This window comes from Trifolium pratense, linkage group LG6 (genome assembly GCF_020283565.1).
Source record: "Trifolium pratense cultivar HEN17-A07 linkage group LG6, ARS_RC_1.1, whole genome shotgun sequence".
In the NCBI taxonomy this organism is placed as follows: domain Eukaryota; kingdom Viridiplantae; phylum Streptophyta; class Magnoliopsida; order Fabales; family Fabaceae; genus Trifolium; species Trifolium pratense.
In genome coordinates, this window is record NC_060064.1 from 21216908 (window position 1) to 21279667 (window position 62760).

The 62760-nt window shown below is 33.7% G+C and overlaps 6 protein-coding genes and 1 pseudogene across 14 annotated transcripts in view; 4 read left to right on the plus strand and 3 right to left on the minus strand.

The window, feature by feature from the left end:
• Window positions 1-240: 240 nt before the first annotated feature.
• LOC123892877 (heavy metal-associated isoprenylated plant protein 39-like) lies at window positions 241-3616 on the minus strand. Its single transcript, XM_045942757.1, has 3 exons — window positions 3345-3616; window positions 2792-2867; window positions 241-1006 (listed from the first exon to the last, which is right to left on the minus strand). The coding sequence occupies exons 1-3, from the start codon at window positions 3348-3350 to the stop codon at window positions 573-575; spliced, it is 516 nt and encodes a 171-aa protein (XP_045798713.1). The 5' UTR covers window positions 3351-3616; the 3' UTR covers window positions 241-572.
• Window positions 3617-14574: 10958 nt separating this feature from the next.
• Window positions 14575-20102, plus strand: LOC123890807 (C-terminal binding protein AN-like). The gene is made up of 7 exons (XM_045940507.1): window positions 14575-15316; window positions 16552-16705; window positions 16803-16933; window positions 18049-18816; window positions 18943-18990; window positions 19190-19303; window positions 19822-20102. The coding sequence occupies exons 1-7, from the start codon at window positions 14759-14761 to the stop codon at window positions 19900-19902; spliced, it is 1854 nt and encodes a 617-aa protein (XP_045796463.1). The 5' UTR covers window positions 14575-14758; the 3' UTR covers window positions 19903-20102.
• An 882-nt stretch (window positions 20103-20984) lies between these two features.
• LOC123891903 lies at window positions 20985-22044 on the minus strand (annotated as a pseudogene).
• A 6746-nt stretch (window positions 22045-28790) lies between these two features.
• LOC123892611 lies at window positions 28791-38450 on the minus strand. Of its 8 annotated transcripts, none has more exons than XM_045942449.1 (11): window positions 37888-38450; window positions 37459-37606; window positions 37246-37344; window positions 36881-37083; window positions 36486-36679; window positions 36170-36275; window positions 33093-33385; window positions 31846-32259; window positions 31579-31657; window positions 29913-31469; window positions 28791-29113 (listed from the first exon to the last, which is right to left on the minus strand). In XM_045942449.1, exons 2-11 carry the CDS (start codon window positions 37518-37520, stop codon window positions 28962-28964), a joined length of 3159 nt encoding a protein of 1052 aa, XP_045798405.1. In that variant the 5' UTR covers window positions 37521-37606; window positions 37888-38450; the 3' UTR covers window positions 28791-28961. The 8 variants fall into 8 exon arrangements, with proteins under 8 accessions (XP_045798405.1, XP_045798404.1, XP_045798401.1 ...); XM_045942448.1 differs by having other exon boundaries at window positions 38121-38438; XM_045942445.1 differs by having other exon boundaries at window positions 31579-31660; window positions 38121-38438.
• A 5853-nt stretch (window positions 38451-44303) lies between these two features.
• Window positions 44304-46629, plus strand: LOC123891551 (50S ribosomal protein L5, chloroplastic-like). The gene is made up of 3 exons (XM_045941430.1): window positions 44304-44669; window positions 44979-45179; window positions 46099-46629. Exons 1-3 carry the CDS (start codon window positions 44400-44402, stop codon window positions 46444-46446), a joined length of 819 nt encoding a protein of 272 aa, XP_045797386.1. The 5' UTR covers window positions 44304-44399; the 3' UTR covers window positions 46447-46629.
• Window positions 46630-49396: 2767 nt separating this feature from the next.
• On the plus strand, window positions 49397-57586 carry LOC123890543 (CAAX prenyl protease 1 homolog). Its single transcript, XM_045940180.1, has 14 exons — window positions 49397-49537; window positions 51014-51161; window positions 51318-51402; window positions 51486-51581; window positions 52253-52318; window positions 52481-52579; window positions 52790-52903; window positions 54031-54141; window positions 54287-54349; window positions 55229-55321; window positions 55774-55887; window positions 56916-56987; window positions 57078-57143; window positions 57247-57586. The coding sequence occupies exons 1-14, from the start codon at window positions 49507-49509 to the stop codon at window positions 57358-57360; spliced, it is 1272 nt and encodes a 423-aa protein (XP_045796136.1). The 5' UTR covers window positions 49397-49506; the 3' UTR covers window positions 57361-57586.
• Window positions 57587-61997: 4411 nt separating this feature from the next.
• LOC123888786 (probable serine/threonine-protein kinase At1g01540) overlaps window positions 61998-62760 on the plus strand; it is a 4522-nt gene continuing 3759 nt past the window's right edge. Inside the window, exon 1 of one of the 2 annotated variants that reach the window (XM_045937950.1) lies at window positions 61998-62760. This exon is cut by the window's right edge and continues 254 nt beyond it. In XM_045937950.1, coding sequence (XP_045793906.1) covers window positions 62425-62760 — 336 coding nt within the window. In that variant the 5' untranslated portion in view covers window positions 61998-62424. The other variant, XM_045937949.1, reaches the window with a different exon arrangement.

Genomic DNA, 62760 nt, shown 5'->3' on the forward strand with positions numbered 1-62760 from the left:
GTACATAAACTAATTTTGACCATTATATATTTTTATTTTAATAAGAACAATTTTGACCATAATAGTTGTTTTTTAGTTTTAACTTCCCGAAGATAAAGTCTAATAGAAAATTATTCACACTAATTAAGATTTAAACTTGTAAAATTATTTTCTTTTGTATGAGAAAACAAGCACAAAAATTAATTACTAATTAGGTTCATAAAACTATACAAGAGAAAAATAGTATAAACTACACCATCATTTGAAAGCAAAAACAAATATCCCAAAATTTTATTCCTTTTTCTCTACACATTACTAATAGCTCAAAACAACTTAAGGAGTGGCATCACCAAATTATATACAAACTAGGAGAGTTTCTCTCTTCTTGGTGATGATCTCCTATATATATATAATTCATCAAAGATAAATTGATTCCATTACAAGTTGGGAGAGTTTTACACATAACTTTCTCTCATGTTTCTGTTTACGTAGGAATTTGGTAAACAACCGCTAGTTTAAGTATTTAAATTCGAGAGATCAACTAGTAAATCTCAGGACCAAATTTATGCCCAACAGTTTCCCAAACTTTCCATTTAACAAATCACACAAGCATTTGGATTTTCTTCCATACTTTGAACATAATAATATGTAGTCATGTGAGGATTATATGCCCTATAAGCTTTAACCATTTCTAAAACAGGGTCAGGTGTTGGCTCTTTCTTTTTCTCTTCTTCTTTTTTCTCTTCTTCTTTCTTCTCTTCCTTTTTCTCTTCTTCTTTCTTTGGTTCTTCCTTCTTCTCTTCTTCTTTCTTTGCTTCTTCTTTCTTTTCCCCTTCTTTCTTCTCTTCTTCCTTCTTTGGTTCTTCTTTCTTTGCCTCTTCTTTCTTCTCTGGCTCCTTTGCTGGTCCTACTGAGATTAAATCGGCTTGCCAATATTTTCGAAGTTTGCTCACGATTTTTACTGGATCTACCGTTCCTACCACGGTTAATTTCTTCTCCTTCATGTCCATGGTGATTGCATCAATTCCTATATATGGTTGCACAAGTTAATTATGAATTATAAAAATGAGTGGGTAGCTCAACTGGTTTGAGTTAAGAGTGACAAAAGTTTTTTTACTGGGTAAAAGTCCAAAATTCGCCTAACGAGAAGAAAAAAACTTAAAAAAACTTAAAAAACCCTAAATCGTAAAAATTGTCTACAACTTCAAATGTAGAATTGAAATTTTATTTTTACCCAAGTATTAGAAATTAGTAGTTATCTTAGGTTGTAGAATCGAACAACGAACATTCTACTTAAAACTTCTTCAATATCTCATAATAAAGGTCAGCAACTACTATCAAAGATCACAACATAATTACTACAACACAATTGCAAATTGAAGAAGCATAATCCTATGGGTCCATTTGGTTGGAAAAAATAAGCATAATTACTACAACTACTATATATATCAATGAATGAACTTGAATTAAGATTTAGTTTAAATTATTTTCTCAATTTCTGTATTTTTTTTCATTTTCACTTTCTTTCCTTCCGACCAAACGGATCATTAATCACAATAAACATTTGTTATTGCGTAGACAATATCTGTCTTGTCCAGCAATTTTAAACAACTTAATTAATAAAAAGTTTGACCAAAAAAAAAGGTGTCATGTTAAGTGAACTTAATTCAAAGTTGACAAGTAAAAAGTTTAAAGCAAAACATTTGGAATCTTATTATGTCTCTTGATTATTTTAAAACACGTCACATATGTATTTTGTAATTAAAATTTTCAACTTAATTTACTTGATTATAAGTCATATTTAGTGAGGTCCATGCAAGTATTATTTGATAGTTTTTTTTTTTTTTGTGGTGTTATCTTGTGGTGAGTATTAGTATTTAATAGTGTAACAAAATATTATAAGCACTATACGACAGATAGAATAGAAATTTTCATCAAAAAAGGAAAATGAAATTGACAGCATAGTATTTTTCTTCTCCAGATTATGTGAATAAAGTATATACTAGTATATGTCTAAATGATGACTTGTAGTGTCAATTCTTGCTATAAATGCATATATGAAATATGTGAAAGTGAATGCAACAAACATGTTCCTTTCGAATCACGAAAACTCATTTCATAATATTTTTTAATATAACAACTGGACAATTGTTTTTTTATGACGTTGTCAATTGAAGTAAAAAAAGTTAGTAGTATTAGATAACATTACTAAGACAACTAATACTAATTTTTAGTTGATCCAGTAGTGATTTATGCTGAATTTGATATAAAACACTATAGAGTTCGATTCCCACAACTGTGACTGAGAGAGGCTAGAATCAAGACATTAGTGGCGAGAAAAGAACGCAAAAGAAGCATAATTCTTCATTCATAAACCAAGATATAATTTGATCATAATTTTAAGTGTTTTTTTTATCAACAGAGGTCTGGTAACCAGAAGCTCTTGAATAATATTCAAATTTTTTACCACTAGACCAAATCTAATTATGCTTGAATTTGAACTTGTTGTTAATTAGAGTTTATTATTAATCACTTAGTTGAATAATTTAATTAATCAATTATAATTTATAAGTATGAATCATAACAATAAACATTAAAAAAAAGTTAAAATATAAATATTGCAGCTCAAATGTCACGTGTCAAAGATATTGGAAGTTTTGTCACCTACCACTAGTGGGTTACACATCAATTCATCCCCCCAACATCCAGATCTCAAAAAATTTCTAACATTCCCTTGATTTGAGTATTCTCAAAAACCATAAATTTAGTTATTATCAAAACTATATTATATTGTTGAACAATGATTTGGTACCTGAAAGTGTTGAAACTGTCTTCAAGGCCTTCTGCTTTGCCTTATCATCTTCTAAATCTAATTTCAGTACAAATTTCTGCAACCATATAAAATCACATAGTGACGTTTTTGGTCTTAATCAAATAATTCTATTGCAATAACAATATTAATAATTACATAGCAATCTGTAAGCAAAAAAAAATAATAATAATTACATAGCAATCAAGTCACAAAATCCAGATTACCATCCAAATAAAAGTGTCACACTTAATTAAGACACCAAAAATTCTATAACAATTTTATTCAGCCAACCAAGAAAATAAAATAAAACTTTATATATATTGAAAAGTATCTAAATAAAATTCATGCCACAAATATACCCCACATGTTCAATCAAGTACACAACCATGAAAATCATGGGCAAGGGAAAGAGAGAAGGAAAAAGATTAAAGTTTAAGGAGAATAATTAAGAAGTGAATCAAAGATTCTAGACAAAGTTTAGAAAATAATTATTCTTTTTTTGGAAAAAGTAAAAAAATAAAACAAAGAAAAATTAAAAGTTGGAATCATATACCTTCATTTTAGTGTCTCTATAGGCTATATAGTGTATGCAGATTCAGAGATTTGAAAATGAGAGAAGTTAGATGAAAAAAATAAACAAAGAGAGAGGAGATAAGAGAGTTGTGTTGTGTGTGTGGAATACGAAATCAAATAATGCTTGCTCTCTTTATGTTGAAAATATAAGGACACACACTTTAATACCGGAAAATCCGAATCACAACAAGGTTTTGCAGAGTAGGAAAGAGAATGAAAAAGCTAGTCAGAAGAAATTAAACATGTAGTAATATTCTACGTACTAATCTAACATGAGAGTAATATATAATAAATAAATTTTTAAGTTTTTAACTTGTACCGTTATTTCAACTTTTTCCTTCAAAAAAAAAACTTGTACCGTTATTTTTTCAGTTAATTTCCTTTTTCTCTAATATATGTGTTTTAATTAACATATCAACTATGGTGAAAGTCAATTTAACAGCCACGGTGTAATAAGATAACTTGAAGAGTAATTGTGCAACTAGTTTTTCTAATAGGGGATAACATGAAGGATACGTAATAGTGAAACAAGTTAGAAACTTAAAGTATTTATTTATTATTAAAAAATTTAAGGGAACTAATTGTTATCTAAAAACATAAAAAATTTATATGTTGCAAATACAAAATTTAAAGAATCACTGAATATATTTAGCTTATATGATATAGAGACCAAGAGAGTAGTGAATGAGATTGTCTACAAATGAAATGAAACGAAATAGTGATATAGAGACGGAGAGAGTAGTAAATGAGGTTGTCTACAAATAGATCTATAAAAGTCTCTTTTATTAGACTTTTTGTCCTTAAATATTTCTAACTATTCAATTTAATCCTAAAATATATTTGTTATTGGATAATTTAATACATAAAATTACTATTAAATGTTAAGATGCATTTGAAATTTCGGTACTTTTTTTTACTAACAAAACAAATATATTTATTCATTTTAATAATCGATAGAGTACATCAGATGCAAATACAAATTCAACATCATTAAAAACAAAAAGGATGAATATACGAATAAATTCACAGCATCCAAGTTAATAGCATACAACGAAAAAATGCCTACAAGTAATATGATAAATTAACGTCACCGGAATGTACATGTTTTTGAATCTACTACAACGATGATGCTCAAATCATTGATTGAATCTGCAATTGATTGAAGTTGATCTTTCGGTATGACCTAAATGAACACCGCAACAAGACGAGAAATCAAACGCCGTACCAATGACGACACCGACACAACGTCGTACTCAGACGACGATATCACAACAAAAGAAAGAAAAACTAAAAAGACTTAATCTATGTGAAAATCACTTATTAGATTAAAAACGAGAAGAAAAAGATGCAGTGGGAGTGATTTTAGATTAAAAAAAAAAACTAAAATCACCCCTCACCAGTGAAAGAAAAAGAAAGCCCAAAAGTAAAAAATTAGGGTCAACAAGACGGAGTGTGTAAAAAGTTCGGTACATTTAATAATCGAGAAGGGATCCGTTGACTTCAGGAGTAAGTCTCCATTGACTTACTCCGCTTAATAACTCGATATTGACATTATATTTTTTCAATCCAACCGTTAAATTCAAAGATCTCATTGAGTAGATCAACTCCACAAATTTTTATAAAAATTCAAAATCGTTTGATACTTTTTCAGATAACTTCAATTGAACGTACGACAAACTTTTAAAAAAACCGTTGAATTTCAATAGTCTTAATATATAACTACATTTTTTGAATTTTTATAAAAATTTGTGGAGTTGATCTACTCAATAAGATCTTTGAATTCAACGGTTAGATTGAAGAAATATAATGTTGATATCGAGTTATTAAGGGAGTAAGTCAATTGAGACTTACTTCTGGAGTCAACAGATCCCTCCTATTAATAATCAATGGATAGCAAATTATATTTTTTGAGACCAAAATAATAATTTGCCGTTAATATTTTAATGTTTAACTAACTCCTTTGTTAACAAAACAATCACTTCAATGAAAGTTACATTTTATATATATATATATATATATATATATATATATAAAGAATTGGAATTCGAATCTCGATCATCCCACTTATTTAACTTAATGATAAAATTTCTAAACACCATAGTACTTAAAAAAAATCACTCCAGTTTTGTTATTATCTAATGCATAAAGCCATGCGAAGCTTATAATATAATAATGTTGGTAAAGTTGGTAAAGGATGACCACCACGACCACAAAATTGAACTAAGGGGTTGTCGTTTTTTCTCCAATTTAATTAATTAATTAATTGCCTCACGCATGTAATAATGTTTGGATTAGGAGGAATCTACTTCTCTACTGTTATCTTCATGGACCCATGTGAATTTCAACCAATAAAAGAGAGTGTGTTGAAGTGTGTTTGTTAAAGAGTGTGTTGCTAGCACTCCTCCTTCTATCTAATCTAATCTAATATAATCTAATAGTAATAAAATTGATTAGTATCAAATTTACTAATTTTAATAATATTTCAAATTTTATATTCTTCATTATAATTTTACATTAAAAAAAGTTTTATAAAAACATAGAAAGAACTAATTTAAAACACATGCATTCGCACGGGTAAGTGACTTTTATTTAATATTTAAGTTTTTAATTATATTAAGGTAGAAAATTTAATTAGAATTAAATATTTAAAAAATTATTATATAATATTGTTAAAATATAAGTGAAATTATTGTGTTTTTTCTTGTAGATTTATTTATTCAATTTTAAATATCTGAACCAGTTAGCAAGTAAGGAGATGGTAGCAGGATTGCCTAGAATTCAGATGCCAGACAAGATTTGTGATGGTTCTTAGTAGGCAAGCAAGCCAGGAATGTATTCACAAAATCTTTGCCAATAAGATCTGCAAATGTTTTGGAAGTTGTACACTTAGATGTGTGTGGACCATTTGATGTGAAATCACTTGGTGGAAACAGGTACTTCATAACATTTGTGGATGAATTCAGCAAAAAAATGTGGGTTTACTTGATACAATCAAAAGATGAGGCATTTGATGTGTTCAAAAGATTCAAGGCTTTGGTAGAGAATCAAAGCAGCAAGAGAATTAAGATTCTCAGAGCTGATGGAGGTGATGAGTATACTTCAAGGAGATTTGAGTCGTTTTGTGTTGAGAATGACAATGAACATGAAGTCACAGCTCCATACATGCCTCAGCACAATGGTTTGGCTGAGAGAAGGAATAGAACAATTCTGGATATGGCTAGATGTATGGTGAAACACAGAGATTTACTAGAGTCATTTTGGGGTGAAGCTGTAAGTACTACAGTGTATGTGTTAAACAGATGCCCTATAAAGAAACTCAAAGACAAAGTACCAGAAGAAGTATGGAGTGGCAAGAAGCTTAGTGTGAGTCGCTTTAAGGTCTTGGGTGCATTGTGCTACAAGCATGTACCAGAAGCAATGAGGACTAGGTTGGATGATAGAAGTGAATCAATGATACTAGTAGACTATCATATAACTGGAGCTTACAAACTGTACAATCCAACAACAAAGAAAATGATATACAGTAGAGATGTCATTGTTGATGAAGCAAAGAGCTGGGATTGGATATCTGGCAGCAGTACAAGCAAGTCAGTGATAAGCTTAACTGAAGATGAAGACAATGATAGTGATCAGAATGCTGAGACAGATGCAAAAACACCAGAAGCAGCAGATGCTGAAGCATCAGATGCTGAATTATCAGAAGTTGAAACCAGAGCCAGATCATCAAGGGCAAGAAAAACTCCAGCTAGATTACAAGATTGTGATGTGGTAAATGATAATGAGGTAAATGAAGATGGTGATCTAGTACACTTTGCACTGCTAGCAGGAGCAGAACCTGTTAATCATATTGAAGCTCTGAATAACATGAAATGGAAGCAAGCTATGGAGGACGAACTATGTGCCATTGAGAAGAATCAGACATGGGAGATAGTCAAGTTACCATCAGGCAAGAAAGCAATAGCAGTAAAATGGGTGTTCAAATTGAAGCTCAACCAGATGGTTCCATAGCAAAGCACAAAACAAGATTGGTTGCAAGAGGTTTTCTACAAAGAGAATGGCTTAATTACTCAGAGGTTTACTCACCTATTTCTAGAATTGAGACTGTAAGGCTTGTAGTAGCTATAGCAAATGCAAGAGATTGGCCTATGTACCATCTAGATGTCAAATATGCTTTTCTAAATAGACCATTAGAAGAAGTAGTTTTTGTGACTCAACCACCTGGTTTTGTGATAAAAGGTAAAGAAAACATGGTATACAGGTTGAAGAAATCCCTATATGGTTTGAAGCAAGCTCCAAGAGCTTGGAACAAAAGAATTGTGAAACAAGGTTTCAGCAAATGCAAGTCAGAATATGGAGTTTATGTACAAAAGTAAACTTCAAGCATCATTCTTATATGTTTGTATGTTGATGATCTCTTAGTAACTGGGAGTGACATAGCTAAGATTGAGAAATTCAAAATTGTCATGACGACTGAATTTGAAATGACAGATTTGGGAGAAATTTCTTACTTCTTAGGAATTGAATTTTTGAAAACTTCAAAAGGATTAATGCTACATCAAAGAAAGTATGCTGGTGAGATTTTGAAGAGATTCAATATGTCTGATTGTACCTATGCTATAACTCCAATGGAAACAAATCTTAAGCTGGAAAAGAATGAAAGTGAAGATGCAGTGGATCCTATAATGTTCAAACAGATTGTTGGTTCATTGAGATATCTGTGCAATAGCAGGCTAGACATATGATTTACAGTTGTCTTGGTTAATAGATTTATGGAGGATCCTAGACAATCTCATATGAAAGCTGCTATGAGAATATTGAGGTACATAGCTGGCACACTAGATTTTGGAATTCTCTTTCCAAAGTCAGTAGTGAATGCAAAATCAGAGATAATTTGCTATTCAGATGCTGATTGGTGTGGTGATAAAGTGGATAGAAGGAGTACCACTGGCTATTTCTTCAAGTATCTGAATGCTTCAGTTGCTTGGTGTTCAAGGAAGCAACTAGTAGTTGCACTTTCCTCATGTGAAGCAGAATATATTGTTGGTTCTTATGCAGCATGTCAAGTTCTATGGATTAACTCAGTGCTTAAGGAATTGAAGATCAATGTGAAGAAGCCAATTACACTGCAAATTGACAATCAATCTACAATAAACTTAGCTAAAAATTCAGTGCTGCATGGAAGAAGCAAACATATAGAAGCCAGATTTCACTTCTTGAGGGAGCAGGTGAATCAAGGTAGCTTGGAAGTAATTCATTGTGCTACTGGTTCACAAGTTGCAGATATTATGACTAAGAGTTTGAAGATTGACAGATTTTTGAACTTAAGGAATTCACTTGGTGTGTTCCAACTTAGATCATGATTTTGAAAATTAAGGGAGCATGTTGTTTTGTAATTGTTCAAACCTAGTTTAAAAAGTTAGTTTCATTTCAAGTTAGTTGGTTGTAACTAACTGGTTAGTTAGTAGTTGGTTAGTTGGTTAGTTGGTTACTTGCTTATCAAGTTAACCACCTATCTTTTGTTTTCTATAAGTAGGAGTTAGAACAAAGTGTGTAAATAACTTTTGGCTTAACTATATATTTGGTCCCTTACGTTTATTTTAGGTTTCAATTTGGTCCCTTACGTTTAAAAAGTATCAATTTGGTCCCTTACGTTTATTTTAGGTTTCAAGTTGGTCCTTTTCGTCAATTTTGTCACATGTGGCAGTCAATTTGCATACGTGGACTGACACGTGGCACTTGGATACGCTGACACGTGTACTATTCAAACGGTGTTAGTGACAAAACTAACGGAAAGGACTAACTTGAAACTTAAAATAAACGTAAGGGACCAAATTGATACTTTTTAAACGTAAGGGACCAAATTGAAACCTAAAATAAACGTAAGGGACCAAATGTGTAGTTAAACCATAACTTTTTCTCATATTCTCTAATCAATAAAATCTCTTTTCTTTTCTCCCTAAATCTTCTCCCCCTTTTTCAATAACACAAAGTGTGTGTGCTTCTTCTCCAACAATATTTTGTTCTTTTAGTTTCACCATTAATTGAGAAAGGTTGAGAATGTTTACTTGTGTTTGTTGTAGAAGAAATTTTTTATTTTCTACTTTGAGCAAAGCTCAAAAATATGCAAAAGCTCTTACGTATATTGATTATATATGTCTATCTTTTGTAGTCCATCTTCTAAGAAATTTATTCTTTGCTCAAAAAGTAATTATAGTTTTATCCTCAATTTGTCACCAATTGTATAACGTCAAAACAAAAATTTATCTACTAATCGTTAGTTGGTCAAGTGGTGATTGATGCTGAACTTAGTAGGAAGAATCACGGTTCGATCCCTCCCAATTACGATAGAGAGGGGACCAAAACCACTTGATGTCAAAACTGACCCCGAACGGTGGTGAAAATAAAATAAAATAAAAATAAAAAATTTATCTATTTAGTTTGAATATTTTATCAAAAGTTCATCCCAAACTCACCTATCCTTTTTATATATTGTTATATAAGTTAATGGAAGTTGTGAAACTAAGTCAAGGGTAAAATAGGTATATTGAAAAATTCATCCCAAACTCACATATCCTTTTTATATATTGTTATAGAAGTTAATGGAAGTTGTGAAACTAAGTCAAGGGTAAAATAAGTATGAAAAATGCTATATGTAGCGAAAATTGGTTTCACGAAGTGCTCGCGAATGACGTGTCAAACAGTAACTGCATCTTCTTCTATTTCTCTCTCCTGCGTGTTCTTCTTCCACAATTCCTTCACACCTTCCATGGTAGTAGAACATGGATCTCATCAAAGTAGAACATAAATCTCTTATTATCCTACCTTTTCAAGAAAGACAACAGAAGTTTCAAGTTTCAACAATCAACTACCTCGTTTTATCTGTCATTAAACCCTGAATCTCTAATACAGGTATGGTACAGGGTTGAAAACAATTACCAATAGAAGTGAAAGCCACTGTGTGCATACATGATTTTGCAGTACAATTCAAACTCATAAATTTCTATTTTTCCAGTTGCTAATTTTTTCCTCTTTCAATTTTCGATATTCCTGATAGCAAATATCGACGATGGTGATGGACGTAGCGGTGAACTGATAGTGTATTTAATTTGCGTGAAATATTTTTATTGTAACTTTTTTATTAAAAATTACCCATAAATTGTGGGTTTGTGAGTAAATAAAGTTAAGATAGTAACAAAGTTGTCAGGTCCATGTGCGCCACACGCTTCGTGAGACTTTCGTGATCAAAACCTTCGCACTATATAGCATAGCTCAATAAGTATATTGAAAAGTCAATCCCAAACTCACCTATCCTTTTTATATATTGTTATAGATAAATTAGAATTAAATATATTTTTAGTTCTTACAAAATCATCCGCTTTTAAGTTTAGTCCCTCAAAAAGATTCATTCTATGACGACTCCGTCGCCAGTGGTCCTCTACAATGATCTCATCGCCGAGATACTTTCCTTTGTTCCCGTTAAATCTCTTGTACGATTCAAATGTGTGAATGATTCTTGGAAAACCCTAATCTCTGATCCCACTTTCATCAAATTGCACCTCAAGAAATCAGCAACACGAAATCCTCTCCTCATTACATTAATCACTTACAATACCCCGCTAAATCCCTTCGAACATGATCACCATTATTACAGTGTTTTTCCATACCCTATACGTAGTTTACTCGACAACCCCTCTTTCACAGTTGTTTACAATCCTTACTATCATGTTAACTATCATGTTATCCTTACTATCATGTTTACTATCATGTCTTCATATAGTTGGTTCCTGCAATGGTTTGATTCTTTTGGTTGATAAGATTTTCACTCTTGAGTCTATAGTAGAGACTACTTGCTCCGTGTTATGTTGAAAGCTTAGTTCCCACTTTTTGAAAGTAAGTTTCTCTCCCATGATTTCCTTGTTTGAATTTATGTTCATTTGTATATGTTGTTTTCATCATAATCGATTGTGTGAATATTCTTTTTAATGATTGCTTAGTAAACTCTCCTTATATATATTATAATTATAATAATTACATATGAACAAAAGGTAGACGGATAACAAGCTGCGCCGCCAAACCTTTTTGGATAGCAAAACCCAATTTTTGAAAAACTACATTTATCGACCTAGGCGACACAACATTACTATATGAGCATGTTGGGATAGCTGGTTAGTATATAACTATATGATCATTGTGGACAAATTTTTTATTGTCTTGTTTGACGTGAACGCGATAGTTTAATGTTTAAAGATAGGAAAACACAATTTTTTCTGCTGCTATTGATCGACTTCCCATTAAAAAGAGAGTAATGGAGTGATTGAGACGGAAAAATGGATTCTAGGAACGAACCGATAAAACTGAAGTCTCAAAAGTATGGATTCTAACGACTTAGAATAGAATCTGGTACAAAAAACAGATTATGTAAGCATAGTATTGAATGGGAGTTTTTGAGAGAATATATTTGTTCAAATTTTGATTTATAATCAAATGAAGCACGAGGTCTAGTTAAATATAACCCCCCAAAGCTAAAAAGGTGAAATGACATACGATAAAAAATAGTATTTAAAATAAACTAATAAATTACTTATTTCCTGTGACAATATACACTTCCCTTCAAACATCGTTGTCCTTAAGGATAAACAATTACAAGTGCCATTTTTAAGTGGTAGAGTCTTCCATTTGAGAGGATTGTTGGAACATGAACACTCTATCTATTGACACTAACTGTAATTGCAAGCAAGATATAGTTGAAATTGCAATTTAGGTTCCTTCTAGCCTTGTAATTCATTGTTTTCTGGCGCTCCCTTGGGCCAAAGTCAGATACAGTGACCTTGCAATATCTAAACTTAGCAGTAGCATATTCAAGAGCAGAATTTTCAGTGTATATTGGAAAGGACTTTAGTGGTAGCAACTTTCCTCAAAGTATCATTTTCCTAGGCAAAATAGCCACGTTTTCAACTTGAGTACACATGCTAATTCTGAAGCCTTGGAGCACATCTGATGAGATTATAGATATAGTTAATTCATTATTGATTTATAATACGACTGCATAAAAGATGATAGGTCTAATATTATATTTTTCTTTTGAAAAATTAACTACTATGCATTTTACTGAATTCATTATTAGTGAATTCTCATCAATATGCATTTTACTGACTACTGAGTTTTGAATTTGCCATTTTGTTGTTGTTGAAGTACAATCGAAGTGCTTACAAGATATTTGTTCCCTCGGCCTAAACTTGGCTCTAGGCATGATAATTATTTTTCTGAGGTTTCTATCTATATTATAATTTCAATATTATTAATAGTGTTTGATTGAGATACTTATTTGGACAAAATAAGTTTTGAAGAGCTTTATTTTGTCCTGGTATGGTTGCTTCTATTTCTGATTGACAACAATATAGACACGGTCTTGTATGCTATAAACATATCACATATGTCAAGCAAGACTTGTAAACTTTCACATTCCTCAAGATTAAAGAATAATAGAAACCAAACTGTTTTGCTTTTGCAGAATATATGAAACAAAGGAAATTGCAGCCTATAAACACATCACATATGTCACAATCAAATTTGAGAGATTTTCTTGTGTCACCCTATCAATTTTGTCGCGTGCCACCTTTCCTGTTTTACCTTTCTGATATTTAAGTAGCGGACATTGTAAGAATGAATTTTTTTTTAGAAATTTTGTCAATGTCGTCCGCTACATAAGTAGCGGATTAGTCGGTGGTCAAGTCTCTTGCATCAGTCAAAGGTCTGACAAGTGACAAATTTGTGCGACCAAAATGGCTATAAATAGACCCTTCATATTTTTTAGGTCTCACACCTCTCTTTCTATTCTTCTATTTTTTATTTTTTTTAATAATGTTAGTTTGTTTAGTTTTGGGTGCAGTATGTTAATCGACGAGGGACTTTTTGTGTCCTAATTGGGTACGATATGATTAGCCAAAGAATTCAATGGTAATTCATTGAAATATGGTGGTTGGTCCAATGTTGTCGGTACGACCGAAGCCAAAACATGTCGATCCTGTTAAACTTTTTGGTCCATGCTTGAAGATGGATCTAGGTATGTGGGAGTTTCGCGTCCCTGTTGAAACAGTCAATCTCTGCAAATCAATTTTGTGAGGCGCACAATTTCTGCAAATCTTCGAGGAGCTGCCTTCAAGCAACCTAGTTAACGACTTTTTGGTTTATTTGGTAAGGGTGTAATAATAGAGTTTTTAACCACAAAATGATTTATAATAGATTGATTTATCATATCAAATTCAACATGTGGTGGTGGCTAAAAGCTAGAAAAAAAGATTTTGTTATGACTTAAATTTTTAGTTGTCCAACCCAAAAGCTTTTATAGGGATTGCGACGGGTTGATTTTCATTCTTGATTCTTGTTTGTGTCTATTTTAATTAATATTAATATATTTCTTTGACTTCTTAAAAAAAATATAATTATAATTTATTCAAAAATATACACATGACAATAACTTTAATAAAACAAGTTTATTAATTTTACATAAACATGCACAATAATTCACTTATATTTTATGAATATTTTATAATAAATTTCTAAATAATTTATTCTAAATAATTTTTTTATAATTCTAAATTAACTTTCTAACCTTAGTATAATAACCTTAGTATAATATCGAACTTAAATATCAAGAAAAAGTCAATGAATTTGTGAATTAACAAATAATTTTTTTCGAGACGATTAATAATTGATAAATATTAAAAACAAATAATAAATAATTGTCACTAATACACATTTATCATTTATATTTTAACATTATTTTATAACAATTTTTTAAATACTTATTCTAAATAAATTTCTATCCTAATATAATAATAAATTTAAGGGTCATGCTAACAGATGCCCCGAGACACTGGTTAAGGAAACCAAAAAAAGGAAATTTTAAAATTAAAAATAACACTGTTTATACTTTCGAAGCGTTAACTGCACAAACTTCAATATGATATTACTATATTTGGTTCATTAAACAGTGCCCCGAAGACACTCTTTAGCATTTTCCAAAATTTAAATATTAAACAGAAATCAATGGAGCGGTACAAAGTACAAACGTATTATTACAGTCAAATAACTTTATTATTATAAATTATATATAAAAAAAGTCAAATAACTTTGCATGTAGCCAAAATAAAAAGTCAAATAATGGTTAGTGTAAAGATATAAATATATCAACTAAATTAAATTTAAATATGCAAACTCCCTTTTTTAAAAAAGAAAAGTAAGAGAAAAGCAAATTAGTAATTTTGAAAACAAAATCCTCCATTTGTAAGCGCTTCCCAAAAACCGGCGAGCTCGTCATAAAGCGAAGCCATAACTGTAACTGAAGAACTCACTGGAAAACCACAACAGACCGAGATCTAATCCTGTGCGGCAATGCCTCACCGTAACAACGCTACGCCTCTTCCCTTAATCGTCACCCTAAACTGCATCGAAGATTGTTCCCTCGAACTCGATTCTCTTTCCGGCGTCGCCGCCGTTGAACACATTCCTCTCAGCCGTCTCTCCGATGGCAAGATCGAATCCGCAGCTGCCGTTCTCCTTCATTCACTCGCCTATCTCCCACGCGCAGCTCAGCGCCGTCTCCGCTCTTACCACCTCATTCTTTGCCTTGGCTCTGCCGACCGTACCGTCGACTCATCTCTCGCCGCTGACCTCGGTCTCCGTCTCGTCCATGTAGATACCTCCCGTGCTGAGGAGATAGCCGATACTGTGATGGCGTTATTCCTTGGTCTCCTCCGCCGTACTCATCTGCTCTCTCGCCATGCGCTATCTGCCTCTGGTTGGCTTGGCTCCGTCCAGCCGCTTTGCCGCGGAATGCGGAGATGTCGTGGCCTTGTCCTCGGGATCGTTGGTAGATCTGCTTCTGCTAGAGCTTTGGCTACTCGCAGTTTGGCTTTCAAAATGAGCGTTCTCTATTTCGATGTTCACTCGGTAATTTCTTCATCAATCAGTTATTTGTTTTTTCTTCTATTGTTAATTGAACTAGTTGAGCAATTTTTATGTTAATTGGTGTTTACCTGTTTTGATTTCGTGATTAACTTGTGTGATTAGATGGTATAATCTTCTTTCCGTTGATGATATTCATTTTTGGCTTAGTATTAGTATTGTGATTGCATTTGGTTCATGATTCAGGGAGGGGGATTATCTTTTTTGTTGAAGAAAATTGAATTGTAATTTGTTTTTTCGAAGTTCATGATTTACTTGCTAATTTTGAGAAATGCTGATTTGTTGATGTGAAAAAGAATGAGATATTGTGTGTTTCTAACATGAGCTAATTGCTTCTAGTAATTGTGAAATGTTATCTTTGTTTTCACATTTCCACGTGCCTTACTATTTCTGTTGTTCTAATATTAATGTATATGCTATGTATCAATGTTGTTAAATAGCAGCTATACCGGTGCTATACTGCTACAGCGTTGTGAAATTTGGACAAACCGCTATTGTTCCGTATATGCCATTTAGTACAAAATGTTGTGAAATAGCGGCTCTAGTGGCACTATACTGCTATAGTACTATTGCATAGTGGAATTTGAACTGCTATTTTCGCAATCCATAATTGACAACACTGCTATGTACCTATACTTGTATATACGATGCTATCAATTGACCATCAATAGGTTGATTTAGTGAGGGGGTTAATGTAGATAAGGCTGTGTTGATGTTCTCTTCCATTTCTAATTGTGTCTCTTATAATCTGTTCTTTGACTTGCATTTGTTTCCTTGGAATGCTGTAAATAATTACTCCATTTGGTCTTATGTTAATTGTCTTGTTTGGAATATTTTTTTCTCAAATTATTTATCTTTTCAGAGTACGATTAAATTATTGGTTTCAATTATTGGTTTCTTTTTTTTCTTCTAGTAATACCCTTATTTTTTGTACCTCGACCAACTCTATTAATTATTATATTTTTCTACCTAGCTACTTCACTTACTACTACGGGTATTTAGTCTAGGAAGCTCATTTAATCATGAGAATTCATACATTCAATGATTTTCTTAAGAAGTCTCCATAACCTTAAACGGCAATTAATATGAGGTTGTAAGAATTTATCATGACTTGAACTGGGGACTTCTAGCTAAATCCCGTGCAGACCAAATGCTAACCTGAACAGATCACTGGATTCTATGATTTTAGCTAAATTTGTCTTACAATCTTGCACAAACAGGGACAAGCAAAAATGAACTTCCCTCCTGCAGCACGAAAAATGGATACTCTTAATGATTTACTTGCTGCAAGTGACCTTATATCACTCCATTGTGCTCTAACAAATGAGACAATGCAGATTATTAGTGCGGAATGTCTTCAACATGTAAAGCCTGGTATGGACTTATTTATATTTTGGAGATTTTCATTTGTTCTGTTGGATATTGTGGTTTGAATTCAATTCATGAATTTATTGTTTTAAATTTTTAATAGGTGCTTTTCTTGTAAATACTGGTAGTAGTCAGCTTTTGGATGATTGTGCTTTAAAGCAGCTTTTGATTGATGGAACGATAGCTGGATGTGCTTTGGATGGCGCAGAAGGGCCGCAATGGATGGAAGCATGGGTAATGTAAATTTAGGTTTTGAATATGCAGGCATTCACAAAACATTACATGAACAAACTTTGCACTATTTTTCCGAAAATGTTGTTCTTGTTCCTTTCCTTATAGAATAGAATGTTTCAAAGTACGTTCGACATTCATCAAAAGAACAAAACTATTCTCTAGGATCACTAACTAGCATCTAGATCATTTAATTTTTCACTGCGGTGATAACCAATTTTATGCCAGCACATGCATGCAGTTGTTGGGCATGCATCCTTCTATGGCAGGTTACAGTGTTGGTTTAATTTAAGCACACTGAACAATAAGAAATGGCACCCTGTCCCACCTTGAAAAAATTTAAAGAAAAAAATGATTATTTAAATAAGGAAAATGTTAAATAGTGCCCCCGGGGCACTAGTTAAGGATACCAAATATGGTATCATAACCTTGGAATTTGTGTAGTCAATATATTTATAATATGAATAATGTTATTTTCAATGCAAAAGTTACTTTTTTTTGGTTCCTTAACTAGTGTCGGGGCACTAGTTAGCATGACCCTTTAAATAATGATCGTGGTCTAGGACGGATGTTGCTGGTACACCAAAAACAAGACCTGGTACAAATTGATTTTGGAATGGAAAATGATAATCAGGATGGAAGTTTGTTTCTTTAAAAAGTTATACGAACTTTCATGTCACTGTTACATTTAAATTTGTATTTTTTTTTTTGTTTATAACCCTCTGGTTCCTAGGGGAAAGGGGCCCTAGTAGTCCAGAGTTCGGCCGCGAGGTAAGTAAAGCCTGGCCAAGAAATTGTTTCACCCAGGAATCGAACCCGGGTTCTCCCGAAATCCGTCCTTTTTGGTGAAGCTCATTTACCTATTCAGTATTCATGTATATGGTAATCCAGTAATCCTAACCATTCATTAAAGCAAGGATGGAGAACCAACATGTGGTTGGTCCAAGTGATAAGAGATTTGGACACTTTAAGCAAGTGGCCATGGGTTCGAACCCAATTCTCTCAAAAGTTTAAAAGCTCTAAAAGAATATTGCATCATCGAAGGACTTTTAAGCTTAAATAGACAAGCCCTTAATAAAAATAATGACATTAACATACTTCACTGTATTTCTGTTCAGGTTAAGGAGATGCCTAATGTGTTGATACTTCCACGAAGTGCCGATTACAGTGAAGAGGTTTGGATGGAGATAAGGGAGAAAGCTATATCTATATTGCAAACATTCTTCATTGATGGAGTTATTCCAAAGAATGCCTTGTCTGATGCAGAAGAGAGTGAGGTGGATGATGAAAATGAACAATCTGATCAACAATACAAAGAAAATGCTCTACAAATTATTGTTAGAGAGCAATTAGATGATGCTTACTCAAATCCTGAAAGCTCCCAAAAGAAAGTAGGTGAAGTCAAAGAGTCTTCATCCCAGCATCAGGTTTCAAGTTTGACTCTGAGTACATCTGCTCGTTCTGAAGGAAGGCGCAGCAGATCAAGTAAAAAGGCCAAAAAGAGGCATATCCGTCAAAAGTCTCAACAAAAATCAGATCCTTCCGCACCGGAGAAAGAAGGCACGTCTCATAGAGATGATACCGCTATGAGTGGCACTGATCAAGCTTTGAGCTCCAGCTCTGAAGACTCAAGAAGTAGAAAAACTCCGGTAGAATCTTTACAAGAACCTATTTCCAATCAAGCTCTAAAATCAAGCGCAAGGCTCAGTGAAAAATGTACTGAACTTTTGAAAGATGGATGTATTATAGCTCTGCATGCAACAGACCGTGCTGCGCTTTATGTCTCAAGGCAAAGAGTTAAAGGCGGAGGTTGGATCCTAGATTCCATGCCAGATGTGTCAAAAAGAGATCCTGCTGCACAGTTCCTTATCATCTTCAGAAATAAGGTTTGTTTGAAAGCTCTTTACACTCACTAATCCAAGGAGCTTGTGTCCAGCATATGTTTCGTTAAGTATTGTAATCATGTAAAAGGTGTCTTGATTTTCAACTCACTTTTAATGCATTTGCTTCAGGACACAATTGGCTTGCGATCTATTGCTGCTGGTGGAAAATTATTACAGGTAATTGCATTATAATGTTCGGAGTTTCTGAATTTTATCATAGACTGCCCTTAGGATTAACTATGTTGTGTTCCGATTCTCTAGTATATGCTACCATGTTTGAGTAGTATATTTTAGATGTAAGCCAAGATTTGGATACAACGCTCCCTCTAATTACATTGCTAATACAGTTGATGCCTTCAATAAACATCTTTTGCAGATCAATAGAAGAATGGAGTTTGTATTTGCTAGTCACAGTTTTGATGTTTGGGAGAATTGGACATTGGAAGGTTCCATAGATGAATGGAGACTGGTGAATTGTAGAAATCCGTCGGTAAGTTCTATTCCTCATCCTTATAAATTTATAGTTCTGTTATGACCCATATAACATATTTGATACGTACACCTTTTCTATTCCTTATCCTTATAAATTTATAGTTCTGTTATGATCCATATTTGATACGTACACCTTTGACTATTTTGCTAATATTATAGCTGGTTGCATATATGATATCGTGTCTTTCCGAAGTGAGATTTGCGTGTGTTGGATTAAATAGTGATGCTTTTACTGATTGATCTTGTTTCTTCACCTCTCCTTTCGGTTATCTCTTGTTTATGTATATATATGATATATCATGATGCTTTAGTTTATTGAAAATCTAGATTTTCCTATGAACATTGAAAGAATGCCCTGAACCTGAACATTGCACTATGCCTATTGGGATTGGTTTTTTCATTATTGTTTCTATGTTTTTAGATTGCTATGATTTATAAGTTTAGAATTTAGTTTATAAATCTTCTGCAAATTGATTAGTTTATCTCTGCATTTCCTCCTAATGATACAAATACTAGGCTGTTTTGGATCATGTATACATTGAGATATTGGCAGCTTCAGACGAAGATGGAATCACACGTTGGCTTGAAAACTTCTAACATGATAGAGTTTGTTGTCTGAAGTCTTTGTAGTAATTTTGGGTTTGTATTATACTACTAAAAAAGGACGAGCTTAGTGTCACCTTGATCTTTCAAATGTTTGTTTGTGAAAGATTGGAATGTAATATTGTAGTGTAGAGCATAACATTATTTCTTATGCTTCTTTCTCTTTTATTAAAAAAAAAATTATTTGTTGTGAACTGTCTTTTATTAAAAAAAATCATTTGTCGTGAACTTTGATGAGATTTTGTTTGAGTGATGATGAAATTGGTCATTATATTTATTTTTCCATGTTATCGTTTGACCTCAAATCTTTTAATCCATTCGTTTCAAAATGAATGTCATTTAAGATTTTTATACACAGATTAAGAAATGCAATAATATAATATTATAATATCGTGTCTTTCCGAAGTGAGATTTGCGCGTGTTGGATTAAATAGTGATGCTTTTACTGATTTATCTTGTTTCTTCACCTCTCCTTTCGGTTATCGCTTGTTTATGTATATGATATATCATGATGCTTTAGTTTATTGAAAATCTAGATTTTCCTATGAACAAAAGTCATGCCCTGAACCTGAACATTGCACTATGCCTACCTTAAATTGGGATTGGTTTTTTCATTATTGTTTCTATGTTTTTAGATTGCTATGATTTATAAGTTGAGAATTTAGTTTACAAATCTTCTGTAAATTGATTAGTTTATCTCTGCATTTCCTCCTAATGATACAAATACTAGGCTGTTTTGGATCATGTATACATTGAGATATTGGCAGCTTCAGACGAAGATGGAATCACACGTTGGCTTGAAAAATTCTAACATGACAGAGTTTGTTGTCCGAAGTCTTTGTAGTAATTTTGGGTTTGTATTATACTACTAAAAAAGGACGAGCTTAGTGCCACCTTAATCTTTCAAATGACTTGGACCAAACTAAAGGGAATTACATTCGTCAAAATGAAGAGGGACTTACATTCACCAAATCCAAACTAAGCTTTCCACATAACCCCTAGCCAAGTGCCAACATATCACGTCGTGAGTATTTTTTGTAGAGGAGGAGTTCTAGTTTTGTTAACACTTGTTCGCTTTACTGTATTATCTCTCCAAACCAATTATAGAGAATTGCATTGGATTCATGAGTGCTATTTAATATCAATGTATCACCATCCTCAGAAAGAAACAATGGCAACAATCCAAGATCAAACTTCAGCGTATCACTACTAAAGTCATAATCTAATTGAAGATTCTGGAAACTAATTTTCAAAAATTGAGTCCAAGACTCTTCAACCCCAAATTCCATCATCTGCCATATAACAAAACCGGTTTCCTTACAACAATAAGAAAAAGAAAAACAAAGGTATTCCCGGTGGCACCCCATCAAACCCACGAGGGAACTTGTACTGATTGTATGTCTCAGTTCCCAAATCAAGCGAAACAATAACAAACTGCTCAACAGTAATATCCTTAAAATCATACGCACTGTCATAGTTGTGAATAGCTAACCAATTAAGAGTGCCACTCAAATACACACCTTCATCAATATATATAAGAGTAGCAATCAATATGAACCAAATGAAGAGGAAGAACCGGGAAACTTTCAATATTTCTCCAAACATTATCACCCAATTGCTTCTGAATTCATAACAATTGTAATGGCATGCCAGTACTCGGCATAGAGACGGGTGAAAGAATAACCGGACAAATAGATCAAACCGTTGCGGGAACCAACAACACCCGAGCATTCTTTCAAAATGTAGTGGCATGGGGGTTTCATTTTATATAATTTGTGAAATTTCAAAATGTTTTCACGCCACAACAGCCGCATTGTGTATTGCAGAAACCATAATCGCAACCACCACAACCGTTACTGTATCCGCGATTTAAAACCATGCTAGACCTCTCTGCAACCTGAATCTTCTCTGACCACTGCCGTATGTTCTTCTCAAATATAGGAAAGTGAATCAAAAAATGGAAAAGAAATAAATGAGCAGAAATGGAAAATGTTGTTGAGTAATTCAACTACTAATTAGTGTTTGTTATGTGGGTGTTTAGCAATTAGCTAGAGTATTTAATTTTAATACTCTTTTCTCTCTTAATTTCAATCCTTCATTTAGTTCTCTTATTGTACAAGCTATGGGGTTCATCATTGTTGTTCCAACAAACTGGTTTCGCAAGCCTTTGGTTCAAAGGTGTAGAGTACACAGATTCAGGGTTTTCATTCTCATCAATTATTGATGGCAAGAATATAATTGGGAAAAATGAAGATACTCTAGAGGTGGTCACAAATGGAGTTTAAGAACTCCCTGCAAATGTAACAGAAGTACAGAAAATCCTTCACAAAGATGCAAGAAGAAAGGATTGCATGGCCACATATACTCAATTCAGCCAACAGTGAATGCTGCAAATTGGTCACTTATTTTTAATACAAAGAGAGAATGACTGATTTTATATTCATATTCATATGAAGGCAGCACACATGTGGTTGAAAGCCAAAACAAAGATTGTGTATTGTACTGCAATGGCAAATGTGTCAAAGGCACATTTTTTATACACATCAACACCAGTAATTAAAATAGCTAAAAACACACTAACAGTACACCCAAAATCAAAATCTTAATCCTAAAAATCAATCTAATTATCTTTCAGACATGGCCAATGGGAAAATAACACTAGTGAGTAAGAGATGTTAGGAGTAATTAGTGCCTTTGGGCCTAGTATGTGGGCTTGGCCCAATTGTTAGGTTACTTGTGCCTTAAGCTATGTTGGTTGGCCTAGTAACTAACTCATGTCTTGTAAACACTATATAATGGGGTCTTCCCATAGAATGAATGCAAGAAAATACCATTACTCCTTACAAGTGGTATCAGTAGGCCTTACTCCAAGGACCTATTGATTGGTGAAACGCAGTTTCAAAAAGTTAGTTACGACGGTTACAGAACTTTTTCTTTCCTCCTTCATTCGATTCGATTCATTGGTTGTGATTCTTGCTTATTCCTTCTTCAAATCAAGCATTTCTTGCTTCATCCATGGCGGATTCAAGCAACTATCTGCAACCTAGTGTACCAAGATTTGATGGTTATTACGACCATTGGGCTATGTTGATGGAGAATCTTCTCCGATCCAAGGAGTTTTGGAGTGTTGTTGAGAATGGAGTCACGGTTGCGCCACCAATGGCTACAGTGGAGCAACAACGTCTTGCAGATGCAAGTAAGCTTCTTGATCTTAAAGCCAAGAACTACTTGTTTCAATCCATTGATCGCACAATCATGGAAACGATTCTTGAAAAGGGTACTGCAAAGGATATTTGGGAATCGATGCGTGTAAAGTTTCAAGGTTCAAACAAAGTGAAACGTGCTCAATTACAAGCTCTGAAGCGCGAATTTGAGGTTCTTGCAATGAAAGAAAGTGAATCAATCAATGATTACTTTGCAAGAACTCTCTCCATTGTCAACAAGATGACAGCTCAAGGTCAAAGAATGGAAGCATCAGATGTAGTTGAAAAGATCTTGCGCTCTCTTACACCAAGATTCAACTATGTAGTTTGTTCTATCGAGCAATCCAATGATGTACTGGCACTTTCAATTGATGAATTGCAAAGCAGTTTGATTGTGCAAGAACAGAGAATGAAATTTCAAAGTGACAAAGATGATGAGCAAGTGTTGAAAGTCAGTGGTGGTGGACGTGGAGAGCGTGGACGTGGCCGTGGGCGTGGTGGTGCTCGTGGTAGGGGCAGAGGAAGGCAGAACAATAGCAAGGAACATGTTGAATGCTATAAGTGCCACAAGTTGGGTCACTACCAGAGTGAATGCCCTAGTTGGGAGCAAGATCCTAATGTCAACTATGCAGAGTTCAATGAACACGAGGAAATGCTTCTAATGACCAAGCAAGATGCTACAATTCATGCAAAAACTGAGGTATGGTACCTTGACTCAGGTTGTAGCAACCATATGATAGGGAATAAAGAATGGCTGTTTGATTTTGATGATTCCTTTAGAGAGTCAGTAAAATTAGGAGATGATTCCAAAATGCATGTAATGGGGAAAGGGAAATTGAAACTGTATATTGGAGGAATCACTCAAGTTATCAGTGAAGTATACTACTTGCCTGGACTTAAGAATAATTTGCTAAGCATAGGCCAATTACAACAGAAGAATTTAACCATTGTCTTCAAAAATGATATTTGCAAAGTGTTTCATGAAGAAAGGGGTCTTATAATGTCAACACCAATGTCTGCTAATAGAATGTTTGTGATTAAGGCAACTGTGCTTGTCCCTATGTGCCTGCAAACTACAAATGAAATAGATTCTCAACTGTGGCATAAGAGATATGGCCATTTGAGCTATAAAGGCTTGAACACTCTGGTTAAGAAAGAAATGGTGAGAGGCCTACCTGCATTGAAAGAAGCAAGTGATGTTTGCTCAGATTGCTTGTTTGGCGAGCAACACAGAGAAGTGATACCTAAGAAAGTGAATTGGAGGGCAACACACAAGTTAGAATTGATTCATTCAGATATATGTGGACCAATAAATCCTGCATCTAACAGTGGCAACAAATACTTCATCACCTTCACTGATGACTTCACAAGAAAGACATGGGTATACATATTGCAGGACAAGGCAAGTGCTTTTGAAAGTTTCAAAAGGTTTAAAGCAGTAGCAGAAAAGGAATCAGGTTGTCAAATTCTTAGTTTAAGGACTGACAGAGGTGGAGAGTTCATGTCTGAAGCATTCAACAAGTACTGTACTGAGCAAGGCATCAAAAGACAACTCACCACTGCCTACACACCACAACAAAATGGTGTCTCTGAAAGGAAGAATAGGACCATCATGAACATGGTCAGGTGCATGCTGAATGACAAGAAAGTTCCAAAGAAATTTTGGCCAGAAAGTGTCAAATGGGCTGTGTATGTATTGAATAGGAGCCCAACATTGTCAGTCAAAGATGTGACACCAGAAGAAGCATGGAGTAGCATGAAACCTTCTGTGAAGCACTTCAAAATATTTGGATGCTTGGCATTTGTTCATGTACCAGATGCACAAAGGAAGAAATTAGATAACAAAAGCACCAAATGTATACATTTAGGAGTCAGTGAGGAATCTAAAGCATATAAGTTGTACAATCCAATTGATAGAAAGATAATAATCAGCAGAGATGTTGTCTTTGATGAATCAAAGGGATGGAATTGGGGAGAGGCCTCTGAAACTCAGCAGAAAACTCTTTATGACAATGATGATGAACCTGCAGAGATAGCAGAAGAAGCAGACACTGATGTGAATAATGATGTGAATAATGAACAAGATCCTCAGAATCTAACTGTGCCAGATAGTGAAAGTGATGAACAGTATGAATCAGAAGATGAATTACCACCAAGAGTGATTAAGAGGCCTGGATATCTTAGTGACTATGTAACTGGTCAAGAATTGGAAGAAGAAGAACAACTGCACAATCTAGCTGTGTTTTGCAATAACACTGACCCTACTACATTTGATGAAGCAGTAAAGCATGAGGTTTGGAGAAAGGCAATGGATCAGGAAATTGAATGCATAGAGAGCAATGACACATGGGAGTTAACTGAGTTACCATCAGGAAGTAAGAAAATTGGAGTCAAATGGATCTATAAGACAAAATTAAATGAGAAAGGAAAAGTTGAAAAGTATAAAGCAAGACTTGTTGCAAAAGGGTACTCTCAGCAATATGGAATAGATTTTAAAGAGGTGTTTGCTCCTGTGGCTAGATGGGACACAATAAGAACTGTGTTATCCATTGCAGCATCAGAAAGTTGGACTGTATACCAACTTGATGTCAAAAGTGCCTTTCTACATGGAGAACTCAGTGAAGATGTGTATGTTGATCAACCTCTAGGCTATCAAAAGGGCAAGAAAAGTCAAGTTTACAAGCTAAAGAAGGCCTTATATGGATTGAGGCAAGCCCCAAGAGCCTGGTATAGCAAAATTGAAGCATATTTTAGTAATGAAAAGTTTGAAAAATGCTCACATGAGCACACTTTGTTTGTCAAGCAAGTAGAAGAAAAGATACTCATAGTGAGTCTGTATGTTGATGATTTAATATACACTGGAAATGATGATGAGTTAATCAGGGATTTCAAAAGCTCCATGAAAAGAAACTTTGCCATGACAGATTTGGGAAAAATGAGCTACTTTCTTGGTGTTGAAGTAACTCAAAATGACAGAGGAATTTTCATAAATCAACAGAAATATGCAGCAGAAATTCTGAATAGATTCAACATGGATTCATGCAATTTTGTATGCAGCCCCATTGTACCTAGTACTAAATTGTTCAAAGATGAAAATGGAAAGTGTGTAGACTCCACACAGTTTAAGCAGATGGTGGGATGCTTGATGTACCTTATAGCAACTAGGCCTGACTTGTGCTATTCAGTTTGCCTTATTGCAAGATACATGGAAAGGCCAACAGAAATTCACTTAGCAGCAGCTAAAAGAATTCTCAGATACCTCAAAGGAACTATTAGTTATGGTGTTCAAAGGAAGCTTGAATATGAAACTTGAAGGATGGACTGATTCTGACTATGCAGGTGATAGTGATGATCGCAAGAGCACATCTGGCTATGTTTTTAAGCTTGGTTCTGGAGCAATATCTTGGTCTTCAAAGAAGCAACCCATTGTAACATTGTCCACCACTGAGGCAGAGTATGTAGCTGCAGCATCAGGAGCTTGTCAAGGTGTATGGCTGAGGAGGATATTGCAGCAACTTGGGCAAAAGCAAGATAAACCAAGCACAATGTACTGTGATAACAGCTCTTCAATCAAACTGTCAAAGAATCCAATCTTGCATGGCAGATGCAAGCATATAGATGTGAGGTACCATTTCTTAAGGGATTTGACAAAGCAAGGTGTGGTGGAGCTAGTACATTGCAGCACAGATGAACAAATTGCAGACATCATGACAAAACCTCTCAAGCTGGAATCTTTTGTGAAGTTAAGGTCGAAACTTGGAGTGTGTGATGCTTTCAACTCCAACAGCTAGTTTGGTTATGTAGTTTCTGATTTCATGTTTTGAATTCTTGTATTGTTTGAGTCTTTGTACTGTGTTTGTAATCTGATTGTGTCAATGCTCAGATTAGGGGAGCATATGTTAGGAGTAATTAGTGCCTTTGGGCCTAGTATGTGGGCTTGGCCCAATTGTTAGGTTACTTGTGCCTTAAGCTATGTTGGTTGGCCTAGTAACTAACTCATGTCTTGTAAACACTATATAATGGGGTCTTCCCATAGAATGAATGCAAGAAAATACCATTACTCCTTACAAGAGAGTTCTTGAATCTGTTTAGCTTCCTCCTTTTGATATGAGTGACTACAGCATCCTCATTTGGAACTTGCTATTTGGACAATAAAACGGTGAATACACATACTGCATCTTGCATACTGTTGCCTTTTCTTTTCCTGTCAAATTACCAAGATACAATTTTACCACCAAATAGTTGTAGTAATAAATCAAAGTTGGAGTTATTATTATAGAGTAATCTTAACCAAGACCAAGCATCGAATATATATTATGAAACTCCTAACTAACCACCATGAATAGCTAAATACAAAGTACCATTTTGCAACAAAGGTAATAATACCATAAGAATAATAATAGCTAGCCACTCGTGAACTTAGCAAAACTCAAATTTTTATCTTTCATAATGAATACTAGGTCTCCACGATTTTGCCTTTTCTTTATTTATTGAATCATGCAAACAAACATGGAAAATCATTTGTCTTATTTCTTACTTGCAGAGTCCTTCCAAACACACACACACAGAAACTTACATTTTCAGATATATATAATGCATGTAAGAGTTCAAAACTGATAATCCATGAAACTAATTACTCATACAGCAACCAAAGGAAACATAGGAATGGCACATAAACTTAATTTGAAAAATGAAAAACACCTTCAAGGGGAGTGGCATTCCATTTCTCTTCCCCTAGAACTGTGTTCATGTTTCATACCAGATGCTTGAATGCAGTATCTAATCTTTGTAACTCCAAATTTAGTGAGGTTGGATTATGTGGAAAGATAACTCGATTACGGTCATTTCGGTATACGTTTGGTGAATTATTGATCAAAATTGAGTTGTGTGCGACGCTTTGAAGTTGTGACTCGAAAGCAGAATTTTATGTGGGGCAAAATCCAAAAAATTATAAAATGGGGGGGTAAAATTCCGATTTAATCAAAACAGGGGGGTAAAACTGCATTTAAGCCTATATATAGTTTGACAAATCGGTTAATTCAGTTTTGAACCCAAAAAAAAAGTTTAGATTTATATCATCCAGATTCAAACATCTACCAATAAAAGAAAACAAAATTTAATAAAACAAAACAACAGAAACACAACAAAAATAAATAAGAACAAAAAAGAGGAGAGAAAAAGAAATAGAGTTTGTGTTGCTACTAGTGGTTTCTTGTTTTCACTTTACAATGAATCAGACCGTCACTTTACAATGAATCAGACCGTAACAAATTTTGAGATTGTGTCTCGAGATATGTTCAGTCACTTCATCAATTATTATAATATTATAAAACAAAAACTTACTATTTATGTAACTCGGGCAAGTTCAATTACTGCCCGATTGATTTTAGAAAACCGAACCCACCCATTTCAACCCGCCTAAAATTGAAAATGTGTGAATGGCAAACCAATAACCCGCCTGCTCGACTATTTTTTGTCCACCCCTACTTTAGAGTATCTATTCCATAATATAAAAAAGATGCACTATAATTAAATGATTCTACTTATGTTTTTTTTTTTCCTTTCAACTTCAGTTCTGTGTAATATGAATATCCCCTAAAAAAACCCTCCTTAATTCGGCATCCGTCTTTGTTCCAAAACTAAAATCTTGAAAGCATTATGATACAAAAAGGCGGCAAATTGAAATCCCAATAAGATGCAAATTGAAGAGAATTCATTAATTACAACAAAGTGAGAAAAAAAAATTCAAAGAAAAACAACCAAGTAAACCCATCATCTTTCATGCAGGAGTGTTATAGATCAGCATTTGGTGAATTACAATCTAGTATACAGATCAACAATGATAATACACTATCTATAGCCAAAACCCAAGTCTAGCTCATGACCATGAATCCCCTGGTTGTGCCCTGAAGTATGGATTGGCTTTGAGTTTGACCTAAGCTCCATCTCAAAAAGCCTCTGAAGTGCTTCTGGATGATTCCTTCCACCAGCAACCCCAGGAGCTAATAAAATAACCAAAAAACATAAGTCAGGAATTGAACATGTATAGAGAGAGAGAGAGAGAGAGAGAGAGATTAAGATGATCAATATTCAGTTATATATAAACAACAATGCATTATTGTACATTTCCATACAAGTGCACTAGATTACATATATGACATACCAATGACTGAATGAGGTTAATTTGTTCCACAAGCTAAACACAATTGTGTAAACCAGAACAAGCAATACCCTAATTAACACATTATCTGATGGATCACTGTGTAACTGTGTATGTGCACTTGTGTGTGTAACTATTGTATGTGCAAAAGGAAAATGAGACTAATTGAACTAGCTTTGATAGTCCCTTGGCCATCAAGGTCGATGAAACACATGCAAGCAGAAAAATATCAAACAATATAGTGAATATGAAAATATGGGGCAGTAAGAATTGCAAATGACCCATTTACGAACTCATAATCCATGCCACCTTCAACTAGAAGAGTAAAAGATTATAACTCAAACAAAATGCCCAATCTAATAAACTAAGATCTATCAAACCCAAGCATAAAATAAAACTGCTAAATTCCTTGTTATGAAAAAAAAAAAAAACTACAACCACTGAAAATTTATGAACTTCAAAAGGATCAAGTATTCAAAATTGAATTGCAACAAACTTTACATATAAATTAATCCATGGCTAAAGGATTTGAAATCATGCCCAATAACATTGAAAAACAATTCATGATTATTATCTGTTTGAAGCTATGATAATCATACAAAAGCAAGTATAGTAGCAATGTACGTCAAATCATGTTTTACCTTGCAATTGCATTCCAGGGCCACCTAAACTAGGATGTTGTTGGCCATTAAATGGGAAGCCTTGCATTGGGTTTGGTTCCTGCATCATACCAGCCATTGGATTACTGGGATGAGGGGGCATAGCGGCACCCCTTGGGAAACCTCGTAATAGATGTGGTGGAGGAAGGTTGCCTTGCATATGCATCTGTGGTAACAGAGGGTGATGAGCAGGAGGATCAAACCCAGTTACAACACTGCTAGGTTGATGGAAAGGAGGACGAAGCATATTTCCGGGAAATTGACGGTTGGTTGGAGAGTCATGATGAACCATGCCCTCAGAAGTCGCATGCTTCATATAAGAACTAATACGAGGAGAATGTGAATCCAGTTGATTGAACATTGGACCAATGTGATTCAACTGATGGGGTTGGAGCTGTGAAGGTCGGTGGGCGTTAAGATTTTGATATGGAATACCAGGTTCCCTTATATCATAAGGACCACGGGGGTATGCTTGACCTTCTTGATTTCTCATCATAAGTCGTTCGTCTCTAAATGCAGAATTCAGAGCTGCCAGTTTTCTAGTGATCTCAACAGGTGTGTCTTGAGACAAATCTGCCTTAGCTGAATTTCCAGATAAAAAGGTTTGCAGAGGATCACCAACAGAAATCAAGCTATCTTCTTCAGGGAGGCGAATATCATGAGACCTATTGAAACCACCAGCCTTGGAAATTCCACTTTGAAGCGATGAATTAACATCTCCATGAGAATCACCATAACCTAACCACTGCTCTTCAAATCTATTTGATTTGGGTTGATGAGTTTTTTCTTGTGGAAAAACACCACTTCCATGTCTGTTCAATGTAAGATCACCAGTAGGAGGATGAACATTGTCAGAGGTAGGGAAAGGAAACATCTGAGACTCTGAAAAATCAGCCCCTGATGATCCAATTGAACCTCTTTGAACAGAAAGGGGCGCTCCAACTGATTGCAGTTCCTTCATAAAAGCTGATCCAAAAAGTGTTTCCAGCGTCAACGTTTTTGATGAATTTGAAGCATCTGCATTTACTTCCTCTGCATTATCAAAAGAACTGGCAGTAGTTACTCCTTCAGAGTTGTGCACCATGTCAGTAGAATGTAGAGCAGGTGATAGTTCCATATCTTTATGTAAGGATCCTTTCTGTAACAAAGAAAGAAGGTGTTCAGATGCATGACCATCAATTGGAGTTGACTGCCCGGTCTTTGCACCAAAATCTTTGTCCTGCAAGCGCTGCTGAGATGACGAACCATTTTCACTAACTTGTGATAGAATTGACTGTTCAAGATCTTCACATGTAAGAACTGCTGGTAAAATCTCAGGTTTATCGCTCTTGTACGATAGCTCAGAGTTAACAATAGCGGTATGTGTTACATTTGTTGCCACATGCTCACCAGCAGGTTCAGGATTTTGGAAAGTAAAATTTGGTGCAACATGATGGGTTGTCTCTACATTGGAAACCTGCATCCCACCCTTTTCACCGCCAACAATAAGTGAGAGTAATTCATTTGGCCTAGGTGTCAAGTCAACAATCGACTTCTTTTCTGCATCAAGGTAAATGGGAATTGAAGAAAACAAGTTAACATAAAGTTGTGAAGTAAACTTGTTATGCATAAAAACATTGAAGCACTTAGACATTTGACACACGCATACCTTCTTCAGCAAACCAATGAGCAAACTTTGAAGATTGGAAGGCATGTGGACTCCATGTCTCATCTGCTTTATGATCAGGCTGCTACAAGAGCATAAATAGTCAAACTCATAGTAAAATAAAGTATAGCAGAAAAGAAAACACTAGTTCAAATCACAATACATCTATCTAGCCTAATAGATAAAGTATCCATTTTCGGAAAATATCTGCCAAACTGCAGGTAACACTTTCTTAGCATCACAAGGAATTCCAATAATTTCTTCAATTACCTCAACAGTACTAGTTGGTATGCCACCGGTAAGTGTTGAAGCATTACCAAAAAGCTTGTATAGGATAGACTCGGAACTCTCAGGATTGATAGCTGCTCCTCCTATGGCCTCCTTTCCTTTTACTTCAGCATTCAGTTGAACAAATTTACTGTCATCTGATGCTTCCAAGGCTTCTGAAAGAGCAGATCTCTTTCTTAGTTGATCACTCATTCCAATTCTAATATTGGGGATATCGAGAGATGATAAATTTAAAATATTTTCTTTCTCATTGTTGATTGAAACATTTATATCTGCACTTTGAAAATTCTGTTGATTGTTATCGACTTGCTTAGTTGATAATTTTCCTTCTTTACTTTCCAGATTTATACTGAATACATGGCTACCTCTGGTATCTCCGGGCTCATGTTGCCCAGCCTGCATAAGCACCACAGAAATCAAACAAGTATAAAAGAGACATGAATAATGTCAATATGGGGGGGAATATGTGAATAATGTCAATGTCAGTATAAAAGAAACATGTATATGTTGAGATTTGACATTGGAACTTGAATACTAAACATTTTAATAAAGGGTAGCTTCTAATGTTGTATCATAATCTAGTTGTCCTCAGTACAATGTTGGTAACAATCAGTCATATGTTACAGTTCACTACCATAAATCATCTCCTTGGTCCATTTTATTCTTATAGGGAAGTTGCTATATAAAAACCTAAAAAATTCCTTAAGACTTTTTCCATGATATTAGACAACAACCCAACATTTGAAACAAAACATCACAGTCAAAACAGGCTGTCCTGTAAGACATTATAATCCGATTGTTATCAAACTCCGCATTGAGAAAACTAGTGTGTTGTTGAATCTAGCCATCCTTTGCTTTCAAACTATTGAACTTGATAAGAGTCAGATTGCTCTTCAGACAGAGAATATTGTTCTATAACCACACTCTAAAAACACACTTGGGAACAACAAAGACTTTCAGAGATTTCAAAATTTTCATGCTCCCAGAGAAAGTCATTGCGAACTGAACTACAAAATTTCATTAATGATTACCATTCCAAAAACATCACATACTAAAGACCCAATTCTCCAATACAACACCAACCTTCTACCATATAACTCTGAACAATAACATCAAAAATTCCCTCTCCATATACATAGCATTTACAAAAGACTATCAACAATTAACATTCTAAAAGCGAAAGCATTTAAAGGCCACGAACAAGGGAATAAAATATTTCAACTAGTTACCTCTGCTACATGAGTGTTAGATGATATTTTGGTACCAGTATTCCTTTCCAACATTGTGCTTGCAAAACCAGGGGGTACAAGTGGTCTTGCTGAAGCATGTGAAAGGGAAGAAGATTTCTCATCATTGCTTAAAACTTCTAAAGTCAAAGAAGGCTCCACTGACTCATTGCTTCGAGTAACTGGCCTTTTTGATTCATCGTCAATAAGTGAAGAAAGGTCAAAATCCACTTTACCCTTCTCTGGGTTCATCTTAAGCTTTTCTGTTTGCTCTTTTCTCATCAATTCGAAAGAGGCTGGCAAGAAAGTTGTCAATCATTGAACTTAAATTTATTAGACATGATTTTACAAATGGCCCTAATTACAAAGTTTTTTTTTTTTGACAAAGCCCTAATTAAAAAGTTAAACAGAACACTAAGGTAATAAATAATGAGCAAATAAATAATGAGAACAAATACAACCTACCAGTACCACAATATCTGTTGATAGGACATGAGGCAAATCAGCCCAGGCCCGTAAAACCTTGTGGCATCTTTTTATATTCTAATGGATTTTATGTTATGTATACTGCGGCAGACAATATGTTCCGCAAAGTATGTGCCAGACAATGGGCCTTCCCAAAGTGCCACTATGGGGAATTTGAGCAGATTCCGTCTTTAAATGGGAAGAATATCCTAAACTCTGTCTGAAGTTTCTATATATTTGATACAAAACTCATACCAACAAACATATTATCAAAGAATTTTATCTCAGGATTACTTCTTTTTGTGGGCATTCTTTTGGTTTTCTACTTCACTGTGGTACCAGAAAATTTCAGTGTTTATTTTAGTGAGAACATATCAGTGGTACTTCACTGTGGTACCAGAAAATTTCAGTGTTTATTTTAGTGAGAACATATCAGTGGCTTTCCTGTTACACAAAGGGCTACAGATTATTTCCTCAATTCAAGATTACTAGTTTTGTTGGATGAATTGTTGCATTAAGCATGCAGCTATTATTTAAAATCTCTGTAGACTCAATCTATTATGACCTGATCTGACACGTCATGAACTGACCTAACAAGACCAGTTATTCAAAGTTGATGGACAAATTCCCAAATCATAAGATCGGTTCACAGCTCAGAACACAAAAAAAAACTATCAACAATTTCTAAATGGATAAAATGACGAATCACAGGGTTTGATATTACTAGAGTGTAAGAATGGTGGATTGTGTTCCCTCACTGTCATGTGGATTGTGTTCCCTCACTGTCATGTTGGGTTTGTGGCAAACTTGCAATGATGTGTATGTTCAAGTTTTCTGGTTCAAGATGGGAACTGTGGGGTCGAGACTGAATCATAATAGTCAATCCCAGACAGCGGAGAGCAGAAGCAGACACCAAAACTGGGATAGTGGGATAGTGTATAGCAGGACAGCCGCTATTTGAATTTTTTTTTTATCTAAATAATTTATATTATATATCCCAAATAATTTTTATGATTTATACTACATAAATCCGAATATTTTTATACTGAATATGTTCAAGTAATTATTTTTCTATTATTAATATTTTCCTATTTAGTATTTGGTCTTCTATTACTAAATAATATTATTCTTATTTATTTTTTTTGGGATACAAATATTATTCCTATTTGATTATGTTACTTTGTTATATTATTATTTATTTATTATTACAAACTAACGTGATTTATATACTATATAATAGCCCAAGAAGTTTATTTTCGCAAGTTGGGACTTAAGCCCAAATTTTCTTCTGCTTTAGTTTGACCTAGCAAAAGCAAAACACAAACAATACTGCACCGCCACTGATGTGCTGTGTTTTCTTCTCCTACTGCTATTCTTCAATACCTCCTCCTTCTCCCTCTTCCTTCAAACGTTTTAATTTTCAGGGGCCGTGTCGGATTTTTACAGAAAAATAAGATCATGTTCTCAAAAATTAGGGGTAATTTTGAATTTACCCTTGAACACACAAAAGCGACCTCTACCGGCCTTCCCATCACGGTACCCTGCCACTATAGCGCACTATCGACTAATATGGACTGAATACAACATCATTCGCCTCCTTTGCACGTTAGGATATTCTGTGCACGAGAGCTTAATTATTCAGCTGTTACATTTTGGGTCTTTTTAATCAGAAAAACAACGAACCACTACGATATAGACTTCACTCAATTGTCCTCAAAATTGCCTATGAGAAACTGACAATTGATGAGGCCGAGAGACATGTCAGGGAAATTAACCATAAAGATATAGACTCGCTCACTCATCCTCAAACTTGCGATTCTTCGCGGGTCTAAATATGTCAACTGTGTATTCTGAGATTATTTAACTATGCGGTTTATTAGCTAAGCTTGCATTAGCTTATTCAATCCAACACCTCTCAATATAGACAATAAGTAAGGCTTATCAAATCACTGCTATTACAGATTTGCATGAGCACACCAAATATAATGAGGCGTGCATTGAACCGTCATTCTATTTGTTAAGAGTCCCGCATCGAATGTGAGATGGCCTGAAGATGAGTTTATAAGTAGAGGCAGTCTTCACCTTACAAGTCGGTCTTGTAGGGTTGAGTTAGGCCCAACCCAAAATTCTTATACTGTTCATGATGCATTTGCCATTCGTGTTATCTCTCTTCCATACATCAACCCTTCAGTTTGTCGATGTCTTAAACAAGGACATGCATCTCGGCCACGTCAGTCATCAGTTTTTCATAGGCAAATTGATGCATGTCGATCAAGGCAATCAATTTGAAGGGGTGTTGGTGGGCATGCAACAACCCTAAATAGGGCTACGGCAACGTTGTCTCAGGCCCCGTCAAACTTTGTGGTGGTTAACAGGTTTTATGTGCTGTGTAGTGCAGAAAACAATGTGTTGTCGCTATGAAGTGCAGCGTGCATTTCTACATAATTAGCCTTCTTAAATAGAGGATGCACAGACTAAGAAACAAAAGAAAATCTCATCCATAAAAGGGAAGAATCTCCCTAAGTTGTTTCTGTACAATTTCTATATATTTCAAATAATTCAATACATATATCATTCAAACAAATTAATAATAACTTTAAGAAAATAATATGTACCTCTTCTCTTTCTTTCCTCTTCTGCTCTGTCCTCACTTGTACACTCCAAAGAACCAAAAGTTTCATCATTGAAAGAGTCATTAGTTTCCCTACGTGAGTGAGGTGCCTAGCAAGTATCAAAAGCAACAAATTATAACAGACTCGAAGTTAATAAAACTGCTTATGATCTCAAATTCTCAATACTTAATACTGTCTATAGCTTCAACGCATTAAATGAAAATCATACATGATTGATAAATTTTGGAGGTATCAATACTACATTTTGCCAAACATATATCAGTCTAATAAGTAAATAACTACAGATAAGTGAGCTAACCTTATAAGGGCGAGGAGGATGATAGGGCTCATTAGACCGATTCGGCGGGTAATTGTCATTAGTGCGAAACTTAGGAGCAGACGACCCAGGTGCATAGCCGGTGGGTCTTGGAAACGAACCACTACCTAGAAGCCCATCATGCTCGGGACCTTGCAAAGATCTACGAGACTGGTTGCCAAAAAGTTTTCCAGAATCTGTAAATTGACATTGACGATGAAATATATCAACATAAAACTTGAGTGGAGATAAACTGCTACCCCAACACCCAGAAAAAAGAAAGGCACGGAAGAATTCCATATTTATCCAAATGTTTGTAATTTGTAAAGGCATTTAGAATTATTAAATTTTAAAAATTAAAACGAAAACAAGTATTTTTGTTGGTCAAGTGTATACACCTGAATCCCATTCAGATTGAGAATCACTGTCTCTGTCGGAACGTCCAGAAGACCGAGAATCCCATTTTCCTTGGGGTCCCCGTGAAAAGTTATTCATGTTCCCCCTGGTTGGAGGGGATGCACTGTATTCATTGCGTCTGAAACTATGTGTTGATAAAGCACCGGTACTTCTCTGTCGATCCAGCAAAGCATCTTCAGATTCACTAATTTTCACACAGAAAAGGCAAGGTATAACACATAAGTCAAAGAGCACAAATTGACAAACCAAACACCCGCGCGCGAGCGCGCAAGATGATGGAAAGGAAAAATCCAGCACCCGGCATTCATTTTTGGGTTAAAATCGAAAGAGATTAGATATACTATACCTTAAAAGTGATCGATCAAACCCACTTGGAAACTCTTTGCATACATCCAATCCACTAAACGATAACAAAAACTCTCGTGTGTATGAAATTTTCAACTTCCTGAACAAACAGCGACAAATAGGTGTTACAACATGCATCACATGATAAATTATAAACTTCAAAAAATAAAAACAATAAGCTAATCAAAGAAAATCAAAGAAAATAGAAAATTACTTTTGCAATCCTTTATCAGTTGCTTGATCCAACAAGCTGTGATCTTCGTTTTCAAAGTCCATTCTGTTCCCTCCACAAAATACTTAAGCTAAACAAAGTTGATAACCAATGTCCAATATATCCAATCGATGAACAATGCAGAGTGTTACTACAATCCACAGAGAGCACTAATCATTCATCAATCATAAAATTCATCACATATGCTCAAACTTTTCAGGTAAACTATATCTGACCAAATTTTCTGCTCCAACACCTAACACAGTACAGTACACAGACAAAAACCCCCCAAATATTCAAATTATTATTCTAGTTAAACCATAAGTCCAATAATCCCTGTTTATTCATAATTCATTTCTTAAAAACCTTATATGAAAATATTCAAATCTATCAGAACCCAAAACCTGGAACCAATATGCAAATTCCACTCACTGATCAAGCTCAATTAACAAGACCCATCATCCAAAACCCTCCCAAGATTCCTCCTTTGAGAAAATCTAGCAAATCCACCACCTAAAAAAGTTGAAAAAACTACTCGCTCCTTCAATGAAATTCCCGAAAGAAACGTGAAAATTGGTATATACACATCATCATCGTCCCTTGAACAAAATTCAGAACATAGATTCACGGGAGATAAAGATTGAATTAAAAAACTTGTTGAATACCCATGAAATTTAGGTCCGAGGAAAAACTAAGGGACAATAGTTATTGAGGGTTTGTGCGATACAAAAATGAAAAAGGGAAAGAAAGAAAAGAAATGAAAACTAGGGTTTTGAATTTGTAAAGATTAAGTATGCGGATCGAAGATTAGAGAGAAAATCTATGAACGGAATAGCGTGAAATTGATAATTTTGGGGGTGATTTTGCAGAGATGGATGGCGATTGAGGAAGAGGGAGTGAGCGAGAAAGGAGATTTGTAGAGAGAGAATGTAGAGAGAGAATATTACTATTATCGAGGTATTATTATCATTCTAGAGCAACTACGAAGCTAACATACTATTCTTTTAAATAAACGGTAGAGATAAAATGATATCAATTAGTTTTACATTAAATGTTAAATCTTTCAATAACGTTTTAATCGATATAAATTTTATAAAATTTACTGTTAGATTGAAATTTTATATCATATAGATTATTTATGTAAAACTTTAGTCAAATCCAAAATCATTTGATATGTTAAAAAAAATGACTCAAACCGTTAATTTTGATGTATATCAATAACATATCAAATTATTTTGGATTTGTCTGAAATTTTATGCAAATGATCTATATGATATAAATTTTCAATCTAACGGTAGATTTTATAAAATTTATATCGGTTAAAACGTTATTAAGAGGTATAACATTTTGTGTCAAACTAGTTGGTGTCATTTGATCCTCACCTTGAATAAAAAAATATTTTACAATAAATAAATTATTATTATTATTAGTTACATTAGATGATAATTAAATTAAGACTTAATTAGTAAAATGGTCCTTTAAAGATATTTTTTGTTTCAGATTGGTTCCTTAAAGAAAAAAATGTCTGAATAGGTCCCTTAAAAAAGAAAAAAATCTGAATAGGTCCCTTAAAGACATCTACATTTTTGGTTTCATATTTGGACCTTTTTTTAGAGAGCAGACTGATTAACGTAGATGTCTTTAATGGGCCTATTCGGACCTTTTTTTTTCTTTAAGGACCTACTCGGACCTTTTTTTCTTTAAGGGATCAATTTGAAACCAAAAATGTTTTTAAGGGACCATTTTACTAATTAAGCCTTAGATTAATACCGCCCCTCTCCTTAATATAAAAAGGTGTTCACTTTTTAGATATATTGAAAACTTGATGTATTTTGTCAGTAATATAGTCTAGATAAATTAATTTTTAAATGCATCTACAAAGTAAATTTTCTTTTATATTAAGGATTAGAAGAGTGATAATTAGATTATATGATATGACCAATTATATGATAATGTTAATGCGGTGTACAAACTACTTCCTCCATTCAAAAATGCAAGTCACTTTGACATCCACTTTAATCACTTATTTATCATTTAAATCTTTATATTTTAATAATTTACTATCAAATGGTCCCTAATTTCATTCACTTATCATCAATTTAGTTATGATATATTCTCAAAGAAGACTAATATACTAGTAAACTTGATATTATCAGACATCTTTTTCAAAATATAAACTCCCTTTATTCTTTTTTATCGGTAATTTAGATTATCGACTTATGGTACACTATTTACATAATCTACTTTGACTATAAATTTTTATTAATATATAAAGAATTTAAAGATGGTAAGCAGAAAGTGTAAAAAAAGGTTAAACATACAACCAATCAAAATTCTTAATTTTGACACATCATATTATTGATTTTTAAATAATTTATTTAAATTAAAAAATATATGTAACTGCTTTACTTAAAAAATGTTTGGCTTAAATGCAGTTTTACCCCCTATCTTGAATAAATCGGAATTTTACCCCCTATTTTACTAAAACGGTAATTAATCTCTCTATGTAACTCCAAATTTAGTGGAGTTTGATTATGTGGAAAGATAACTCGATTACGATCATTTTGGTACCAGTTTGGTGAATTGTTGATTAAAATTGAGTTATGTGCGAAGCTTTGAAGTTGGCTGAGAGGTAAATTGGTACCTCAATTTTGGTAACTCATTTTTTATCAATAATTCACCAAATTGGTACCAAAATGACCGTAATCGAGTTAACTTTCCACATAATCAAACTCCACTAAGTTTGGAGTTACAAAGAGGGATTAATTACCGTTTTAGTGAAATAGGAGGATAAAATTCTGATTTATTCAAAATAGGGGGTAAAACTGCGTTTAAACCAAAACTTTTTTATAGTTTTTTTTTTTGACTAAAAATAAAGGATATTCATTCATTCAAACTGATAGAGTACATCGATGTAGGGGTGTGCATGGTTTAAAAACCACACCACACCAAACCATATTTATGGTTTTGGTTTATATCCAAAACCATTTTAATGAAAAATTGGTTATTTTGCAAAACTAATTTGGATATGGTTTATAATTGGTTCGGAACCAATTTATAACCGGTTTATAATAAAAAATAGGTTACTTATTTATAACCGATTCATCTTAAATTTTATTTTATTTTTTATTTTTTTTTAAAAATGCATTATTATAACTTTTAATTCCTATATATTTAAACTTTTTTTTTTACAATAATTAAGCCAATATTTTTTTTTGTTTAATTGATTAAAAGAACATATTTAATAATTATTGTTTATAGAAAAAACATAATTTTTCTTTAATTTTATGAATTATTGGTTTATAATGAATTCATAAGAGTTTTTTTTCTAAGCCCAACATATTTCAAACTAAGCCCAAAAAAACAGATTTTTTTAAGCCCAAAATAATTAAAATATAGATTTTTTTTTAAAAAAAAATCATCAAAAATCTGTTTTTTATAATTATTTTTAAAATAAATAAATTTTGTTAAATAAAAAATAATTAAATATTAAAGGGTGGGTGACGGTGGCCGGCCGCCGGAGCGCCGCCGCCAACCACCGCACCGGCCGCCGGAGCGACGCCGTCAACCACCGTACCGGTTGCCGGTCGCCGCCGGAAAATCGCCGTCCACCACCGTCCGCCGCCGGAGCTCCGCCATGCCGGCCGCCAGTGGTCCGGCGTTGACCGCCGCGTTGACCAATTCCTCCACCACCTTATTAATTATTTATTTATTAAATTATATAATTAATTGAATTTGGAAATTTTTTTTTTTTTTTAAAAAAAAATCTATTGGGCTTTTTTCTTATTGGGCCTCAATTTAAAAACCAATTTTAAACCAATTATAAAAAATTGGATAGGGTTTAGAATTGGTTTTTTTGTATTGGATTGGTTTGGTTTTTTTAAAAATGGATTTGGTTATTAATTTTGGATATGGTTTGGTTAATGATTTGGTTAAGGTTACTTGGATTTTTTGCACACCCCTACATCGATGTAATACAAATTCAAATTTGCTAAAAACAAAAAGGATGAATCTGCAAACAAACTCACAGCAGCCATGTTAATAGCATAAAACGGCAAATTACATAAGCCTACATATATGACTATATTGAAGTGTCTGGAATGTCCATGCCCCCAGATCTGCAGCGTTGATGACACAAAAGTCGACATTGGATAGATTTGTACTTGATCGAATCTAATCGTTGAACCTGAAACAAATAAACATCGCACAAAGACGGGAAAACAAAATACACCGCACAGAGACGGCACACCAGAATACACCGCACAAGGACGGGATAACAAATAACACAAAACCAAACAAATATGTGAAAAATCACACTTATTTAATAACGAGATAGAAAAAACAATTTGGAGGGGTGATTTTAGGTCAAGATTTGACCTGAAATCACCCCTCTTTGATAAACTAAGAAGAAAAAAAAAGATGACGGCTAGGGTTAGAACTTCTTTTCTATAGTTATCATCTTATTTTGCGTAATTGTTGCTACTTGGTACCATTCCAAACACTTTTTCATGCTCCTCTTGCATCTTCTGTGCAACACTGCAACCCCTTTCATATATGCTACCCGTGGAAGTGTCACCACGTCAACCAAACTCCCCTCCCCTCTCCTTTTTTTTTTATCTCTTCTCCTCCTGAATGGTTGTAGGGTTCTCATCTTCCCCTATCCCAGATTGCTTATAAAAGAGAACAATTTCAAATTCATTGGTGTGAAGAATAAATAGAGAGAAGCATAACAAGTGTTTCAGTGGCGGCCGGAAATCGGGGTGGTATATATGAAATTAGCGGATGGATGAAGATGCAAATAATTAGTAATAAGTAAAAACAAAATGGGATAGGTAGCTCAACTGGTTAAGCTAATTAAGCTAATGATTAAGGAGTTTGGGGTACAAGGTTCAAGTTCTGACAAGGACAAAAACTAAATATGGAGACCGAAGGATTGCAACATTTGTTTTGGAATGTAAGGGTAGCAGCTTTAATGCAGAATGGATTGAGGCAAGCAGTTGGCATATAGGGATAAATAAATTTTTAAATATTTTTAATTAAAATAGTGACATGGCATCAAGGAGGGGTGGTTTTAGGGTCAATTCTTGACCCAAAATCACCCCTCATAATTGTTTTTCTTTTTCTTCTTTATTTAAATAAGTGATCTTCACATTGATCAAATTTTTCTTTTTTGTGATTTCGCCGTCTGAGTGTGGCGTTGTGTTTTTCGTCGTCTTGTGCGACGTTTTTGTTGTCCCGTGTGCGGTGTTCATTTGATTTCTATTGAGAAGATCGGCTTCAGTCAATTACAGATTCAACCAATGATTTGAGCTTCAACGCTGCAGATCCGGAGGCATGGATACTTCGGTGACTTTAACTTTATCATATTATTTGTTGTAGGCATTTTGCCGTTGTATGCTATTAACTCGGATGCTGTGAGTTTTGTTCACAGATTCATCCTTTACGTTTTTAGCGATGTTGATTATGTGGTTGTATTTGATGTAATCTATCAATTTGAATGAATGAATATCATTTTGTTATTGTCAAAAAAAAAAAAAATAGTGACATGGCAAAATGGTGAGATTTTATTGGATGTCCGTGTAAACATGCATTACGGCGTCTGTTACACATTCTTTAGGGTTTGTTTGGTTCGAAATAGATAAAAGGGAGGGTAGGTGAGAGAATATTATTAATAAAGCATAATTTTGGTAGAAAACTCTCAAATACCTCAAATATTATATTTTTTGTAGAAACTCTCTCAAACCCTATGGGTCTACAAAAATTATTTGAGATATTTGAGAGTTTGTAAAAAAAAAAAGTATATTTGAGTAGGGGTGTACGCGGGTTGGGTTGGGCTGAATTTGGCCTAATCTGTTACCCAACCCGTGCAGTATTCAATGGATTTGGTTCATCATCAAACCCGCACTTACACTATCAAATTCGAACCGAACCAACTCGGTTCGCGGGTTGCTCATAATCTTAAAAATAATTTTTTGATAGAAAAAAATACATTTTCTAAAATCTTCTAAAAAATCTATAATACAACTTAACGACACATTTCTAACACTTAAATTGAACAAAACAACCTCAGTTAAGTTCAAATAAAAATTCATCCTTAATCATAACACTTAATAAACTAAACAAGAGTAACAAATTTTCAAAAAACACATCATTTCCATGACCAAGTTGGGTATACAGGTAGACAAGTTCAAAAACTCAAATCCAATACATGAACCAATTGCTTGTGGGTATGGTGGGGTTGAGCCGAATTCTACCCACAAATGAACGGGTTCGGGTAAATAATGGGTTGGATAGAATTGGGTCGGCGGGTTCGCGGATTGACCCGCACCCATGAACACCCCTATATTTGAGAGAGTTTTAAAAATATATATATAATATTCGAGAGAGTTTCTACCAACAAAATAAATAATATTTGACCAATCGTTAGTTGGTTAAATGGTGATTGGTGCTGAACTTGGTAGGGAGGACCGCGGTTCGATCCCCCACAACTGCGATCGGGAGGGGGCTGGAACCACTTGATGCCAGAACTGACCCCTGAACCAGATTCAACTGGTGGTGAAAAGCCGGAAAAAAAATAATAATATTTGAGATATTTAAAAGTTTCTACCAAAATTACCCTTTATTAAATATATTATCTCACTTTCATTTCCCTCCATCTATTTCGAATCAAACAATATATATAATATTGTTCAATTTATATCGACGAATATTTTCAAAACATAAAATTTTAATAATTTTTTATAATAAATAATTAAAGATATTAATTTGTGCCCCGATAAAAAACCAGAAGTACCAGTAAAAAGTAACGGATGAAGTATAAAATAGCAAATTTATGGTATACTGTTCGAAACAAGGGCACTTTGTGACACAGCACTCTAATCCATTTGTCTCCAAAAACGCTATCCATATTACCACTGACACTGAGCATTGCTTAATCCACAACAATGGCCACAACTCCTTCTCTTCTACACTCATCTGGTTCTTCTTTTCTCCCTCAATTTCGAACTTTTCCAACCCAATTTTCTTCTTCTTCATTGTTCTCTCATGGAAGTAGCAGGCATCGAAGTTCAGTGGTGTCCGTCAAAGCCATAGCTTCTGGGGCTGTATTGGTAGAGAAGTCTGAAGCAGAGCAGGTTTATAGGCTCAAAACTACCTACAATGAGAAAATTGTTCCTTTGCTCATCGAAGAATTCTCTTACACTAACATTCATCAGGTTTTTGTCAAATTTAGACTCTTTTTTGTAATGGAAATTCCTTGCAGTTGTTTGATTTTGCGTTTTTGTTGGGTTTGTCAGTGAAAGTTTAAGTCTTTTTTGGTTTTTGTTTGATGGGGTTTTGCAATTTTGGTACCATTTGATGGGGAAAATGTTATGGAGTCATGGATTATTTTTTTGGGTTGATGGGGTTTTTCAATTTTGATATTCAAAGTAAAAATTGTATTTTTTTTTGGGGGGGGTATGATATATAAGATGCTTTGTTGATCAAATTTTGCAATGGTGGATAATGTTTTCCCCTCTTTTCAGGTTCCTAAAGTTAATAAGATTGTGGTAAACTGTGGTATTGGAGAAGCTGCACAAAATGCAAAAGGTTTGGATGCAGCAATTAATGATCTAGCACTGATCACTGGACAGAGACCTGTTAAGACTCGGGCGAGGAATTCTGTTGCCACCTTTAAGATCAGGGAAGGTCAACCACTTGGGATTGCTGTGACACTCAGAGGAAAAGTGAGCATTTAGTATTCAATTGATATTGCTTGGTGAATATATTTTTTTGGCATGAATGAAATGATTATTTAGTTGAATTGCTTGACCTTTTCTCACTGTTGATTATATTTAGAACAATGTCGGTATCATGAAAAAGACGAGTGAGCATCCAAAGATAGTTGAATGAGGGATCACATGATCGTGGAAGTTTTCATTTCTTTATTAAGGGATATTTATCCGGTCTTGTAAGGTAGTACCTGGTAGTAGTTTTGAATGTTGGTAATGTATCACAGCTTAACTATAGAACTTGAGTAGTTAAATAATCTTTTACAAGCACGCAGATCCATATTTATCTTTGCGATAAAAAAACCAAGAACAAAGCCACTGGGTTTGATACAGTGGTGAGGGGTTTGGGTAGTATGCTATGCTAGAGGTTCTGGGTTTGATCCTTAGCTCCATTGTAAACTAAAAAAAATAAAAAAAATAAGAACAGGTATTTGGGCTGTGAGTATTCTCTGTTGACATAATATACTGAACGAGACGATTTTTATGGAATTTACTGAATGCGACTATTTATGGAGTTTCCACGGTGTCAAAAAAACCGATTATATGTGGCAATGTATTTGAATCTGGTATCAATTTGTTAAGTACATTACAGTTCTCCATTGAGTACCAAATTATAGTATTTTACTTTAGGCTGAAATTCTAACACAAGATTTTAAATAGCAGTTGTGGTTTCTTTGGTATACTTGTTATTGCAGAAAATTGAGATCGAATATGGTTGTGGAAACATCACATGAAAAACCTCGATGTTGCGGCTACAACTGCACTCGTAGACCGTTTTTTAAAACCATACTAACATATTCTACATTCTTTATAATGATGCGTTTATTGTGTTTATATAGTTGAAATCTAATACCTATTGTATGATTTTTGATAGATAATGTACTCATTCCTAGACCGCGTTATCAACTTAGGGCTTCCTAGGACAAGAGATTTTCAAGGTTTGAATATCAGCAGCTTTGATGGGAATGGGAATTTCAACATTGGTATTAAGGACCAAACTGTGTTCCCAGAGCTGAAATCTGGTTTTGGTACACCTAGAGGAATGGATGTCTGCATCTCAACAACTGCTAAAACTGATCAAGAAGGACAAAAATTATTGGCTCTCATGGGTATGCCCTTCAGAGAGGGAGTTGAGAATACCCAAATAGTTCGCAAAAAGAAGTTGAAGTCTCATCATTTTGATGCAAAATCAAAGGGTAGAGGAGATAGAGCAAGGAAGTAAAAATATTTTTATGCATGTAAATTCAGAGGGATAATGATAATGAACTAAGGTTATTAACAGAAGAGAGATGTAGCCCTTGTTTCATTCAGATGTAATGTAATGTAATATTATTGATTTTTTTTTTTTTAAGAGATATGGATGTTTTCATATTGCCATGTTATTACAAAGGTTGTATTATGGTCATGCAGATAATGCTTGCTTACTGATTTCCATTTATTTCTAAATTATTTGGCTTAGTGGACTACCAATATTTTGGGTTAATTTCTATTCATTGTTCTACAATTTACATTCTTGAGTCTTGACTACTCATATTTGAACTCAAATCTTATGTCAATACCTGTAAGCATATCGCGTTAATCGTAAAGGTATTTAGACTGAGAAATCTTTGTTTTCTCTATGAATAATTATAGTGTTGCAATGTAAGAATCGACAACATGACTCTTCCCTAGAAAAAGAAAATCAATTTAAGTCTAGTAAAAATAAAATCGATTTAAGTAAAGGATTGTCTCGGGTCAATCATATATACTTATTTTCAATCTATTTTACAAAACAAGAAAGCCAACACATGAAGCTTAAAAACTCAAATGAAAAGGGATATATATACAACAAGAAAGTTTCTTTGCAGCTGACGAACTTAATTTTTCATTTGCTTCAAACTGATAACAGTAAAGACAATTTATTTGTTCCAGTTTTTCACAGTCTGAAACAGAATTCTCTTTATGGATAGCTTCTCCTTTTCAGTCAATCAACTTCTTCTACATTCTCCTTATCAATTTGGCCGCGGACAAAGAAGTTACAGTAGTGCATAAATCTGATCGGGTAGATGGTCTGCTAAATTGGCAGTGGCAACAAATTCTATCCGGCTAAGAAGAAATATGTGTGTCGATTTTGGCTGATGAGCAGACTACAATGCAGATTTTCTGTCTGCTCAATACATTTCACTCTACTATCCATATACTCTAATATGGGATACGGCAGTGCCATTGAAAATCAGTGGTTGTCTTTGTCTAGGTTTATCTGCAGGGAGGGAGGGAAGGAACAATAATTTGGTCTTCTCAAATAGTTAGACGAATCCCCTTTGGTGCTAACTGTGTATACTGATGTGGGGGGCTAGTGCTTGTTCCTATTAGTAGCTGGCATGCATTTTACACTGTCACTTTGGAGAAATTCTGCAATTGGTTTTGGTTTTTGAGATATGCACAAACAGTTTATAAGTTGGTGAAGTGTGGTATCAGTTCGTCCTAGGGAGAACTCGAGTTCGATTCTTAGTGGGAATAATTCTTGGCCAGACTTTACTTATTTTATAGCCGAACTTTGAATTATTAGGTCCTCTTCCCTAAAAATCAGAGGGTTAAAAACCAAAAGAAACCAAATTTTTTTCTTTCTTGAACTGTGACACTATGTATTCGCCCTAAAATTTTATTACGAAAAAAATGATATAAAAATTAATATCCTTCTTTAAATACAATTGCACAATTCTTAATTTTTTTCTTAACTTTTTCTGCTTTATTCTAAATTTTATAGTATATATTTTTGAAAAGCAATTATTTAAAAGAAAAAGATAATTTTAAAAGCAATTATTATATAATTGTTTTTTTTTGTACATATAATTGTTTTGATTTTATAAAGAAATTAAACTCTAAATACAATATATTAATATATTTATTAGGATTTAAAGATATGGACCGTTAATGTAAAACAGTTTTACACGAATATTGAATAAAAATTCATTAATTTGTCACATCATCCCACTCTTGTATATGCAGGATTGGGATTCAAACTCGAGATCTTTCACTTATTCATCTCAAGAGGTGAATTTCTAACTATTATACTACTTGATAAAAAAAATTAACAATGAGGTTAAAGTTAACATAACATTATTTATTAAAAAGGGCATAATGATTCATTTACTATGTTTTTAAGAGGAGAGAAGAAACAAGAATCCAAGAAAGTATTTTTCACTCAAAACTATTTCACCATGACAACTAATTAAATTGCATCGGCTTATTTTTCTCGGGAATTAAATTTCTCTTCTTTTATGCATTGGCAAATTTAGGATGCTCCTTAGAGAATGAAATTATCTTTTTTAATGAGTGTCCAAGTCATATTAGGAATTTACTTGCTGCTGATTGTATGGATTTTCATCTCCTAGATTAATCCTGCTGTAATCTTTTTTTGTTTGGGCTTAGGCCCTCATCATTATCAAAAAAAAATAAAATAAATAAATTTTTCTTCTTTTATTTCCTCTATTTTCTTCATCAACCCAACAAATTACATGTTTGATCTTTTATGTTTATTTTAAATTTTAGGTTTAAATATGCAAAAGGTCCCTGCACTTACGGGTCATTTGAGTTTTAGTCCCTGCATTTCAAAATCCTTTCATTTTGTCAGTGCACTTTCATTTTACTTTAAAAATGGTCACTGAATCCATTTTTTGTTGAAGTGGCACATTTTTTTATGATGTGTAAATTTTATTTGACTTTTAAAAAATTACTTATTTAAGGGTATTTTGATCGATTCACTGCAAAAATTAAATGAGTCATCAACTCTAAAGTCCAGTAAACAGTGCAGATCAGCAAAAATGTGTCACTTCAACAAAAAAAAATGTTTGGGGACCATTTTTAAAGTAAAATGAAAGTGCGGTGGCAAAATGAAATATTTTTAAAATGCAGGGACTAAAACTCAAATGACTCGTAAGTGCAGCGACCTTTTGCATATTTAACCCTAAATTTTAATTTGATTTCTTACGTTTAAAAGATTTCAAATTAATACTTTTAGTTAAATTTCGGTTTAAATTATCCTCATGACTAATAGTGTTGAATACATGGACTGTCCAAGAGTGCTCCACGTAAAAGTTTTAGACGAAATTAATTCAAAATTTAACGAATAAATTAACTTCAAATTTTTAATATAAAAAGGACCAAATATTAAATTAATTATATCCATCCATCATCTTTTATATATATAAGTGACTTGTCTCTGAAAAATTGTAATTTGCGATTTCTCACTCTCTCGGTTTCGTGCTTAGCTAAGGTTGGTTCATCACCGACTCTGTCAGCCATGGCGTTTCCCTACATGGAAGCTGTTGTTGGTAATAACCTTCATTTCATTCTTTTATTTCTTTCCTTTTCTTTTCCCACTTTTCAATTCATTTCATTCTATTAGCCAACAAAGTTTCTCTTTTTCTATGAAATATAACGTTTTGCTATGACTTTAGGGTTTAGCTAGCTTCTTAATTCTGGGTTCTTCATCAAATTTCACCCCTTTTATTTGATGTTTGAATTGAAATCAAACTAACATCGAGCAATATGCATTTATGTTTTTGTTATTGTATATGATTGGAGTTTTATTTCAAAATGGAAACCCCTTTGGTTGCCCAAATTTAATACACTGATTGTCTTTTCTTAATAGTTAATTAAGTATAAATTGAAATGAAGAAACCTAAAGTTGGAAATAGGGTTTTTAAATTGAAAAATCTGTTGCGGTGGCTGTTGCCAATGAGAGCTATAAATTATGTCATTTTCTCAAATTATTATTGGTGTTGATGAGTCAATATCTGTGTTGTGTCTAGTGTCTGTGTCTTTGCTTTAGATCGAGAGATTTTGATTAAGAACTATGGAACCAAATTATCAGTAGGGATTTGGATTTAAATGTTCCATCCTTATAGATGGTTTTTCTTGATAGCTGAATTCACCTTATCGAAAAGGTGTTGGTGGTTGTTGTTTTTTATGCTTAAGGGTATGTTTGGATGGAGGATTTTGGGGAAAAGGTGAGGGCTATAAAATGTTTTCAAAATTAAAGGGCGATTGAAATATTATATGATCATCTATCAAGTTATTCTTTTACTTTTTAAAATCTCAAATATATACTAAAATATAGACTTTGCCCTCCAAAACCCTCTAAAACCCTCCATCCAAACATTACTTAAGTCTTCATGGTCATCGGGCTAAATTTATTAGTTGCATGGTCTTGTGCAGTTTATTTATTGGGATTTTTAATTAATAGCTAGTTTGACCCCTCCAATGAAATGCTGGGTTTGGTTGTATGAACAAATCCATGAGCAGTCTTTATTCGATGGATGGATGCGGAACATATTTGGCTATGCTTCAATGTTCCATAGCAGTTTTCTTGTGGTAATTTTGTAAGTTATGGCAATAATAATCTGTTGTAAAACATGTATGCAATAGACAAGAATTTTATTGTGGGTTGATATTATATAGAAAACTATAGGCTTACACCAACAGGCAAAAGTGAAACGGATAATATGAATATTACAAAGAGCAGCTGCTCAAATCTTAAAGCCCGACTGTAAATGTAATGCATCTTAATGCTTGCTGTTGCAGAGATTCACTGGATCCTACAACCAATCCGTCTCTTCTCTTCTATCCAGTTTCAGCACTATTCTTATTTTGAAGTATTTGTTGTTTGTTGTGTCATTGATTTGACTGAGTTTTGACTCCAATGTTGTTTTCTTTCATGTACTCCTTTTTTAGTTTTCCACAGGTGAAATATTGAAAATAAAATATAGGATTTAACTGTTTCCTGTTTTATTCTAATCCCTTTTCAGGGTTTATGATATTGATGTACATTTTTGAATCTTACTTGGATTTGCGACAACACGCGGCACACAAACTTCCTACTCTTCCAAAGTCTTTAGAAGGAGTAATAAGCCAAGAGAAATTTGAGAAATCTAGAGCCTATAGTCTTGATAAGAGGTTTGTTCTTTGTTGCATATGAATTTCTTTCATTGGATGATGGTAGCATATTGTAATCTGAAAGTGGCTTCTAGGAATTTTCTGACAATTGAAAATTTCTGTTACTGTCTTTCTTATTAGCAGTCGTACACATGACCATTTCTGTATTTTTTTCAGCCACTTCCATTTTGTTCACGCATTTGTGACAATCGTGACAGACGCTACGATGTTGTACTTTAAAGTATTGCCCTGGTTTTGGAAGGTAAGGATTTGGTGCAGTGTTTATGAAGTATGAACTCATATGTTCCCAATGTAAAATTGCTATTTGATGTTTATTGATTGCAGAAATCAGAAGGTTTAGTGACACTAGCCGGTCTCAATTCAGAAAATGAAATACTTCATACCCTTGCCTTTTTAGCTGGTTTGATGATCTTGTCACAGGTACATGTTTGACATTTCTTATTGTTAGAAACTAAAGTAACTTTGGGTTTGTTAAGATCTATGTTATTGTTATTGAGCTACATTTCCAATATCCAGTTCTGGGCATGAGGGTGGCGTTGAGATCTTAAATCGACTAAAGATATAGTTGAAGTAGCCCATATAGAGCATGACAGTCGTCTCCCCTTAACTTAGCTTTTGGGGTTCAGTTAAGTTTAGCACAAATTCTAAGATGACATCAAAGCCTATTTAAATTTGTTATTTGACCACCCACTTTTGTTGATGCCCTAGATGTCTAGCATAAGTGAGAGTGTTGAGATCTCTGATTCTGGACCACCACAATTATCCATGCTCCTGATATCCAATCTTAGGTGTGATCTGGTGTCTTTTGATAATTTGATCCCACGTCGGATAGCGATATAGTTTAAGTAGTTGTAACTTGTTATAAAGCATGAGCATTTTTGACCCCTTGAGTTAGCTTTTATGCCTAACTCAAAATCTAAGAGGATCTATAATATATAATGGAGATTACCTGTTTTACTGCATTTTGGTTTCGGAGGATCAGAGGTATATGCTAGTTTTCTGGCGCTTGTGGCAAGTGCATCGGAAATCATTATCAATCTTAACATCTTCATTTCAATGAAATTTATTGTGCTCTTCTATCTTTTGTGCAGACAACTGATTTGCCTTTTTCTCTGTACTCAACTTTTGTGATTGAGGCCCGTCATGGTTTTAATAAGGTTCACATCCTTCCTTCAAATCAGTCATATACCTATTATTTCATCTACCTTTCTTCTTCACTACTTTTGACTTTGATTTGATTTCTCAAATTTTCTGATAAGTTTATCTATTGTAAATTCATATTTCCTTGCATCCTTACATTGTTATCATCTATCCTACAGCAAACACCATGGTTATTCTTCAGAGACATGATAAAAGGAATTTTTCTTTCCATAATAATTGGTCCTCCAATTGTGGCTGCAATCATTGTAATAGTACAGGTAAAATCTTGCACTTTTGAAAATAACTGTCACTTAAAAACTTGCTTTAAATAATCAAATTTGGCTTTCGTAGCTCTTCTTGATTGAGAGTTACATTTGATCGTGATGTTTACTACTTTCTGTTATATACCTTATATGTCTGTATTTCACTTTATTCGCCATCATGGAGTCTCTGTTTTCTCTTTTTAATGTTCATTTGAATTTTTGCAGAAAGGAGGTCCATACTTGGCCATCTATCTTTGGGCCTTCATGTTTGGTCTTTCTCTTGTGATGCTGACCATTTATCCAATTCTAATAGCCCCACTCTTCAATAAGTTCACTCCTGTAAGAATTTCTGGACTTCCAATATTTTTGACAAATTATATATAATATGTATGTATATTTGTTTAATTTGTTATTGAGTTTATTACATTAAGCTCCTTCGAAGTTAGTGCCAATTTACACTCAACCCTCTTTGATTGAATAATTGCACTCACACATTACCATAACATAGACGTTGTTACGAACACTTGGTCATTGAGTGGGATGCCTAATTTAGTCCATCATAAAAAAATACACCAGACAATCTCACTCTCAGCCTCTCATCCATTGCCAAGGGTTTCCGTTTTGTTTAGGTGGGGTTTGTGTTGGCTGGTAGGTTTACCAATTTGGGATCAATGGTCTTGAGTCTTGACTCGTGAGATTGGAGGTTATGGGAAGCTTGTGTTTTGAATTGTGAGATTAGGAATGATACTTATTAGGAGTTTGAGTACTATGACACACTTGGCTTGTGGTAAGGGATCTAGTTTGATTGGAAGGGTGTTTTGATATCCATAAGGAGGGAGTCAAGAACTGGCAGCAGTACTTTGGCTTGATGGCATACAACTCAGTATTGGCAAAGGAAAGACCGCGACCTGCTGGTGTTGATTGGAGTGGGTGTTTGCGATGGAATGCTGGTGCTTGATTCTGAAATTCTGTTTTGTGCTTGTTACTGGGAAACTTTCATCATATATTTGGGTAGATGATGTGGGTCTGGTTCATCTAACAGAGCACATGCCTCTTTGTATCGGAAATTTCTGTGCTGTAGATTGTTGCACGAGATGTCAAAGCAGCTGAGGGAGGGAATTTGGGATAGTGGGTTAGGGAGGTTCTGGGAGATGTTGAATTGAAGGAGGCAGGCCCAGGCAGCAAAAATGAGTGTGAGGGAGGAGTTAGACCTTGACCTGAATGAGGAAGAGGTTGTCTTGGTTTAAAAGATGCATCCTAGAGAGAAGGCACGAGAGTCTTTTACTCTGTTTTATTTATAAAAAAAAAAAAACTTTAAAGAAAAAAGTCACATGAAATTAATAGAGTTGAGTGTAATTTTTGAAACAAAGAGGGTGTAACTGTAATGAGTGCAAACCTCAGGGACATTAATGTATCTGTTGATTTGATTTCTTATCTATTCCCTCATATGGTATTCTGGCAACCAGCTTCCAGATGGTACACTCAGGGAGAAAATTGAGAAACTTGCTTCCTCCCTCAACTTTCCATTGAAGAAGTTGTTTGTTGTTGATGGATCCACAAGATCAAGTCACAGCAATGTAAGGAATATTAAACTCCTGTAAATTTGTATCCAATAGTTACACTTAATGCTATGACATATGATTCATATTTATACTTTAATCTACACTCTTAACTTTAATGTTTATTCTTCTTTGTTTGTCCATTTTTATAAATACTTTGCAGGCCTATATGTATGGATTCTTCAAGAACAAGAGGATTGTGCTTTATGACACACTAGTTCAACAGGTTAGAAAATACTACCTCTAGAGTCTAGACAGTTGTTTCATCTTTCAGACTATTATATTGTGTTTGAGTTTTATGAGAGTTTTATTTTTATGAAGTTCTTGCTCTTTATATTTTTATCCAGCTCTTGCTAATCGAAAAATTCTTGAATGTTTTTTTTTGAATAAACTAAATTAGCCCACCCAAATTGGCACCAGATAGAATCGAACCTCAGACCTCAAGAGGAGCACACTCCCAGGTCCCAAGCCAATACCAATGCACCAACCCAAGTGGGTTGATTCTTTATGAATGTTGTATTGTCCTTCTGCCAAATCTTGTCAGATGAATACGTTTATTTATCACTCCCATTTTGAAGTCTACGCTAGGGTTGGTTTGAAAAATACTTCACTTGAAGCTTATCAATAATTTAAATTTGGTGTCCAAATTTGTTGTTCCATACCTATCTGGAAGTTTACTCTCCTAAATCAATGAATATCACATTAAATGTGAATCACATATAATGCTGTCTTGTCTATTGCTTTCCGATACATATTTATTGATTCTTATATGCAATGCTTCTCTTTAAATATATAAGAGTAGAGCAACCAAAGTATTACCAAGGTAAAATCTAATATAAAATATGGGTTCTTTTCCAGGAAACTATTGCAATTCCATCCTCTTTTGCTATTATCTGTGGCATAAAGGAGTCCTCCTTTGCAATTTTTTTGGATTTCTTTAGGACAAAAAATTAACTATCATAATTTTTCAGTTTATATAAATGTTCAGTAGCATTACAATATATGTTATTCGTTTAGTGTCCATATCAAATGCTCTATGTGAGAGTTGTGGTTATAATAGTTTTATATATGTTTTATCTTTACGTTATCAAATGATGCTATGCAGTGCAAAAATGATGAGGAAATCGTTGCTGTTATTGCTCATGAGCTTGGACACTGGAAGCTCAACCATACTGTGTACACCTTCATCGCTATGCAGGTTTGTGTACTACCATTCCTGAATTGGAAGTGAATACTTGATTGCCTCTGTAATGATCCCACGTGATAAATAATTTGTGCCGTTCACTTTGTGAATCCATGAAGCATGGTATTACCGAGAACAACTCATTACAATTGCATTTGATGAAACTGTAGCCAAGTTATGCTATGAACTTATAAATTCATTGAAAGTCCCTCTGTAGAGCTCTTTTAGAAAACCAAATGTATGCTTCATTTGGGTAATCTTAAAATATCAATTTATTAAAGGATGTTAGTCCCTTCTTTTTTTTCCCTCTGTCAAACACACAGATTTGCTCCAGTTTTCATCATGTCAAGTAGAGTTAATGTTAAAAGGAAAAGGCATTGCAATATTTGACTATGACATTCTGTTTAATCACGTGCTTTGATTTATTGATGTTCGTCTCACCATGTTTTTCTTAAAATCTGATGTAGATTCTTACACTCTTGCAATTTGGAGGATACACGTTAGTGCGAAATTCAACTGATCTGTTCCAAAGTTTTGGGTTTGATACACAACCAGTCCTTATTGGACTCATCCTATTTCAGGTGCTTTTTAACACGTTGATCTTTCCATCGTTATGAAAGGAAAACGTGTTTGCCTGATTTTTATTTCAATATACATCTTGTCATAGCATGACTGAGAAATACTGTCAATTTTTTGTGTTAACATTCGGCTGATTTTTTTTTTTTTGTTGACATGATTTATCTAATGTTTAAGCATACAAAATCTAATGGTGCAAAGAATAAGCTTGTTAAGAAGATGCCTTTTGTTTGTTTGCCCTCCCTTTCATAGCTACTATGAAGTTCAATCTATAGACAGTGTGGCTTAAACATGATGGTTATATTTTTTTAAGCATGCACCCCATGACATAGTCTAGTCCACTGGTATATGAATCTAGAATGATGATTGTGAAAAATTGAAGATGGGGCAGGTCATAGAAACAATAGACAACAGCTTTGACAATAATAATCAGGAAGAGAAGTAGGATAATTTCAATTGGAATGATAATAAGATGGGTTCTAGGATTTAAAAACCCTTACCTTGTTCATGCTAAAGTATGATCTGCAGTTATGGGGATTGAGTGGTCCTAGAGCATCACACGAAAAGACTAAACTCAATCGGTGGATTTGGGGCTATATGGAATATGGCTACACCAAGTTGCAATAAAAAGTAAAAGCAGTATTCTATTCCTTTGTGCAGTTAAAAAAAAAAGTATTCTATTCCTTTGCTTATTTGTTTATTTGTTTGTGGCTTGGAGCTACAAGACACAGACAAGAAAATCAAATAGGACTTGTAATTTTCATGTACATATTTTGATCTTGACTTTTATATTACACTCATATAAGGATTAGAATCTGGTGTGTAATACAAATCTACATAGCCAAATGCTTTATTACAATGTAACTATGAATTCTTGATATTGGGTAGCTTTAATAATAGTTAATAACATAAAACACTAGTTTCATGAAGGACACTAGGAGTGTTTTATTTATGCAGTTTGCAGGAGGCTCTAAATTTAAACCTCCATAATTTTCAAAACCATTAACACTCTTTCCCCTGAATTTATTTGCAGCATACTGTAATCCCACTCCAGCAACTAGTCAGCTTCGGTCTGAACCTTGTGAGCAGATCATTTGAATTTCAGGTTACAATCCTTTGCTTCTTTTCCTTTTCTCCCATGTGTTTGCATTTGCCATCTCCATTTGACTTCATTTATCTGTATCATCCTATGCAGGCTGATGGATTTGCTAAGAAGCTTGGATATTCTACTTCGCTACGAGCTGGTCTTGTGAGACTACAGGTAACATTTCAACATCTATGCCTTGCCTATACTATCATTTTCTTGGTTTGATTTAGTTTGATCCGACTGTATTAACATTACTTACTGTGCGCTGTTCTTTCAGGAGGAGAATCTGTCAGCTATGAATACAGATCCATGGTATTCTGCTTATCACTATTCTCACCCTCCCCTTGTTGAAAGATTGGCTGCACTTGACATACCAGATAAGTCAGACTAGTTCAAGCAACTTATAGATGAAGTGTAGCCAAAATTCATTGTACTGCAACATGCAAATGATTTGAGTGCTATTAATATCTCAACGGTGATATGGATTTTTGTTCTCCAGTTGCTTGTTTCTCACACACCTTATTAGGCTTCATAGGACTATATGCTAATACAATTAGTGACTTTATAATAGGAGTGGTACTATGTTTAAGCTTGTCTTTTAAATCCTCTTACTATACTTAACTCTTGGGGTGTGTGGTTAACCTTGATTGGGTTTTTGAATTTGATATGAAAACTTTTCAATTACAACTCCACAAACATTCATTTGTTTTTTAAGTAACAATTTAAGTTCTTTTAATGTAATTATTTTTAATTAACATTAAATGGATCAATTATTTAAACTCAACAGTTTTTAAAACCAATATAAAATTTGAAATTACTTACTTTATAATAAAATTTGAAGGTTTGATAAAAGCGTAACAATATGTTGGTTTCTTTTTAATTTAAAAAGTTTAAAATTTTATACATTATGTTGTTTATTTTTATAGTGAAAACAATTGTTAAATATGTAAAGTTTATAAGCTGTGCATAAAAGTAATGGTAATGTTGGTTGACCAGCCTCTTAAGCCTTTTGTATGAACGTCCTTCTGGGTGCCGTTACCCTTAAGTTTTATGATTCTATTCATTACTCTTTAAATCTCTAAATATTTGAGAATATTTAACAGGGTGTGCTTGTTATATATATAGTAGGTGTTCTCCTTCATGAGCAATTTGAAAGTTATGAAACGAAGTTACACGTTTTTGAAATATTAATTCCAAAGTGAAATTCATTTCGAATTGTAGAATCCGAATCACTCTTGTCCAAAATTAGGGGTATTTTGGGATTTTTGGGGGTTTAATAGTAACAAGGGGCCTAAAAAACAATTTTCGTTCTCTCTTTGTTAGACGTATATTAGTATGGTGATCTTTGGACCTCTATAAAAGTCAGATACTATAATTCCTTGTTGAAAAAGTTACTAAATATAAATATTAAGACGATAAGCATTCTATTTTAAATACATCGCTTTAGAACATTTCTTCATTAATGTGAGGGTTTTGGCCAAGTCTATGGTCTACAAGTGAGATAAGTCTTTCGTCATGTATAAATTTGTTTTCACCATTAAATCAATAAATCTCACCATTTAATCAATGAGATGTGACATATTGATCAAATTATAAGACTTATTAATCTAATAATAAAAACAAATTTATATAGATAGTGAAAAACTTGTAGACAATTATTTTTTTTTAGTTTGCATATAAAACAGCAACAACATAAATAATTAAGTCTATCACAAATTCAACCCAAAAGACCTGCCCTACATCACTTATTTGTTCCCTACTTCTTCCATTTTTGTCTTCTTTTGCTACTAGCATTATTTTTGTCCAACCAAATGCCTGATGAGGCCCTTGGTGATATGCACTTAAGTCAAATTTTACTATATGAATAATGTAGTTGCAATAATAATTAAAATATCAACGGATCCATATATATCCTACTTTCTATCCAATGATTTAAGTCATAACTAACTTAGAAATTTAGGTAAAAGTAATGAAATAGAGTAAACAAGACTCAACCCATATACTTTAAGAAATGCCAACTGTCTATACACAAAACAACAAAACAAAATGCCTTTTCATGGTGGTCATATATTAATATCCTAAGTGCTTTATTTTATCATTACATATGATATTAGTGGTTTATTAAGATTCTTAGTTACTTTATATTTTTCAGTGACAGAATAGCAAGTGTTTACAATCATGCATATTGTTATTTTTTTTCCTTTACCCTATCATGCATTCTTAGCCGAAAAGAAAACCAAAAAGTATATACTATTCTTCTTGACGAAGTCACAAATATATTGGTCCTCAGATTATCCATTTCCCATTCAGTAATTTTGCCACGTTTTCCAGTAATAATAAGGGAAATAATGGGAGGAAGTTTATGATCTAAGTATCTTTTTTGTCACTCATATCATAGGCATGCATAGAAACACAATGAGATTTCAATATTACTCTTCTGATTCGTTTATAAGAGATAATTTCATCAACAAAAATTGACTGAATTACATTATAAATTAGATACAGCTGTAACTTTTATTAATTCAATTATTTCTTATAAAAATGATCGAAAATAATAATTAATTTTTTCACTAAATAGAAAATATTCTTTGTAGGGTAATTGTTTTATATACAATAATAATTGTATAAGTTAGTGAATATACAATAATTGTTGGAGATAATTTTTAAAAGATTGCAATGATAAAGTTTGATTAACATTATTAGTTTGATATATTATATTACTTGGTTCTCAAAGTACAATATATCTTTTTGAAAAGCATAAAAACAATTACTCCCTAGAGAATGAGATTCCCAAACAAAGCATTTGCAAGCATAGTAGGAGCACTCTCCAATCTTTAATTTAGATATTCAAAGCTGCGAGGATTTTATTTTGGCTAAAAAACAGTACAATAATTTCTTTCTTTTAAGAGTATATGTTGCAACTTCACACTTCAAGTCGTACTCAACTCCAAATTAATGTCATACAGAATAACGATAAACTCAAAAAAAGATTGAATTGTATAATATAAGTTTATAAACATTTTTGTCAAACTAAGTTTTTAATTTTATACAAAGTAACTTATACTGTAATTTAAAACGGAAAAAATAATATTTATAAAATCCGAGAAGTTATATACCCCGCGCCTCATCCAACAAATACAAATAAAATAAAATAAAAATTTAATTTAATGATAGTAGTATTTTTCAACGAAACCAATAACGTAGCATGAGATGCTTCCAAACGTTACCATGGCACGCTGCCGGATTCAACAATTCTGAATTTGAACGTTACTAATTCCATTCTGTCTGTTTCTTTTCTTTCTCTTTCACATCCCATTGGAATTTTCCCATCCTTTTCATTACTATATATTCATGAGTCTCAATAATATATCAAATGATTTTTAATTTTTTTATGGATAATCTATATGATATATATAAACTTCCAATCCAACGGTAAATTTTGTAAAATTCTTATTCGGTAAATCACTTGTCAACGGTGGACCACTTGTGAAGGTGGTGGTCCATCGTAGCATTAACCATAGATATGTGGAGCTTTGATGGACAGTAAATGCCCATCACTGCGATGTCAAACGTTACAGTATGCAAGATACTGTATCCGTTGGGCAGAGACGCACGATCTTTGACATACTATGTTTGGGTTGTGCTCGACCGCTAGGGAGGATGATTTTTCCAATTGTTGGGCTAAAGGCCCGATCAAAAACACATACTCCCTAACTTTGAGCATTAATATTTGTAATTACCTATTAACAAATTCTTTAAAAAAATATATATTCTAAAAATATTAGTCAAAACAAATCAAACAACATCTCATTCTCAAGAACTCTATTTGGCAAAGACAACTTTTGAGCTTATCACATACAACTTAGCTCATAAGTGCGTAACAAAAAAAAAAAAACATGTTTGGTAAAAAAAATTTCTCGTGAGTTTATAGCTTAATTTTATTAACTTATAATTTATAATTTTTTTTCTTCTGATTTTATCTATGTCATTTTTTTTTTTTACTAAATCCATGACATCTCATTTTAAAAAATTTAAATATGAATTAAATATATCTTTTTTATGTCATTTCATATATATATATATATATATATATATATATATATATATATATATAAGTTAATTCTCCTATTAGTGTTATCAAACACTACAAATTTGATCGATTAACTTATCTATAACAATATATAAAAAGGATAGGTGAGTTTGAGATTGACTTTTCAATATACCTATTTTACCCTTGACTTAGTTTCACAACTTCCATTAACTAATCAATTTAAAAAAATAAAAAATAAATTCAAATCATAAAAATGTGAATAAGTGGCAAATGAGTTGCCTATACATAAATGATTACTAACTTAATACTACATCTATATCTATAACAATATATAAAAAGGATAGGTGAGTTTGGGATGAACTTTTCAATATACCTATTTTACCCTTGACTTAGTTTCACAACTTCCATTAACTAATCAATTTAAAAAAATAAAAAATAAATTCAAATCATAAAAATGTGAATAAGTGGCAAATGAGTTGCCTATACATGAATGATTACCAACTTAATACTACATCTATACTATATAAAAAGATAATACAAATATTTTTTGTGTCGATTTTTCATAATACCAATAATATCCTTATTTTTTTAGCAATAAAAATCTTTTATTAACAAATTCATCATAACATAAAACATTTTTTTGACATAAGTTAGACACAGGCAGGCGCGTTCCGCGCCTGTCTGGCCCGCTAGTATGTCATAAACTAAAATAATTTATCTGCTAATCACAATTTTTCGAAACAAAACCTAACATTTATTTATTTTTTTTCCACAACCAGTATCTGAATTATTACACACTTACTCTGGTGCGGATGTCAATTCTGACATCAAGTGGTTCTAACCTCTTTCAATTACAGTTGTAGAAGATCGAATTGTAATATTTCTCTACTAAATGTAGTGCTAATTACCACTAGATCAACTAACATTTATTTTTATTTTTCAGTTATTAAAAAATATAATGAAAATACACTTTATTTTGGGGAAGTATTTATGAAGTGAGAATTGAGAAAGAAAACAAGGAACAGAACGTTACAGACAGAACACAACACAACATCTCAACACTCCTTGCTGGCTGCCTTAAAACCTTAATAATAATCCTTTTCTCTTCTCTCTCTCTCTCTCTCTCTCTTTGTTCCATTTTTTCATTCTTTCTCTTCCACTGTTTCCTCTGCATTTCTATATAAACTCTATATTTCCGGCGAAATCAATGCGACCCAGTTTTTAGAATCTTACTGTTATATCATCGTTCGCCGGAAAATCATATTTTCTTATCATAGTTGCGGCAAAACCACCACGACCGAGTTTCTACAACCTCACTCCAAGATACACATTCAACAAAAGAACCTAACTTTTTTGAATTTTCCGGCGACCCATTTCATAGAAAGCTACTCTGAGTGTACAACAATGTCGATCTTCGACGGAGCTTTCATCAACACACAGCTCTCCAAACACACATCGATCTTCGGTCTCCGTTTATGGGTTGTAATCGGAATCTTAATCGGGGTTGTAATCGTCTTCATCCTCTTCTTAATCTCCCTTTGTGTAGTTTCTCGCCGGCGCCACCGCCGTACCGACGACTACAAAATCACCGGAGCTACTCCAGCTAAAGAAATCCAAGAGATCGTGCATATTCCAGGACCCCACATGCTCCGGCGACCAGCTCCGGCGAAAGTACCGGAGATCCACGTGGATATTGGAAGACAAGAACACCGTGTGGTTGTTAAGTCAGATAGGGTTTCA

Bases quoted from the DNA above. Each gene is read 5' to 3' on its own strand.
- LOC123892877 (XM_045942757.1), bottom strand. The intron at 1,007-2,791 runs GTACCAAATCAT...AACCATATATAG, and splicing joins GACAGTTTCAACACTTTCAG to GAATTGATGCAATCACCATG.
- LOC123891551 (XM_045941430.1), top strand. From the start codon at position 44,400: ATGGCCACAACTCCTTCTCTTCTACACTCATCTGGTTCTTCTTTTCTC. The intron at 44,670-44,978 runs GTTTTTGTCAAA...CCCTCTTTTCAG, and splicing joins CTTACACTAACATTCATCAG to GTTCCTAAAGTTAATAAGAT. The intron at 45,180-46,098 runs GTGAGCATTTAG...GATTTTTGATAG, and splicing joins CTGTGACACTCAGAGGAAAA to ATAATGTACTCATTCCTAGA.
- LOC123892611 (XM_045942445.1), bottom strand. From the start codon at position 37,520: ATGGACTTTGAAAACGAAGATCACAGCTTGTTGGATCAAGCAACTGAT. The intron at 37,084-37,245 runs GTATAGTATATC...TGTGAAAATTAG, and splicing joins TTTGATCGATCACTTTTAAG to TGAATCTGAAGATGCTTTGC. The intron at 33,386-36,169 runs GTACATATTATT...CTTTCTTGCCAG, and splicing joins AGAGGAAAGAAAGAGAAGAG to CCTCTTTCGAATTGATGAGA.
- LOC123890807 (XM_045940507.1), top strand. From the start codon at position 14,759: ATGCCTCACCGTAACAACGCTACGCCTCTTCCCTTAATCGTCACCCTA. The intron at 18,817-18,942 runs GTTTGTTTGAAA...CATTTGCTTCAG, and splicing joins TTATCATCTTCAGAAATAAG to GACACAATTGGCTTGCGATC. The intron at 19,304-19,821 runs GTAAGTTCTATT...TACAAATACTAG, and splicing joins TGAATTGTAGAAATCCGTCG to GCTGTTTTGGATCATGTATA.
- LOC123890543 (XM_045940180.1), top strand. From the start codon at position 49,507: ATGGCGTTTCCCTACATGGAAGCTGTTGTTG. The intron at 49,538-51,013 runs GTAATAACCTTC...ATCCCTTTTCAG, and splicing joins CTACATGGAAGCTGTTGTTG to GGTTTATGATATTGATGTAC. The intron at 57,144-57,246 runs GTAACATTTCAA...CTGTTCTTTCAG, and splicing joins CTGGTCTTGTGAGACTACAG to GAGGAGAATCTGTCAGCTAT.